General features: G+C 41.3%; 1 protein-coding gene across 2 annotated transcripts; it reads left to right on the forward strand.

The window, feature by feature from the left end:
• The first annotated feature begins 16823 nt into the window (after positions 1-16823).
• pknox1.2 (pbx/knotted 1 homeobox 1.2) lies at positions 16824-60119 on the forward strand. Of its 2 annotated transcripts, XM_060898833.1 has the most exons (11): positions 16824-16897; positions 18151-18256; positions 32209-32357; positions 32493-32664; positions 39884-40057; positions 40831-40945; positions 41104-41201; positions 46108-46236; positions 50764-50840; positions 55169-55332; positions 55850-60119. In XM_060898833.1, exons 2-11 carry the CDS (start codon positions 18203-18205, stop codon positions 56050-56052), a joined length of 1335 nt encoding a protein of 444 aa, XP_060754816.1. In that variant the 5' UTR covers positions 16824-16897; positions 18151-18202; the 3' UTR covers positions 56053-60119. The 2 variants fall into 2 exon arrangements, with proteins under 2 accessions (XP_060754816.1, XP_060754815.1); XM_060898832.1 differs by lacking the exons at positions 16824-16897; positions 18151-18256 and adding an exon at positions 24275-27040.
• Positions 60120-72089: the final 11970 nt, after the last annotated feature.

The raw sequence follows: 72089 nt of genomic DNA on the forward strand, positions 1-72089 counted from the left end.
ATTCCAGAAGGCTGTTTGGTTGGCAGTTAGAGCTGATACAGCTGTTTCTTCATCTGACAGAGGTGCAGAGATATGAAGAAAGAATCGTAAATAAATACTACAACTGAAACTTAAAGATGATTATTTTTGTGCACAAGAAGGGGGGGGGGGTGACACGGTGATGTAATGGTTAGTGCTGTTGCCTCACAGCAAGAAGGTCTGGGTTCAAGCCCCGTGGCCGGCGAGGGCCTTTCTGTGTGGAGTTTGCATGTTCTCCCCGTGTCCGCGTGGGTTTCCTCCGGGTGCTCCGGTTTCCCCCACAGTCCAAAGACATGCAGGTTAGGTTAACTGGTGACTCTAAATTGAGCGTAGGTGTGAATGTGAGTGTGAATGGTTGTCTGTGTCTATGTGTCAGCCCTGTGATGACCTGGCGACTTGTCCAGGGTGTACCCCGCCTTTCGCCCGTAGTCAGCTGGGATAGGCTCCAGCTTGTCTGTGACCCTGTAGAACAGGGTAAAGCAGCTACAGATAATGAGATGAGAATGGGGGGAAATCACATTTGGGGACTTTAGGGGCTCTGTAAAAACTCTCAGTACTTTTTAGAGGATTTGAAATACAGGGTGTTTCAAAATTTTTTTTATATAATTTCACAATCTAATAGCTTTGCCAATTCTTGTTCAGTTGACCTCAAATTTTAACAGCATGTGGGGGAAACAGTCAATTTTGTTTAATTAAAAAAAAAATCTTTTTAGGTATAGAAATGCCATTCACTGGAAAAGAAAAAGCGTTTTGTATGTTAGAGTACATTTAGGAGGGAATTCTCTAAAAATGCACCAACTGCAGTGTAAATTTGGACACGGCACAAAAAGTTCAAAGAGGAAGGCTGTCTGTGTGTCTCAGGCAACGCACATATTGAAAATTTGTGAAATCGTTCATGGAATCCATATACTGCCTTTGAATTTCTCATTCAAATTTTGAAGAATAAATCTTATATTGCTCAACATTTAAGCCTGTTCAGTTTCATTTGTGGCGGCACGGTGGTGTAGTGGTTAGCACTGTCACCTCACAAGAAGAAGGTTCTGGGTTTGAGCCCAGTGGTCAACGGAGACCTTTCTGTGTAGAGTTTGCATGTTCTCCCCATGTCTGTGTGGGTTTCCTCTGGTTTCCCCCACAGTCCAAAGACATGCAGGTTAGGCTAATTGGTGGCTCTAAATTGACCGTAGGTGTGAATGTGAGTGTGAATGGTTGTCTGTGTCTATGTGTCAGCCCTGCAATAACCTGGCGACTTGTCCAGGGTGTACCCCGCCTCTCACTCATAGTCAGCTGGGATAGGCTCCAGCTTGCCTGCGACCCTGTAGGACAGGATAAGCGGCTACAGATGATGGATGGATGGAGTTTCGTTTGCTGAGACTATGTAGTTTCTGGGATATTTACATCTCAAATAATATCAAATTTTTGAAACACCCTGTATGTTAACAGCCAAGAAGAACCATATGAACCTGCTAACATTTGCATTTTTTCACTATTAATACCTTTTTTTTTCCTTTTTATGACTTTTTTCTTAGAGAAAGAAGAAAAATCCAGCCACTGGGGGTACATAAGTGTACTCTTGGTGCCAGTCCCAAGCCCCCAATTTGTGATAGGAAAGTCCCAGCAAAAGTGAAATGTAAGATGCATAAGACAGTAGTGAGACCAGCTGTGATGTATGGATTGGAGACCGTACCCTTAACGAAGAGACAGGAGGCAAAGTCGGAGGTGGCGGAGTTGAGGATGTTAAGGTTTGCGATGGGCGTGACAAGGTTGTACAGGATAAGGAACGAGCACATCAGAGGGACAGCACATGTGGAGAGCTTGGGAATGAAGCTAAGAGAGATGAGACTGAGATGGTATGGGCACATCCTGAGAAGAGATGCAGAGCGTGTTGGAAGGAGAATGTTGAGGATGGAGCTGCCAGGCACACACAAATGAGGAAGGCCAAAGAGGAGTATGTGGTGAGAGAGGACATGAAAGTGCTAGAGAAGGATGCAGAAGACAGGGAGCAATGGAAACTAAAGATCCGCTGTGGCGACCCCTAATCGGGAGCAGCCAAAAGAAGTAGTTAAGATAAGATAGCCTTTTATTATTGCACAAGCAGGGGCGGTTCTAGGGGTGGGGCCACAGGGGCCGTGGCCCCGCCTCTAATTTGATTGGCCCCTAAAGTGCCCCTGTTCTGTCAATCAGCTGGCGAGAAGAACAACCGGAGAATTCAATAATCACTGGTGCAGTTCTACCCCCAAAGGCCCCTGAAGGTTACATATGGCCCCATAGTGGCCCCTGTTTCAGAAAAATCCTAGAACCGTCACTGCCCACAAGGAGAAATTTACATTGTTACAGCATCAAAATATATAAAGAGAAAAAGACCATCCATTCCCTCCGTTATCATGGGGAATGTGAACTCGCTGCCGAATAAAGTCGACGAGCTTTCCGCTCTGAACAACCAGCAGATATACCAGGAGAGCAGCTTATTTATCTTTACGGAGACATGGCTAACACACCGTGTACCAGATGCTAACGTGGACCTGCAGGGATTCACTGCTGTGAGAGTCGACAGAGACACTAACACATGCGGGAAAAGCAATCATTTATGTCAACAACCGCTGGTGTAACCCGGGACATATCTCTGTAAAGACAGTTTTATGTTGCCTGGACTTGGAGCTGCTAGCCGTTAGCCTGCGGCCATATTATCTGCCGAGGGAGTTCAGTCACGTGATCACCATCTGTGTTTACATCCCTCCGAAGGCAGATGCAGCCACTGCATGTGAGAGAATTCACTCTGTCACAGCAAGGCTGCAGACACAGCACCCTGAGGCATTTGTGATCATTTCTGTGGACTTTAATCATGCTACTTTGGCTGCTTTTTACCAGGCTGTGGATTGTCCAACAAAGAACAACAGGACAATTGACTTGCTGTATGCTAATGTGAGGGATGCATACAGAGTCACACCCCTCCCCCCACTAGGGAAGTCTGACCACAACCTGGTTCGTCTACAGCCGAAGTACGCCCCCCTGGTCCAAAGGCAGCCTGCAACAACTAGCTCCATCAGGAGGTGGTCCCCTGAAATGGAAGATGCCCTCAGAGACTATGACATCATGGACTGGGATATGCTGCTTAGCCCACACTGTGAGGACATAGAGGGGCTGACACACTGTCTGACAGATTACCTCAACTTCTGTGCAGACGTGGTCTCCCCCGCTAAGACTGTACGGTGTTACCCTAATAACAAGCAATGGGTAACACAGGAAGTCAAAGCTGTCCTCAACAGGAAGAAGGCTGCCTTCAGGAGCAGGGATAGGGAGGTGATGAAAGCAGCACAGCAGGAGGTGAAACACTGCATGAGGGAAGCTAAGGACACCTACAGGAGAAAGGTGGAGCAGAAGCTGAAGGAGAACAGCATAAGGGAGGTCTGGGAAGGTGTGAAAACACTCACAGGCCACAATACAAAGACCAGAGTCATTGAGGGGACAGTGGAGAGGGCGAATGAGTTGAATGACTTCTTCAATCGGTTCAACCAGCCCATGTCCCCCCCCCTTCCCTCACTGCAGCCATCTCTCCTTCTTCCCTCAACACACCTCCCCCCAGTCAGCACAGCAGCCCCCTCCTCCCCCACCTCAACGCAGACTCCTCTATGCATTACTGCAGATCAGGTCAGAGGTCAACTGAGGAAGCTTCACCCCAGGAAAGCAGCAGGCCTGGACAAGGTGTGTCCACGACCACTGAAGACCTGCGCTGCTGAACTGGATGAACCACTCCAACGCATCTTCAACCTCAGCTTGCAGCTGGGGAGAGTGCCAACCCTCTGGAAGACATCGTATCGTTCCAGTTCCCAAAAAGAATCGGCCCAGCGAGCTGAACGACTTCCGACCAGTGGCACTCACTTCACATCTGATGACGTTGGAGCAGCTCTTCCTCAGCCTCCTCAGACCCCAGGTACAACATGCCCAGGACTGTCTGCAGTTTGCATACCGGGCAGGTGTCCGTGTGGAAGACTCCATCCTCTACCTGCTAAACCAAGCCCACTCGCATCTGGATAAGGGAAATGGCACAGCGAGGATCCTCTTCTTGGACTTCTTGAGTGCCTTCAACACCATCCAACCCCTACTGCTTCAGGACAAACTGAACAGGATGCGAGTGGACCCCTGCCTTGTCACCTGGATCTCCAGCTACCTCACTGACAGGTCGCAGTACGTCAGGCTGAAGGACATCATGTCTGACACTGTAATTAGCAGCACCAGAGCACCCCAGGGCACGGTGCTGGCCCCTCTTCTCTTCACCCTGTACACCGCGGACTCCTGGTACAACTCGGAGCTGTCACATTCAGAAGTTTGCCGATGACACAGCCATCGTTGGATGCATCAGTGATGACAGAGAGGAGTATAGGAGCCTGGTGAGGGACTTTGCTGTGTGGTGCAACAGGAACCATCTGCAGCTCAACACCTCGAAGACCAAGGAGCTGGTCATTGACTTTGGGAGGTCCAGACCAAGGTCACGACCAGTTCTGATCGAGGGAGTCGAGGTGGAGGCTGTGGATTCCTACAAGTACCTCGGGCTGTGGCTGGACAGCAAGCTGGACTGGACTTGTAACACCCAATCACTTATACAGGAAGGGACAGAGCAGGCTATGCTTCCTTAGGAGGCTGCAGGAAACTCCTGTGGATGTTCCATCAGTCTGTGGTCACCAGTGTCCTGTTTTACACTGTGGTGTGCTGGGGGGGCAGCACATCCAAGAAGGACACATCCAGGCTGGACAAACTGATCAGGTGGGCCGGCTCTGTGGTCGGCATGAAGCTGGACTCGCTGGTGGCAGAGAAGAGGTCTATGGACAAACTATTGAACATCATGGACGATGCCAGTCACCCTCTGCACACCGTCATCAGCAACCAGAGGAGCCTGTTCAGTGACAGAATGCTCCTTCCCAAGTGCAGGATGAACAGACTTAAAAACTCCTTTGTCCTTCACGCCATCAGACTGTACAACTCCTCTCTGGGGGGGAGGAGGGGTAGCAGGAGGACAGAGGACGGGAAGGAGCAGTAGCCTAGCCTGACAATAAGCAATACCGGACAATGTGCAATATAAAGTGCAATATCTTTCCTGCTCTCTCTCTCACACACACACACACACACACACACACACACACACACACACACACTTATTCTAACCCCACTTCTCCCCCCTTCCTCTCTTCCCCATATCATCATTTATATATGTAAATACTTTATTTTAATTGATCTAGAAGTTTTCTCTTTCTTTTCTCTGTTTATCTGTAATGATGCTGCTGGAATCTTAATTTCCCTGAGGGAACCCTCCCAAAGGGATCAATAAAGTTTTATCTAATCTAATAAGGCAGTGAAGGAGCAGTGCAAAAGTACTAAGTATTACAAAAAAGGAAAAGAAATAACTACAAATTTAGAGATAAAAAAATGAACATTTGCATAAATTAATAGGTTTGCAGATATACAGTTAACATAAGTGTATTATGAAGGTGGAATTGCATGTGTAAGTATTGCACAGGTATGATTACCAGTATTACCCAAGTAGTATTGCACAAGTAAGTCGGTATATTGCACAAGAGCTGTTTTAACCATGTGTAGCTAGCAGTTTGCTGTAAAGTACTGATGTTGATAGTCAGTGCACACAGTATACGTTCAGAGGGGTTTCTATGGATGTAGAAGTGATCTGGACAGTATTGTTCATTATTGTGAGGCGTATCTGGTGCGGTCAAGTTTATTTGTATAGCGCTTTTAACAATCAACATTGTCACAAAGCAGCTTTATAGAATTTGAACGACTTAAGACATGAGCTAATTTTGTCCCTAATCTATCCCCAATGAGCAAGCCTGTGGCGACGGTGGCAAGGAAAAACTCCCTCAGACGACATGAGGAAGAAACCTCGAGAGGAACCAGACTCAAAAGGGAACCCATCCTCATTTGGGCAACAACAGACAACGTGACTATAACATTAACAGTTTTAACATGAAGTCAGTTTCGTTGATGTTATAAACTCTTCACTGATGGAAACTTGAGTGCAAAACTGTTCATGACAACTGCAGTCCTAAAGTTAGCAATTATTACTGTAAGAGTCCAGAGCGTCCTCCAGGTGCGACTTTCAACTGTCCACATGGGGCCGTCCTCCACAGGAGTGATGCGATGAGACTCCAACCGGACACAGGGCACCAGGATGGATCAGGCAGGTCCAAGGAGCGAAAGAGGTCAGCATCTCGATCCCAGGACCAACATGTAACTCAGATGGAACTCGAGCTGTGCGTGGTGAGGTGCCGGTTGTACAGTCTCTCAGCAGGAGCGAGGAAGGAGCTGCTATATCTCTCCTGAACACACTGCAGATGGAGGAGCCGGTCTCTGAAGGAGCTGCCCAGTGCTGCTACTGTCTCCTGCAGTGGATGGGAGGTGTTTGCCATTAAGGATGACAACTTGACAATAAGTTGGATAAAGAAGAAACCTGTGTGAAACAAATACAAAACATACTTTAGAAAATCTTTCAGTACTTTTTAGAGGATTTGAAATATGTTAAAGGCAAAGAAGAGCCATATGAACATGCTAACATTTCTATTTCTTCTCCATTAATACTTTTAATGACTTTTGTGACATAAAGAAGAAACCCGTATGCAACTGAACATACTCTTGCTGGTTAAAATCTCAATGCAATGTATTTGTATACCCTGAAACGGTGTACAAACTTTTTTGATCTCCGTACTCTCAGCAGAGGTGAACAAAGTACCCGACTTCATTACTTAAGTCAAAGTACAGATCAAATGTTACTCCGATACGAGTGAAAGTTGTCCAGTCAAATTTTTACTTAAGTTAAAGTACTGAAGCATTTGCTTTTAAAAATACTTAAGTATTAAAAGTACATTTTCTGTCAACGCATCGTTGTATTATTGCCACAACGCTTACAGAAACTAGTGCTGTTACCAAAGACAGAAATGTGAATTCACAAAATGAACACGTACTGTGCCATCATGGTGGTTTAACGTTAAGCTAGCTAGTCAGTGAAACGTCACCTAACATGCTAGCAAACTCTTTTCAAACTCAACATCGTATTGGGTAGCTAACGCTACTAGAAAAAAAAGAGATTTTTACATTTTTATTTGGCAAGATTACGCTAAAACGTATATTTCTGAAAAGACTTCAGGTAAGTTAACGTTATTCATGTTAACATAACTCTGTTAGTTAGCATGTAAAAACAGTGTCCAAATTAACTAGCTATGTGTTAACATTAGCCGTGGACAAGGCGATGGCAACTTGGCGGGCAAATCCATAGAAAGTCATTTGACTAACCAGACTGCATAACTACGTTTGCAACATTATCGCTAGCTCTAAAAGCACAGACAACTTTGTTGCAAGCTTTCTCTTGGAATAAAACGTTTATATCCCTCAAGATGCTTCCGCAGGTTGGACGGCGAGTTTTTGTAGGCCGTGATGTGGTTCGTTTTCGGCAAAGAAAGCAAATATTTAAAACAAAATGAATCTTTCATCCTTTCAGAAAACTGAAACATGGGTTCTAGGTAAAGCCATGAGTGCGTATGCATTTTCCAGAAGAACCGCCTTCTTCCATTCTGCCATCAACTGATTGTGTTCAAATAACGCTGCTGGGAAATCACTGAACTTGATTTTATACGGTCTATGGATGTGATGTGACCCTAGTGATTACTGATAGGCTGTCTCAGTGTCACCTGCGAAAAAACCAATCATGCTTTAGAAAAGGGAAAAAAAAATAACATCCACTTTCAAAGCTGCTTCATAGTAACGAGGACCTTGACAGAAATGTAGTGGAGTGAAAAGTATGATATTTGGCTTTCAAATAGTGAAGTTAAAGTCATAAGTTTCCAAAAAAAAAAGGGTGTTTTCACACCTGGTCCCCTTTAAAGGAACCAGACTCAGTCCTCTTTAAGTGGACCAAAAAGTGGACCAACAGAAAAAGAACTCAGTTCTTTGTGTTCACACTGTGAATTTATTACAAAGAGGACTGGGTTCTCTTTCTAGTCCAGTTAAGCTTTGATGGGGCCTCAGTCCTCTTTCTGTTCACACCAGGTCCTCTCGAGCCCTCAGACCCCCAGTGCACGGAATTCTGGGTAATTTTCTCTTGAATCAAAATGTCTGCTGCCATGCTTGCCCTGCTGTATTCTTTGATCAAAATAGTGCGGATTAAGGAAAATAAATTTATTCCGGCTATCTATGAGCACAAAACACGGCTGGTAAGTTCCAAAAGGAAGTTGAGTTTCCCTGCTACAGTCACGTGACCAACTACGGCAAACGAAGAAGGTTAAACTACAGTGAAAAAGGCGAAGTGAACCCGGTTCACTTTTTGTTCACGATGCGCAGATTAGGCGAACCGTACTGAGGCCACCTCCTGAGGTGGTTTCAGTTCGCTTTAAAGCGGTCTGGGTACGGTTGGAGTGTTCACATATGCGCAAAAAATGCTGAGTCATCGATCTGAGTTTGGTTAGATGGCTGAAAGGGACCAAGTGTGAAAACACCCTAATACTCAAAGTACAGATACTCAGTGTCTTATTTCTAAATTGGATATTGCTGCTATCTTGCCCTTGCGTAGAAGTGAATGAACAGAGAACTGAACGAACAACTGAAAATCAGATTGTTTCAAAAATAATCGGCCACAAGATCGGCCTTCAAGAAGCGAGAACACAGATGGGTAAGATCCGACTCTCATTTGGATAAGTTCAATTTATATAGCGCCTTTCACAAACCCAAAGATGCTTTACACAGGAGTTACACACACACACACAAAGGCCACACTAGGAAGAGTAGTATGAGCTAAAGAGGAAAGTTTTCAAGTTAGCTTTGAAGGAAGAGAGAGTGGAACAGTCACGAAGCGATTGTGTTAATGAGTTCCAAAGTTTAGGAGCAGCAACACTGAATGATCTGCCACCCATAGATGCCAGTTTAAAACGTGGGACAGTCAGAAGTCCACAGACAGAAGATCTGAGGGAGCGGGAGGGACAGTACAAATGAATTAGCTCACAGAGATAGGAAGGGGCGAGACCATGAAGAGCTTTATAGGTTAAAAGCAAGATTTTGTATTTAATCCGAGAGATAACTGGCAACCAATGCAGTTGCTATAAAAACAGGAGTGATGTGAGCAGTGCGCTTGGTGAGTGTGAGGACTCCAGCTGCTGAGTTTTGGATATGCTGCAGGCGATTGAGCAATGTGGCAGGGAGACCATAAAAGAGAGGATTGCAATAGTCAAGAAGAAGAAGAAACCTTTATTTGTCATATGCACACTTCAAGCACAGTGAAATTCATCCTCTGCATTTAATCCATCTGAAGCAGTGAACACACACTCAGAGCAGTGGGCAGCCACACCAGAGCACCCGGGGAGCAGTCAGGGGTCTGGTACAACCCCGATTCCAAAAAAGTTGGGACAAAGTACAAATTGTCAATAAAAACGGAATGCAATAATTGACAAATCTCAAAAACTGATATTGTATTCACAATAGAACATAGACAACATATCAAATGTCGAAAGTGAGACATTTTGAAGTTTGATGCCAAATATTGGCTCATTTGAAATTTCATGACAGCAACACATCTCAAAAAAGTTGGGACAGGGGCAATAAGAGGCTGGAAAAGTTAAAGGTACAAAAAAGGAACAGCTGGAGGACCAAATTGCAACTCATTAGGTCAATTGGCAGTAGGTCATTAACATGACTGGGTATAAAAAGAGTGTCTTGGAGTGGCAGCGGCTCTCAGAAGTAAAGATGGGAAGAGGATCACCAATCCCCCTAATTCTGCGCCGACAAATAGTGGAGCAATATCAGAAAGGAGTTCGACAGTGTAAAATTGCAAAGAGTTTGAACATATCATCATCTAGAGTGCATAATATCATCAAAAGATTCAGAGAATCTGGAAGAATCTCTGTGCGTAAGGGTCAAGGCCGGAAAACCATACCGGGTGCCCGTGACCTTCGGGCCCTTAGACGTCACTGCATCACATACAGGCATGCTTCTGTATTGGAAATCACAAAATGGGCTCAGGAATATTTCCAGAGAACATTATCTGTGAACACAATTCACCGTGCCATCCGTCGTTGCCAGCTAAAACTCTATAGTTCAAAGAAGCAGCCATATCTAAACATGATCCAGAAGCGCAGACGTCTTCTCTGGGCCAAGGCTCATTTAAAATGGACTGTGGCAAAGTGGAAAACTGTTCTGTGGTCAGACGAATCGAAATTTGAAGTTCTTTATGGAAATCAGGGACGCCGTGTCATTCGGACTAAAGAGGAGAAGGACGACCCAAGTTGTTATCAGCGCTCAGTTCAGAAGCCTGCATCTCTGATGGTATGGGGTTGCATTAGTGCGTGTGGCATGGGCAGCTTACACATCTGGAAAGACACCATCAATGCTGAAAGGTATATCCAGGTTCTAGAGCAACATATGCTCCCATCCAGACGACGTCTCTTTCAGGGAAGACCTTGCATTTTCCAACATGACAATGCTAAACCACATACTGCATCAATTACAGCATCATGGCTGCGTAGAAGAAGGGTCCGGGTACTGAACTGGCCAGCCTGCAGTCCAGATCTTTCACCCATAGAAAACATTTGGCGCATCATAAAATGGAAGATACGACAAAAAAGACCTGAGACAGTTGAGCAACTAGAATCCTACATTAGACAAGAATGGGTTAACATTCCTATCCCTAAACTTGAGCAACTTGTCTCCTCAGTCCCCAGACGTTTACAGACTGTTGTAAAGAGAAAAGGGGATGTCTCACAGTGGTAAACATGGCCTTGTCCCAACTTTTTTGAGATGTGTTGTCATGAAATTTAAAATCACCTAATTTTTCTCTTTAAATGATACATTTTCTCAGTTTAAACATTTGTCATCTATGTTCTATTCTGAATAAAATATGGAATTTTGAAACTTCCACATCATTGCATTCTGTTTTTATTTACAATTTGTACTTTGTCCCAACTTTTTGGAATCGGGGTGGTACCTTGCTCAAAGGCACCTCAGCCCAAGGCCGCCCCACGTCAACCTAACTGCATGTCTTTGGACTGTAGGGGAAACCGGAGCACCCGGAGGAAACCCACGCAGACACGGGGAGAACATGCAAACTCCACACAGAAAGGCCCTCGCTGGCCACTGGGTTCGAACCTGGACCTTCTTGCTGTGAGGCAACCGTGCTGCCCAAGAAGAGAAAAGATAAAAGTCTTTTATCTATAAAAGAAACGATAAACGCATTGACCAACATTTTGGCATCAGTTTCAAAGAGAAGAGGGCGGAGACGTGCAATAGTGCGGAGGTGAAAGAAAGCATCCTGAGTAATGAGTTTAAAATGGGGTTCAAACGTAAGGGTGGAGTCAAAGAGAACTCCAAGGGTTTTATAACTTGGGAAGGACACTTTGACACACCATCAACATCAATAGTGGAATTGGAGAAGTTCAGAACCTGTCTTTTGGTGCCTACTAATAGAACCTCTGTTTTGCGAGCATTAAGTTTAATGCAGTTTTTATGCAGCCATTGCTTAAGGTCAGTGATGCAAGTCCTTAGCAGCTGAACAGAGGCTATAGAAGGATGTTTGTTTGCATTTAGATTAATACATGTAACTTGTATTGTGTGTTTAAGTTACCGGTATAAGATTATTTAATTTGCTTCAGAATGCGATTGTCTCAGTTCATCTGATTATTTAATGAGCCTTTTACGTTTTATCAGTGAAAATTCATGCATGTACATGTGTGTTGCATAAGTTATAACACCTGTTATTGCCATTGGAGTGCCCTGTAATTCTCTTATTAATAAGTTAAAATAAGAGAATTACATTGATCTTGCTCCTAAATATCACCAAGATGTGCCCTTTAAAGTGTATATCACAGGTAAATTCAGGAGCAAGGTCAATGTAATTCTCCTCTTTTATATTAAACTTTGGTCAAATATCTGTCACATTTTGTGCAATTTTTTTACCTTGCGCAATACCAGAAAAATTCAGTTGAAATCAAGCCATTTGAGGCGAATTGGTCCGCCTTTGAATAAACTCGGCATTTGGATTTCCCGGCAAACACTGATTTTCGTGACGTCGCGTGCGGGACGCCTCCTTCTGAATCCTACATCAGCGCTGGTTTGTTTATGAGAAAACGACCCGGTGGTTTTCTGCAAAGTTCTTCAACGTTATCGCATAATTATTAAAATGGTTAACAGATGTATCGTAGGAGGGTGTAGCAACACCAATCTTGATAGGATTAGTTCTCATCATTTTCCAAAAGACCGGACAATGAGAGAAAAATGGGAGCGCTTGGTCTACACAGGCTGTGCACTGAAACCGTGCAAAGCTCGCGCAGCCTGCTGGCGCTTCTGCAGGTGACGTTCACGAATTTGGCTCCAGACTCTCTTGAGGTTTTTCCAGACGCGTTTTGTTATTTTTTTCTGCTGTAGACAGATGGCCTTGTGCAAAATTACCCTTCTGGATGAGTGTGTAAAGGGACATACTTTCATATAAAAAACCCCGATATGCACTTTAAAACCGGTTACCGCAGTGACGTAACGCAGTCAGGCATGGCTGGCTCAGTGGGGCAGCTCGAATCCCAACTTTGCGTTCGATTTAAACTCTGGGAAAAAAAAAAAAATATATATATATATATATATATGTGTGTGTGTGTGTTATTTACCAGCTGTGAGGTCCATATGGTGAAATACCGTGACCGAGGTCTTGAAAGTACTGATCGAGGCCCTCTGGGCCGAGGTCAGTATTCAAGGCCGAGGTCACGGTATTTCACCATACAGACCGACCTTAAGCTGGTAAATAATATATAGCGCCCTCCACAATTATTGGCACCCCTCGTTAAGATGTGTTAAAAGTAGTGCTGTCAAGCGATTAAAATATTTAATCGCGATTAATGTCGCGACTGTCATAGTTAACTCACGATTAATCGCAATTTAATCGCACATTTTTGTCACATGAAAAACCATTGTAATTCTCTTATCAGCATAAAAAAGTGAATGGGCTTGCTCACCGTTCGAACTACGGGGGTACACGGGGGATCCGAGATCCCCTGAAACAGACATGAGATCCCTTGAAAACATGATTTGGGAAATGTTGGGGGGTCTCTAAAATATTGCCAAAATGATGTTTATTGACATAGCAATCGTGTGTAATGGGAAGCATTTGCATATCCGAAGTGAGCGCGCGATGGAGATCCGCGCTCTGAGACAAGCGCAAGCACCCCCCCCCCCCCCCCCCCCCCCGAAAATATCGGCATAGTTCGAACACTGGTTGTACCAATGTTTTTTTTTTTTATTACAGAGCATAACACGTCTTGTCACAGCCACTGCAAAGTCGGGCTGGAGCCGCCGATGGGAAAACGAAACCAGCCGAGCACCGTGGCTCTTCGGGGGAGGGCAGAGGACTCTGGCTGTGCGGGGCATGGCATCATGTCACAGAGCGTTAATCTCGCAATAAAAAAATTATCGCCGTTAAAATTGAGTCAAGTTAACGCATTAATAACGCGACATTTTTGACAGCACTAGTTAAAAGCCTTAAAATAAATTCTGTTTTTATTGCAGAAGCATAATCTCACACTGAAAATTGTAGAAAAATGTAACCCTTAACTCAAGTGAATTAAAAAAAATCCCTAAGAAATAATTATTTTTCATAAAATAACCTGTTCCACAATTATTGGCACCCATAGCAATTTGTAGAAAATAAATGTAATTGAAGAATTTGTCATTTCTACTGTAGTTTATAAAGTTGATCAGAGTATCTAGGAACCTTTAATTAGTAATTCATCACATCCTGTTTCCCTGGGGTATAAATATGATGTGGCACAGAGGCCTATTTCTCTTATCCACTCTTCAACATGGGAAAGACAAGAGAACACACCATTCAAGTAAGGCAGATGTGGTTCGACCTTCATAAGTCAGGCAATGGCTACAAGAAAATAGCCGCTCGCCTACACCTGCCCATATCTACAGTCAGAGGAATCATCAAGAAGTTTAAAACAACTGGAACAGTGGCAAACAAGCCTGGACGAGGATGCAAGTTTATCTTGCCACCACGCACTGTGAGGAGGATGGTAAGAGAAGTCAAAATGTCTCCAAAGCTCACTGTTAGAGAATTGCATCAAAGAGTAACATCTTGGGGTCACAAAGTCTCCATAACAACCATCAGGCGCTATCTACATGCCAACAAGCTGTTTGGGAGGCATGCATGGAAAAAGCCTTTTCTCACTTACAAGCATAAACGTAAATGTCTGGAGTTTGCTAAGCGGTACTGGGACTTCAACTGGGACCGTGTGCTTTGGTCAGATGAGACCAAGATAGAGCTTTTTGGCAACAAACACTAAGTGGTTCTGGCGTAACACACAAGATGAGTATGTGGAAAAGCACCTCCTGCCCACTGTGAAGTATGGGGGAGGATCTGTGATGCTGTGCGCCTGTTTCTCTTCCAGAGGCCCCGGGAACCTTATTAGGGTGCATGGAATCATGAACTCTTTGAAATACCAGGACATTTTAAATCAAAATCTGGTGGCCTCTGCCCGAAAGCTGAAGATGGGTCGTCACTGGGTCTTTCAGCAAGATAATGACCCTAAACATGTGGCCAAATCTACACAAAAATGGTTCACCAGACACAAAATCAAGCTCCTCCCATGGCCATCTCAGTCCCCAGACCTCAACCCAATTGAAAACCTGTGGGGTGAGCTGAAGAGAAGAGTGCATAGGAGAGGACCCAGGACTCTGGATGATTTAGAGAGATTGTGCAAAGAGGAATGGTCGAAGATCCCTCTCTCTGTGTTCTCCCAGCTTGTGAAATGTTATAGAAGATTAAGTGCGGTCTTGTTGGCAAAAGGGAGTTGTACAAAGTATTAACGTCAGGGGTGCCAATAATTGTGGCACACATGATTTCATGTAAAATAATTATTTCTTAATGTGGGATTTTTTTTCCCCACTGAATAAATGCACTTGAATTAAAGGTTGGATTTTTCTCTTTTTTTTCATTGTTGTCCTAGATTATTTTTTAAAAATGAATTTCTTAGAAGCCTAAGAACATATCTTAACGAGGGGTGCCAATAATTGTGGAGGGCGCTGTATTTATTTTTTTCTTTCCCAAATTCTAACAGAAAACGAGAGCGCCCGAAAGGGAAAACTGAGCCGAGCCGCCATTTTGAATCCTCATTCACGGCTGTAATGCAAATTGCTTCCTCCTCAGTATACAAGTGCACTTCCATGGCAGGAAAAAACTACATTTTGCCACCTATGTAGTCCCCTATTTATAATTTTGTCTTCCTCAGGGTAGTAAAACTCGCTTTTGCTGTGAACACTGTCGTTATCACTATCCATGCTGTAAAATTAATGCTATTCTCCTGAGAAATAATATTTTTTTCTTTACCAAATTCTAACAGAAAACGAGAGCGCCCGAAAGGGAAAACCGAGCCGAGCCACCATTTTGAATCCTCATTCAAAAATAAATATGTTATTTACCAGCTGGGAGGTCCATATCGTGAAATACGGTATTTCACCATACGGACCGACTTTAAGCTGGTAAATAATATATATATATTTTTTTTCTTTACCAAATTCTGTTATCACTATCCATGCTGTAAAATTAACGCTATTCTCCTGAGAAATGCTGGCAAAAATTTATAAGATTTTTGATAATCTTATAAATAAATCTTATAAAAAATGTCAAAGATAAATCTTGACATAAAATGCTACTATGTTTGTTGTTGTTGTGAACGAGCGAGTTGCCAGAGGTCCGTAACTGGGGTCCGTACCGTAGGATACGGACCTGCTCGCCAGCCAATCAGAGAGCAGGATTTGGACCGCAAAAAAAATAAATGTTATTTACCAGCTGCGAGGTCCATATCGTGAAATACGGTATTTCACCATACGGACCGACTTTAAGCTGGTAAATAATATATTTTTTTTTTTCTTTACCAAATTCTAACAGAAAACAAGAGCACCCGAAAGGGAAAACCGAGCCGAGCTGCCATTTTGAATCCTCATTCACGGCTGTAATGTGAACGGCTTCCTCCTCGGTATACAAGTGCACTTCCATGGCAGGAAAAAAAACTACATTTTGCCACCTATGTAGTCCCCTATTTATACAAAATTGAGTCATTCAGGATTCAGCCATGTTTTTGCTTGGTTAATAAGTTACAGGTTTTTAGCTTTCTCCTGAAATGTTTATTTTGTCTTCCTCAGGGTAGTAAAACTCGCTTTCACTGTGAAGACTGTCATCACTATCTATGCTGTAAAATTAATGCTATTTTCCTGAGAAATGCTGGCAAAAACGTATAAGATTTTTGATAGTCTTATAAATAAATCTTAATTAAAAAAAAAAGATAAATGTTGACAAAAAATGCTACTAGGCGCCGTAGTGGTTAGCGCTGTCACCTCGCAGCGAGAAGGTCCGGGTTCGAGCCCTGTAGCCGGCGAAGGCCTTTCTGTGTGGAGTTTGCATGTTCTTCCCGTGTCCGCCTGGGTTTCCCCTACAGTCCAAAGTGATGACCTGGCGACTTGTCCAGGGTGTACACCGCCTTTCACCCGTTGTCAGCTGGGATAGGCTCCAGCTTGCTTGCGACCCTGTAGAACAGGATGAGACAAGAGTCAAGGATGGTCATACTATCCGCTCAGAAATGTATTTAAAAATAAAGGTTCTGCTTTAAAACCATAAATGAGCAGAAAGTGTCCTGAAGTAGATCTGTCTGGCCCTTTCCACTCCCTGTAGGAAGGATACTGCACGAGTTCTCTGGGGGGCGAGAACCTTTTTCGGCGAGCTGCATTGTCTCCTCCCATCTCATGAATATTTATGAGATGAGCGGCCTGCGTGCCTTGCGTGGTGACGCAATGCAACAACTGCGGGTCCCGATTGCTGCAGCCGCTTGTCATTGTGACGAAGATTGGCACTAAGGTAAGCTGTCACTCAAAATCTTCTTTTTTTGCTCCCTATCAATCAGGCAATCTGGGCTCCAGGCGCCTGCATAGTAAAGGCGCCTCACCCGAGGGGGAGAAGCGGAAGGCGGCTCGGGTTTATTCCCCCGGTTTGGGGCAGAAATACCATGGCGGTTTTTCAGCAGCGATGTTTCTGTACTGACGGAGGACGAGAGCAGAGCGAGCAAGGCCCAGCTTTCTCTCTCTCTCTTTTTTTTTCCTCCTTCTTTCTTTTTTTATAACGCTCTTTAGTGGAAGTGCGAATGGCGTGAGCCTGTAGGGAGGGATACAGGGAGACTCCACACCAGTCCCTGGGTTTGATTGATAGGCAATGGGCAGGCTTTTATTCTACAATTAAAGGCACAGACCGAAATAACTCCTAGTATGTTTACAAAATGTTTTCAAATTGCACAACGGATCACTTTTTTTTTTTTACTTAAAAAAAAAAATTTTCTTTTCTTCTTCGAGTCTGTAGATTTATATTTTATCAGTCCAAACGAAACATATTAGTGAAGATTTCGTGTTTAAAAAAAAAAAAAGCTGTTATTGAATAATCTGTGTTTTTCTTCTTCTTTCCTTTCCTTTCCTTGTAATAACCAAATCCGCATACTGTAGGAAATAGTACGTACTAAACAGTACGTTAGAATAGTACGCTGCTGAGTCGGGGAGTGTATTCTGACGTACTGTTTAGTACGGAAGTATGCACTGACTGGCCGTAAACATGTTCAGAAGAAACATGGCGGCTCTGGTGTTTCAGAAGAAAACGAAATCATATATCTCATCTCATATAGCATTTTGTTGACTTGACTATCATGGCATGCTAACATTTATGATCATTTATGAAGTATTTCTGATTTTAGACTCTGTGCTAAATGCTAACCGCGCTAATGCAGTAGTACAGAGGAGAAAAAACAAGGCAGTTTCCTAATGTTTCTGCTTCCTAATACCTTTTTTCCCCGTAATTTCTGGAATAATTTCTACACAATGTCTTTCTAAAGACAACCCCAGCCCTTCCTTCTTCTCCCCTCTGAGTTCAGTGACCCTTCAACACCCATCTTATGTTTCAGCAGTGTGCTACATTTAGCCTAGAAGTACATTCCCCATCTCCTGTCACAGGCTCATGAAGCTAACTGTGTTGAAAGTAACCTCCTCTCCTGATTTTATTCATGTTTTGCTTGAAATGAATGGATGAGACTATATTAAAAATAAAGCGAGGTTGATGTGTGTCTCCAGTTGTGAGGTCTGGTGCTAGAATGCTCCAGCGTTGCCAGCAGCAACAGTAACTATGATGACGTCGCCATCGTCGGTGTCCATGGAGGAGTTTCAGGAGACTCAACAGGTGAGGAGTGACATGCCTCCATCACTGATGATGATGATGATGATGATTAAAAACAACCAATACCATGACCGCCAACAACAGTAGCTTTTCATTTCAAGTCCAAAATCTTATTCTCTATATCATTTATCCATTGCGCGTCACGGGGAAGCCGGACACAATCCCAGCCAACGTTGGACTGAGAGGTGGGGTGCATCCTGGATGGGCCGCCAATCCATCATAGGACCAACACAGAGACGGTCTCACTCACTCATTCACCTATGGACAATTTAGAATAGTCAATTGAACTAATCCAGATGTCTTTGGACTGTCGGAGGAAACCCATGCAGGCACGAGCAGAACACGCAAACCCCATACAGAAAGGCCACAGGGGTTGAACCCAAAACGTTCTTGCTGTGAGGCAACAGTGCTAATCAGTAGGGAAGCCATGGCCTAATGGTTAGAGAAGCAGCTTTGGGACCAATTGGTCACTGGTTCAATTCCCTAGATAAGCAGGAATTGCCCTTGAGCAAGGCACCTAACCCCCAATTGCTACCCAGTACAAGAGTGTCTGCTAAATGCCTATAATATTAATATATATATATATATATATATATATATATATATATATATGGGGCGGCACGGTGGTGTAGTGGTTAGCGCTGTCGCCTCACAGCAAGAAGGTCCGGGTTCGAGCCCCGTGGCCGGCGAGGGCCTTTCTGTGTGGAGTTTGCATGTTCTCCCCGTGTCCGCGTGGGTTTCCTCCGGGTGCTCCGGTTTCCCCCACAGTCCAAAGACATGCAGGTTAGGTTAACTGGTGACTCTAAATTGACCGTAGGTGTGAATGTGAGTGTGAATGGTTGTCTGTGTCTATGTGTCAGCCCTGTGATGACCTGGCGACTTGTCCAGGGTGTACCCCGCCTTTCGCCCGTAGTCAGCTGGGATAGGCTCCAGCTTGCCTGCGACCCTGTAGAAGGATAAAGTGGCTAGAGATAATGAGATGATATATATATACATACAGGGTTAGCCAAAATTATATTAACACGAATGGATTATTTTTCTCCTGAATGTGTGGTGCACCGTGACCGTGAAATACGTGTCTGGGCTTTAAATGGTACTGTTGTTCGAACAGGTTGAGACCGTCCTGCAAATCATCTTGCACATATGATGTATGTTTTGTGAATAAATGGTTTCTACCATTTAATTGTTAACATAATTTTGACTAACCCTGTGTGTGTGTGTGTGTGTGTGTGTGTGTGTGTGTGCGCGCGTGCCTCCCAAATCTCAAAATGCTTTACATGAAAGATTAATGAATAAAACAAGTCAAGTAGGCTTTGTTTTCATTACAGACAGATGAAATTTTAGGAACGGAATATAGTTCCCTCAGATACGGTGCTACAGTTTAACAATACAGTGTCGGACAAAGCAAATATCAACAAATGCATTCAGTACTGACATTAAACTGTACAATAAGCTGAACAATAAACACCAGAAAAACCAAACCGCTATTACACACTCGTATTCGTGTTCATGTGAATTAAATTCTGCTTATAGTCCTGAGCAGCCATAAGAACATGTAACAGCAGTCATAAAAAATAAAATTATTTCAAAACAAAATAAGGAATCCCAGTGCAGACTGATTAACTGAGCAATATCGCACACGAGGGAGTGCTGCCGCACTGAACATCAGTGTGGCTGTGATTAGATACGGCCTTGTGCCTACATCTGAATCGCAGCTGTGCTGATATTCAATACATCAGCGCAACCTCAAGTGTGATATTGGTTTATATAATATAGACACGAGTGTTTTACTGGGAAATACACCACTTGTATTATTCATACGAACTACATTCGGGACATGGAAAACCAAAACTGTGACATAAATCTCTAGATGTCACTTGTGAGGAAATTGATGAATTTTTGACATTTCAGTGTCGTGATGTGAAAATATCAGCACTCTTGAAACAACGCTCGACCGATCACATTAGTGGACCAGAACGAACCGTGGTATAAAAGATAAAAGTTCGTGCATTAATCTATTCATCTTCAGTAAACTTTGTCCTGGTCAGGGTTGTGGTGGATCTGGAGGACACCATGAATGAGACACCAGTCCATCACAGGGCACCATAGAGACACACACACATTCACACCTAGAAGCAATTTATCATCGCCAGTCTACTTACCAGTATGTTTTTAGGAGGATAACAAGGAGGACATGCAAATAAACTCCACCCAGAATGTAACCCATGCTCATCAAATCAGGAGCCATGGGGCGGCGACACTACCCGCTGCACCACCATGCTGCCTGAACTTACTACAGCAGTTAATAAATAGCAACATCAATACAACAACCCACAATTTGTAAAACAACCAACAAATCTTAACTAAAATACTCAAATTCACGTGCTGTTTGATGACAACACTGCAAAAATGACATCAGCAAGCGAAAATATAAAAAAATCTAGTCACATTTATTTACTATTTCACAATTATTTGACAAAGGCGAAGTGAATCTCGGTGAATAATAACTGAGATGAAGTTGAGGTTATTATTTAAATAAAATTGGCTGGTGTTGAGTGGTTTATCACAGGGGTTTTCAAAGTGTGGGAGAGTCAGCCCCTCCTCAGAGAGCAAATAAACAACAGCGCCCCCCTTACAATTTTTGTTGTTGCTATACTTAATATTCCATTCGTATTTAAAAAAAAAAATGGTTGTTGTACACATTATTTTTTCCCTTTTACACATTTTAAACGTCTGTGCTTTTTGAAAACATCTTTTTTTACACATTTAAAACATCTGTGCTTTTTTAAAACATCTTGTTTTACACATTTTAAACATCTGAGCTTTTTTTAAAACTTCTGCTTTTTTAAAGCATCTTGTTTTACACATTTTAAACATCTGTGCTTTTTTAAAACATCTTGTTTTACACATTTTAAACATCTGTGCTTTTTTAAAACCTTTTTTTTTACACATTTAAAACATCTGTGCTTTTTTAAAACATCTTGTTTTACACATTTTAAACATCTGTGCTTTTTTAAAACATCTTGTTTTACACATTTTAAACATCTGTGCTTTTTTAAAACCTCTTTTTTTTTTTTACACATTTTAAACATCTGAGCTTTTTTTAAAACTTCTGCTTTTTTAAAGCATCTTGTTTTACACATTTTAAACATCTGTGCTTTTTTAAAACCTTTTTTTTTACACATTTAAAACATCTGTGCTTTTTTAAAACCTTTTTTTTTTTTTACACATTTTAAACATCTGTGCTTTTTTAAAACATCTTGTTTTACACATTTTAAACATCTGTGCTTTTTTAAAACCTCTTTTTTTTTTTACACATTTTAAACATCTGAGCTTTTTTAAAACATCTTGTTTTACACATTTTAAACATCTGAGCTTTTTTTAAAACTTCTGCTTTTTTAAAGCATCTTGTTTTACACATTTTAAACATCTGTGCTTTTTTAAAACCTTTTTTTTTACACATTTACAACATCTGTGCTTTTTTAAAACCTTTTTTTTTACACATTTTAAACATCTGTGCTTGTTTTACACATTTTAAACATCTCATAGCATCGTTAGCTAGCACCTCTTGGCAGACAACACACTGTGGCAGTGGAGCATCTTCAGATCCAGTCCATGAAAATCCAAACTTTAAATAATCGTGGTCATACTTCCTTCTGTTTTTGCTTGGCCCAGACTCCGTCTCCTCACTCACTGTAGCTTTAGGTCCTAAAAATCGATCCACTTTGTCTCTGGTAAAGGCTAGCTGAAGTTCGCTAAATGTCCGCAATAATAACTTATTCTGGTTTATTTTTCCTCACGTTGCGCCCCCCCCGAAGAACTCTGGTGCCCCCTAGGGGAGGCGCGCCCCACACTTTGAAAAGCCCTGGTCTATCAGATATATTTCATTCAGCTCGCATGATATTGAACGAGTCGAAGACAAGTTGTGTCATGCTAACTGAATGGAATATGTCTCATAGACCATGAAAAAAAGCCAGCCAATATTATTATTATTATACATACACGCTATCTTCATATCAGCATTCTCGAAGGCCAACACGAGCTTACCCGCAACTCGGTGCTGTTATCGTGGCAGTCCAGTTACCTTCTAGCCGGTGTAGTATTCAGCAGTAGCGTTAGTGAAGGCCAATGTGAGTTTACCTGCCACTTGGTGCTGTTCACGCGGTAGTCCAGTTACCTTCTAGTCGGTGAAGTGTTAGCGAAGGCCAATGCTAGCACAGTCAAGCCAAATATTTATTTATTTATTTATTTATTCATTCATTCATTCATTCCCTGTGTAATTTACTTAGTTACTTTTAAAATCAACATCGACAGCTACATACAACTGAGTGGCCTGGCAGCCAAAATTCTCTCAAAATCTCCTGCTTTTAACAAAGCAAACCTCACGGCCATGTTTCTTTACAAACTGTCACAGTCACTCACTAGCATGGAAGTTTTACATCTCTGATGTGTCTCTTTTCCAGTTTTTCGATGTCCGTTGGTATGTTTTTCTCTTGTAAATATGAGTGAAGAATATCTAAGTTTTGGTTGCCTTTCGGGTGTTCACCACATGTTTAGTTTCAGATTTCAGTTTATTTATTTAGTGCTTAATTATAGCATAGCTAATCCTAGCAGTAGCACTGGATTAGCCTCGTCTTCTCTCTTTCCCGGCTGACCAAGAAATGATTTGTGCGCATGAGCAGCAGAAAAGTTTTGTCATTGGATCTTCGCATCAGCTCTGACGCGTGACGTTGTGTTGTCTTGACAATGTGCATATTGTAATATTGCATGCTCATTCTCCATTGGGGAGAGTGGCGTAATACACGGAGGATAAGCATTATGCTAACAATATTGCATGCCATCAATAAACCTGCTAGAAGGGAATAGAATACATGTTTTTATTCCATGGAAAAAGTGGCCCGTATGTATAATAATCACCGATATTTACTGAGCCTGAGCTGGATAATTGTTTTAATATAAATACACAGGTGATTATTTTTTTTTCTTTAAATCATATTACAAAAAAAAAAAAGGCGAAGCTCTCGATTTACCGGTCAATCTACGTTCCGACTCTCACCTATGGTCATGAGCTTTGGGTAATGGCCGAAAGAACAAGATCGCAGATACAAGCAGCAGAAATGAGTTTCCTTCGCAGGGTGGCTGGGCGCTCCCTTAGGGTGAGAAGCACAGTCACTCGGGAGGAGCTCGGAGTAGAGCTGCTGCTCCTCCACATCAAGAGGAATCAGCTGAGGTGGCTCGGGCATCTCTTTCGGATGCCTCCTGGACGCCTCCCTGGGGAGGTGTTCCAGGCATGTCCCCCTGGGAGGAGGCCCTGGGGAATACCCAGGACGCGCTGGAGGGACTATGTCTCTCGGCTGGCCTGGGAACGCCTCGGTGTTCTTCCCGAGGAGCTGGCTGAGGTGTCTGGGGAGAGGGAAGTTTGGGCTTCCATGCTCAGACTACTGCCTCCGCGACCCAGCTCCGGATAAGCGGAAGATGAGATGAAATGAAAAAATCATTTACTTCAAACTTCAAAAGCAGCATGCAAATGTAATAAAGGTGTGGTGCAGACTTGTCACTTATCTATGCCGACTCACATAAAATGCTTTGTTTTAAAATAGATAAAATAAATCATAATTCCACATTACCTTAGAATAGTTTTAGGCCGAACTTCGTAGCATCTTTAGTGCTTTTAGGAACAGCGTTTTCTTTTATAATTTGCAATTCTTCCTCACTTACAGTGACCAAGCAATTGGCCGCCATTTTGCTGAGTTGCTCGAGGTGATTATCGAGAAATAGTTTGAATTTCTCAACCAATCAGTGCACACGATTTTCTGTAATCACCTGCGTATTTATATTCATACTGATAAGATTACAACAAACCAAATATAAGATTGTTAAGCCTATTTCTCGATATATTTTCCTATTTTTAAGCTTTAAATTTTCTTTTTATTAGCAGATAATTGTGCTTCTTTCTAGAAATGAGTGATTTAAAATAAGCAAAATTCTAATGAAGAATAATAAATGACAGTATAATAATAAAAAATAATGAATAATAATAATAAATGACCACATATATCAATCAAACAAATCTGTATTTACCTTGCCCGGGACGGAGTCCACCAGGGGGTGAGGTATTGTTTTCGGTGAGGTTTCTTTGTTAGCAATGTTGCGGGAAAATGGCTGGACCCAATCTTCAGGATAGATGGGCATTGGTCTCAAATAGAACCTCCAACATTTTGAGGGTCATCTGGTCAAGGTCACCAAAAATGTCAAAATAATTTGTTTCGTGATATCTTCCTTCATATTCGTCATATTTACTTCAAACCAATTCCAAACTGTTCATCTTTCAATTCTGCTTCCATTGCTATGTTACATGATGGGGTATCTCTCGTAGTTTTCTGAGCGGTTGGGGGTCAAATGTCAGGGGGTTCAAGGTCATTGCTAAAATTTGCATATTTTCCATTAGAACTCGAAAACGGTTAGAGATAGAGAGATGTTTATCATTAATCAACATATAGGAAGTCATATATGCGCTATCATTTGGCACCATGACCTTTGTTTGTTTGTGTCTGTCTGTCTGTCTGTTAACAATCTAGCGTCTAGACAGTTGCACCGATTAACTTTAAATTTTCAGGGTAGGTGGGCAATGGTCCGTTGATTACCCGATTAAATTTTGGGGGTGATCGGGTCAAGGTGAAGGTCAAGGTCACTGGAAAGGTCAACCTTTTGGTCAAAATAACATTTTCCATTATAACTCAAAAACGGTTGCCGATAGACAGATGTTTACTATTATGAGCATATAGGAACTCCCATATGGCCTTTCATTTTCCACCATGATCTTTGACCTAGAGTGACCTTGAAAGGTCAAACTTAAGGTCACGGATTTTCAGAGGGCTGTAACTTGAAAACAGTTGATGGTAGACAGATATTTACCATTATCAACTTGTAGGAAGTGCCATATGGGCTTTCATTTGGCACCGTGATCTTTGACTTGTGACTTTGTGACTTTGAAATGTCAAGGTCATGGATTTTCATAGGACTATAACCTGACAGCTGATTATTGAGAAATATTATCATTATCAACATATAGGCATAAAATAAGTGCTGCCAGGCGAGGTTTGTTTTGCCTGGCAACACTCGTTACATATTATGATATTAACATTTACTTTTTACATGATACAAAAATGGCTTTCAGTGTCCTTGTTCACTTGAATGAATTCACCCCTGACATTTTTGTTGATATTCAGAGATCTTTGGGAATACAGTACTATCATGAGAATGATGGGTGGGATGGTGGAACTCCAAACACCGTGGTCAGTAATGAGCGAAAATAAGGACATGCAAGGCTGACCCCGAGCTTTTCCACCACTCGCAGAACAGTATTTATAACTCTTCTTTCAATCAAAGCCATTGTTACTCCCTGTCACATGCCTTCAGTCACATGGGCCTGAGATTATAGAGTATGAGAGATGGAGACAGATACAGAGAGTGCATGATTTCACCATGTTTTACTGAAGATGATGATTAATCAATCATGTCCTGCCGTTCAATTACATGCTACAATAGAGTGAGCACATTTTAGGAATACATTGTTTTTTGGGCTGTTCAGGTTAGTTGAATCTAATTTGTTTGAGGAAAAAATAACTTCACAGGCACTTGGAGAGAGCGAGCGAAAGAGAGAGGAATGGTAGACCTACAGAAATACATCCTTACTACAAATGTCAGATACCTTTTAAAATGAACATTTAACTACTCTATTTTACCATTGAGTACTGAAATGTATAAAGGAGCCGAGTATTTTATGCTATCAGAGCTAACATTAGTAGTAGCGCAAGATTATATGTCTGTGTTTGTATCACATGATGGACCGGCCACTTTAAAGCTGTACTGACTTTCAGATTTTTCAAGTGTAGGTCATAAAAAGAATTCTCCCCAACACCCAATTATTTTTGTTTAGTGGACCGAAAGCTACTGAATTCGAATCACAGACTTCCAATTTTATTAGTTTTTTTTAAATCGAATGATTAATGAATTTAGGACACATGGCCCTAAATTCTCCGCTATTTTTTTCCTGCTTCACCATGACACAATTCAAGATACTATGTCATGAATCACCGACTAGTGGCCTAGTGGTAGCGTGTCCGCCTCTCGATCGGGAGATCGTGAGTTCTATTCACGGTCGGGTCATACCAAAGACCATTATAAAAATGGTACCTACTACCATCTGGCAAGGCACGCTGCAATACAGATGTGCATGGGGAGTTAAACTCTCGTGGTTACCAGAGGACTAGCCCCCCACTGTAACCCTAGCTATGTAATAGACGAGAGGCCGAGGGCTACGGAAACGGAGATCAGCGCCGCCCGATGCGCCACCATCAGAGTTGGGCCTGGTTAGTACTTGAGTGGGAGACTGCCTAGGAATACCAGGTACTGTAGGCGCGGGAAGGACTTTGACTTTTTTTTGATGTCATGAATCATGTGGTGGGCTTTCCCCGTTCGTGCAGGGCATTGTGGGATACAAATTTGAAACAGGAGAGTGTACAAATGAAATGTGAAAGACTGAATACAGTAACGGAAAGTGAGAAGAAAACACGTTATGTTGTGAAGGAAAGGAAACGCAGGACCAAACTAATAAATATCGGCAGTCAGCGAGCACCTCGGTGTGATCAGCTGTTCGTTTTTAGTGACAGAATGATGGAACTGTCAGTGCATGGTCAAGGTAAACCTGTAGATGGCAGTAATGCAACACTGTGGATGCCAGCTGCTGTAAAACCGAAAAGAAGAAGACGACGCCAACACCGAAAGGTAAACCTGCGCATGCACACACTGGACTTCCTCTGTCTGCTTGACTGCCGAAGCGAGTGATTTCATGCATATTATTTGCTCGGGAATCCCCTCAAATTAAATAACTTCCCAGCCACAGAATGGCCTTTTTTTTTTGAGATATTACAGAAATAAATATATCACAATGACCAAATTTCAGAAGGAACTAAATTTCATTGGTTTTATGAAATCGAAAGGCCGTCTACTTTTAATAGAAACTTGTTCTTGATTCTAAGATTCCTGTTCTTCGCTGCAGGAGTGGAACCCAGTGTGGTCTTCTGCTGTTGCATGTTGAGATGCGTTTCTGCTCACCACGATTGTAAAGAGTGAATATATGAGTTGCTATATCCTTCCTGGCAGCTCGAACCAATCTGACCATTTTCCTCTGAGTTCTCTTCTCAACAAGACATTTCCACCCACAGAACTGTCTCTCACTCAATGTTTTTTTTGTTTTTCGCACCATTCTGTGTAAACTCTAGAGACCGTTGTGTGTGAAAACCCCAGATCAGCAGTTTCTGAAATACTCAAACCAGTCCATCTGGCTCAAACCAACACCCATGCCACAGTGAAAGAAAGTCACACTTTGAGATCACCATTTTTCCCATTCTGATGTTTGAAATGAACATTAACTGAAGCTCTTGATTTGTATCTGCATGATTTGATGCATTGTGCTGCTGTCAAGGGATCGGCTGATTAGAGAACGGCATAAAACAGCAGGTGGATGAGTGTTCCTAATAAAGTGGCCAGTGAGTGTATAGTATATATTATGGCATTGTAGAACTTTGTATTGCGATGTATTATTACTCGTACAGTAACTTTCTTTACAGTTTCTATGCAAAACCACTTTTTTGTTAGTTTCTTTTTAACATTTACAACCCCGATTCCAAAAAAGTTGGGACAAAGTACAAATTGTAAATGAAAACGGAATGCAATGATTTACAAATCTCAAAAACTGATATTGTATTCACAATAGAACATAGACAACATATCAAATGTCGAAATTGAGACATTTTGAAGTTTCATGCCAAATATTGGCTCATTTGAAATTTCATGACAGCAACACATCTCAAAGTTGGGACAGGGGCAATAAGAGGCTGGAAAAGTTCAAGGTACAAAAAAGGAACAGCTGGAGGACCAAATTGCAACTCATTAGGTCAATTGGCAATAGATCATTAACATGACTGGGTATAAAAAGAGCATCTTGGAGTGGCAGCGGCTCTCAGAAGTAAAGATGGGAAGAGGATCACCAATCCCCCTAATTCTGCGCCGACAAATAGTGGAGCAATATCAGAAAGGAGTTCGACAGTGTAAAATTGCAAAGAGTTTGAACATATCATCATCTACAGTGCATAATATCATCAAAAGATTCAGAGAATCTGGAAGAATCTCTGTGCGTAAGGGTCAAGGCCGGAAAACCATGCTGGGTGCCCGTGACCTTCGGGCCTTTAGACAGCACTGCATCACATACAGGCATGCTTCTGTATTGGAAATCACAAAATGGGCTCAGGAATATTTCCAGAGAACATTATCTGTGAACACAATTCACCGTGCCATCCGCCGTTGCCAGCTAAAACTCTATAGTTCAAAGAAGAAGCCGTATCTAAACATGATCGAGAAGCGCAGACGTCTTCTCTGGGCCAAGGCTCATTTAAAATGGACTGTGCCAAAGTGGAAAACTGTTCTGTGGTCAGACGAATCAAAATTTGAAGTTCTTTATGGAAATCAGGGACGCCGTGTCATTTGGACTAAAGAGGAGAAGGACGACCCAAGTTGTTATCAGCGCTCAGTTCAGAAGCCTGCATCTCTGATGGTATGGGGTTGCATTAGTGTGTGTGGCATGGGCAGCTTACACATCTGGAAAGACACCATCAATGCTGAAAGGTATATCCAGGTTCTAGAGCAACATATGCTCCCATCCAGACAACGTCTCTTTCAGGGAAGACCTTGCATTTTCCAACATGACAATGCCAAACCACACACTGCATCAATAACAGCATCATGGCTGCGTAGAAGAAGGGTCCGGGTACTGAACTGGCCAGCCTGCAGTCCAGATCTTTCACCCATAGAAAACATTTGGCGCATCATAAAACGGAAGATACGACAAAAAAGATCTAAGACGAACAACTAGAATCCTACATTAGACAAGAATGGGTTAACATTCCTATCCCTAAACTTGAGCAACTTGTCTCCTCAGTCCCCAGACGTTTACAGACTGTTGTAAAGAGAAAAGGGGATGTCTCACAGTGGTAAACATGGCCTTGTCCCAACTTTTTTGAGATGTGTTGCTGTCATGAAATTTAAAATCACCTAATTTTTCTCTTTAAATGATACATTTTCTCAGTTTAAACATTTGATATGTCATCTATGTTCTATTCTGAATAAAATATGGAATTTTGAAACTTCCACATCATTGCATTCCGTTTTTATTTACAATTTGTACTTTGTCCCAACTTTTTTGGAATCCGGGTTGTCATAAAAAATATATAATTTGAACGTCAGAATATAGTGTGCTGTAATTAAATTGAAATGAAATTAAATCCCTCTTTCAATATACATATATCAGCTGACTGAAAATAAAACATCCCTAACAGCACATCATAAATAGAGGATATTACATGGTTGTGTGAAGATATGAAGTTTATCTTCGAGTGATGAACGTGTTCACGAGTGAGTGAAGCAAACGACTGAAAATATTTTCAACACAAGAAGATAAACTTCATATCTTCCCGCCACCATGTAATGTTCTTTATATTATATGGACACATCCACAAAAAATATTAATCAAAATAATTTTAGTTTTGAACCTATTTGACAAAGTGCATCCAGTCAGTGGGAAAACACTGGGAGTGACGTCATCGGAGTGAAATATCGGGAAATTATTCGATTCACATTGACTGGATATGAGCAATCGCGCGCTCTGATTGGCTACTCTGCTACTAGGATATCAGCTCATATGCCATGAGTAGAGAAAAACAGAACGGCAGAGCGTGTTGCTGAATCAATCGAGGATGAAATAAAAACTACTTGAAAACAAAACCCCAAAAAATACAAAAACAAGGAACAAAATATGGAATAAAAGTATTTGATGGTAAGAATTTTTTTTTTCAAGAATTATTATTATAGCATTTTTCACAGATTGCTCCTGTCATTTCGCCGGTTTGTTTACATTCTAAGCGGAGATTATTTTGTCAGATCTTTTGTATAAAGTTTTTATTTATCGAATTTGCAAAAAATAAAAGTGCTCAGTTTCTCAAAATCCAGCGAGTGTGGATAGAATAAAAGAGTTGTTCCACTCAATCTCGTCATATACATGGCTTATAGCTGACTCGGTGCTACGCGCCTCATCAGCTATCAGCTCATGTACGACTCGATTTTGTGGAATAACTGTTAAATGCGTCACTCAGATCCGTGACGCATTTCAAATGAAAAATGCGAGTTTTTCATCACGAGAAGATAAACTTCATATCATCAAGCCAACGTGTGATGTTCTTTTTATTATATAGGACACATTCACAAAAAAAAGGAGCCAAATTTATCAAAACAATTCATCACAAGTGACCTATAGAGATTAATGTCACGGTTTTTGGATCTCCATGTCCCGGATGTAGCTCGTATGAAAAATACGAGTGGTGTATTTCCCAGTAAAACACTCGTGCCCATCTAATATATACCGTTTATAACACCCTGGGCCTTGAATTATTGAATTACTAACAGGAAATTTGTTTTGATTGCAGTGTACAGTTAAGTCTACGCAATTTGACATCGAACAGTATTTTAGGTTTGATAATCAGTCATCCAATCAGGACAGAATATTAAAAAAAATAAACCTGTATCCTGAGGTAATGCTTTGCTGCTTCTGTAAGTTTTCAGATCTTAAGTGGAACCACACTGTAAAATATCCTTAACTGCCATCTTCCAGATTACAATCAAGGACATTTTAAAAGGCTTGCTCTAAAAAAGGCCATTCTCTGCTCTCATCCCGTATAACGACACAACACAAAGCAGCTTTTCGTTCATGACCCTCTGATAGACACGTTTATTTATTATTTATTTCAATGATATTAATTTATGATGGTTGTGTTTTAGTGTGAAGCATCTACTGTTATATATTTATTTTCAGATTTTATCATCCAGATTTTCATGCGTTGCTTGCAGACATCATATGAGTGTCCTGAATCAAAGAGATCCTCAGAGTCATGGTGCCCTCCAGAATTATTGGCACTCTTCTTAAAAATGAGCAGGCTTTCCCTCCAACAGTAGGAGTATCTATCTATCTATCTGTCTGTCTGTCTGTCTGTAAGTTATTGTTATATCATTCTCAATAGAAGCGCTTTTTAAAATGAGTAGTGGGTTTTTTTTCCTAATGATTAAGGCACCTTTTAAATAAAATGCAAACAAAATGCATTCTTTAAAAAAGAAAAAAAGAAAAACCTTTTCATTTGCTCTCGCTCTGGAGAACTTGTTGCCTTTAAACATGTTCGATTCCCTGGAGTGTAAATACTGTACATGGTTGGACACGTGAAAATTTTCAACACAAACGAGACGGGCGGTTGTCGATTTGCACAAATCATATATTACAATATAACAGAACAGTCCAAAAGCAGGTAAAAATTGCATTAAACACAAGTAGGATTATCACAAGAAGTTTCAACCAGTTAGAAATGAGCGAGGGACTGGACCCGTGAGCACACAAGGCTCGGTGGTTAATGTTCTGTGCAAGTGATGGCAAAGTTGTGGGTTCAAATTCAAAAAGTGAATAGTGAACTGGACCCTTCGAATCCCTTCAAATCAAGACCCTTAACCTTTAACTGCTCAACTATATATTTGGATAAATGGATGCAATTGTAAATCACTTTTTTTTAAAAAAGAAGAAAAAAAAAGCATCTGCAAAATAATAAATATCAATGCCTAACAAAAAGATTGTGTGTGTGTGTGTAAACCTCATTCCGCCCCAGGGTCTCATTCTTGAATATAAGCACCCCCTTTTGTTCTGCCTTTTGCTCCTTCCAGGTTCGTGAGATAAAAGATGTGCTGTGTTTTCTTTTCCAAGGACTAGCAACTGGAGGACCTGCTAGCATCATCACACGTCATCCAACACAGGACTATCTTTGAATTTGTCCCATCTCTCTCTCTCTCTCTCTCCTGCCTAGATGCAGGAGGAGGAGGAGCACTCAGTAGGAGAGACAGATGAAAGGTTGGAGGAGGAAGAGGAGAGAGAGGAGGAAGAGGAGGAGGAGAGCAGCCCAGTGTCAGCTGACCCCCAGACACCCATGGAGGCCCAAAAAGCCGCCATCTACAGGTAAAGCTCTTGTCTCTTGTTTAACTTTTTGTCTTTCTGTCACTCTATGTAATGATTTTCAGTTCACTCGTGAGACAGACACGTGTGTGTGTGTGTGTGTGTGTGTGTGTGTGTGTGTGTGTGTGTGTGAGACAGGCACCCACTGTTCCCCCTGCTGGCACTTTTATTTGAGAAGTGTGAGCAGTCCACGCAGCGCTCCGAGTGTGTGACGTCAGCCAGCTTCGACATGGACATCCAGAACTTTGTGCGGAGTCAGGATAAGGAGAGCAAGTCCTTCTTCAGCGAGGACCCTGAGCTCGACAACCTGGTGAGGAGTCTTCATTACCCTCCCTCTGTCCCACTAATTTCTTTTTCATAAGAACTGAAAGCAACACAACATTAAATTTGTTAATTATAATTGCAGTTTTGGACTTGTAACGAATTGTGATTGCACTGTATTATTTAAACCAATCTTTGTAATTATGATAGTTATTACTATTATACATACAGGACAATTTTACGATGGAATAAAAACATGTATTCTATTCCCTCCTCGCAGGCTTCATTCATTTGGTTTGATAGCATGCAATATTATTAGCATATCGCTTATCCTACGTGTATTATGTCACTCTACCCAGTGGAGCATGAGCGTTGAATATGGTTTACGATATTGCATGACGTCACACGTCAGAGCTGATGCAAATATCCAGTGAGAGAGTTTTCTGCTGCGCATGTGCAGAAGCATTTCTTTGTTTGCCAGGAAAGAGAAAGACACGTTGAACACCTGAAAAGCTACCAAAACTTCATTAGATATTCTTCACACATATTTGCAAGCAGTGGTGAGCCATTACTATTAGAGCTGGGACTTGAGCTCAGTCAAAACTTAGCCAGACACACCAAAAAACCAACAGGGCAAAAGATTTTGCAAGGGATTAGCAGCCGGCTGCCAAGTCGCTCCGTTGTGTGTAGTTGTCGGTGTTGATTTTAAAAGTAACTCAGTAAATTACATAAGAAAATGAATACTTAAGTCTGAGTGAAAAATACTGTAGCGAGCATGCGTGGAAGAAGAGTCTGGAGACAGAAATCTTAGTTTCTTGGTCGTTAGCCTGTGCTACTTGCTCTCGATAACACTGACTTGACCGTTTTATCAGCATTTGCTAACGCTACTGATGAATGCTACACCGGCTGGAAGGTTATTTCACTGCTGTGCTGACAGCGGCGACTCGCGGTTAAGTTAAGCTCGCGTTGGCCTTTGAGTAGGCCTAGGGCGATAAATTTTTGGTCCCTTCCACTATAAATCAAAATCTGATTGGTTAATTCATCTGTCACCTCCTACATAAACATACACTGCCATGGTCTTCTGTCCCAGCAATGAAGTCCAAACCAATGAGTGAGCAGCTCTAAACTCTTCTCTGCCTAGAGACAACAAACAAAAAAATCTCAGTGGATAACTCTATTTTAAAGTTTTCAGGACAGTAACCCTTTTATTTCTGAAGTAAATTTGATTTTTTTTTTAAAGATTTTTTTTGGGCTTTTTTTCACCTTTATTGGATAGGACAGTGTAGAGACAGGAAATGAGCGGGAGAGAGAGACGGGGAGGGATCGGGAAATGACCTCGGGTCAGAATCGAACCTGGGTCCCCGGATTTATGGTATGGCGCCTTATCCACCTGAGCCACGACGCCCCCAGTAAATTTGATTTTTAAAAAATGAGGCCGAATTAGAATCAGAAGAGAATAAATATAATGAAAGAAATTAAATGCAACATTTGAAATGCTGATATGTTTGGGCCTTCTCTGAAGGCCTAGAAGGCCCTGACGGTTCCCCTCTGCTGTATGTATAATAATAATAATAAAAATAATAATATTGGCTGGCTTTTTTTCGTGGTCTATCAGATATATTTCATTCAACTAGCATGGTATTGAACTCGTCTTCGACTCATTCAATATCATGCTAACTGAATGGAATATATCTGATAGACCACGAAAAAAAGCCAGCCAATATTATTTAAATATTTAATAATATACCATTTTTGTCCATATCATGCAGTAATAATGAGAATCTACAGAACTTCTAGAGTCAAAATAAATAAGACGAGTCACGTCGAATTATGCCAGGCTGCTATCAACTTGACATCATGCCTCATGCATAAATTAATGATACAGGGTCTCTGATGGGGTGTTAAAGGCCTGTTAGCTACAGCACTTGTGTAAGTGTATTTCAGAGGTCAGGAGGCAGTCAGGCATCTACAGCTAATATCTATCCTTATTCTGCAGTGAGGTTGTTTGTTAAAAATAAAATCAAATTAAACTGGACAGTATCAGGCAAATACACTGAAATGAAAATGATCTAATCAATACCTGACCTTTGTACCAGGATATTCTGTTTAATTATTCATTCAAAGAGTGAAATTTGTGTGAGTGAAAAGGATGAAGGGACAAAACATTGCTCGAGTAATATCCATATTATAAAATAGGCCTCATCAGCTAGCAAAGGCTTTAGTCAAATATGAACCCACAGATGAATAATAAAATGTAGTGTGTAACGTTGTATAACCTGCTGCTATTTTATTAGATGTAGTAATAGACTACATATTAGGTTTGCAATGATGAAGCATCATATCCAGTCTTTTTTTTTTTAGTCAAGTCAACTTTATTGTCAAATATGCTATACATGCTCGACATACAGCACAGATGAAATATCAGTCCTCTCTGACCCACGGTGCAAACAGGCAATGCAATAAATAAAAATAGAATAATTGAAAAAAACAAACAACAATATAAACCCTATAAACACTCTAGATAGGAACTACAACCCCGAGTCCAAAAAAGTTGGGACAAAGTACAAATTGTAAATAAAAACGGAATGCAATGATATGGAAGTTTCAAAATTCCATATTTTATTCAGAATAGAACATAGATGACATATCAAATGTTTAAACTGAGAAAATGTATCATTTAAAGAGAAAAATTAGGTGATTTTAAATTTCATGACAGCAACACATCTCAAAGTTGGGACAAGGCCATGTTTATCACTGTGAGACATCCCCTTTTCTCTTTACAACAGTCTGTAAACGTCTGGGGACTGAGGAGACAAGTTGCTCAAGTTTAGGGATAGGAATGTTAACCCATTCTTGTCTAATGTAGGATTCTAGTTGCTCAACTGTCTTAGGTCTTTTTTGTCGAATCTTCCGTTTTATGATGCGCCAAATGTTTTCTATGGGTGAAAGATCTGGACTGCAGGCTGGCCAGTTCAGTACCCGGACCCTTCTTCTACGCAGCCATGATGCTGTAATTGATGCAGTATGTGGTTTGGCATTGTCATGTTGGAAAATGCAAGGTCTTCCCTGAAAGAGACGTCGTCTGGATGGGAGCATATGTTGCTCTAGAACCTGGATATACCTTTCAGCATTGATGGTGTCTTTCCAGATGTGTAAGCTGCCCATGCCACATGCACTAATGCAACCCCATACCATCAGAGATGCAGGCTTCTGAACTGAGCGCTAATAACAACTTGGGTCGTCCTTCTCCTCTTTAGTCCGAATGACACGGCGTCCCTGATTTCCATAAAGAACTTCAAATTTTGATTCGTCTGACCACAGAACAGTTTTCCACTTTGCCACAGTCCATTTTAAATGAGCCTTGGCCCAGAGAAGACGTCTGCGCTTCTGGATCATGTTTAGATACGGCTTCTTCTTTGAACTATAGAGTTTTAGCTGGCAACGGCGGATGGCACGGTGAATTGTGTTCACATATAATGTTCTCTGGAAATATTCCTGAGCCCATTTTGTGATTTCCAATACAGAAGCATGCCTGTATATGATGCATTGCCGTCTAAGGGCCCGAAGATCACGGGCACCCAGTATGGTTTTCCGGCCTTGACCCTTACGCACAGAGATTCTTCCAGATTCTCTGAATCTTTTGATGATATTATGCACTGTAGATGATGATATGTTCAAACTCTTTGCAATTTTACACTGTCGAACTCCTTTCTGATATTGCTCCAGTATTTGTCAGCGCAGAATTAGGGGGATTGGTGATCCTCTTCCCATCTTTACTTCTGAGAGCCGCTGCCACTCCAAGATGCTCTTTTTATACCCAGTCATGTTAATGACCTATTGCCAGTTGACCTAATGAGTTGCAATTTGGTCCTCCAGCTGTTCCTTTTTTGTACCTTTAACTTTTCCAGCCTCTTATTGCCCCTGTCCCAACTTTTTTGAGATGTGTTGCTGTCATGAAATTTCAAATGAGCCAATATTTGGCATGAAATTTCAAAATGTCTCACTTTCGACATTTGATATGTTGTCTATGTTCTATTGTGAATACAATATCAGTTTTTGAGATTTGTAAATTATTGCATTCTGTTTTTATTTACAATTTGTACTTTGTCCCAACTTTTTTGGAATCGGGGTTGTAGACATAGACTAAACACTCAGACAAACAATATAAACAGTATAAATAAACAGTATAAACACTAGATAAAACAAGACATAGACTAAACACTCAGACAATATAAACAGGGTAAACACTAGATAAGAACTACACATAGACTAAACACTCAAACAGACAATATAAACACTCTAAATATGAACTAGATGTAGACTAAACACTCATATATACGCGCGCGCGCGCGCACACACACACACACACACACACACACACACACACAAATTGGTTCAAATAACCAAACAGTCAAGGGCACTTGAGGTATAGCAGGTAAACATGAAATATGAAATAAGCAGTATAAACAAACTAGCAGCTGTTAAGATGAGGTAGTGCGGAATAGTGCAAATGAGCGAGGTAAAGTGAGATGGATTTTTAAACTTTTATCAAAATCTAAAAATGCTTCTAGACGTACTACAAAAACAATGTGACAATTTTAAAATCATAATGAAAAAGTTGCCTGGTTTTTCAGTGCATACTGTGTTGTTGTTTTTTTTTTTTTGGGGGGGGGGGTTAAAATAATGAATTAAATGCACATACACTTAGGTTGTAAATTGTACAATTGTTGCTTTACTGCTATTATTGGAATTATTGCTAATAATGAATTAGTTTAATGAATAATTTTAACCACAAAACACTTTTGTTTATTTGTATTTACTTTTGCTGTGGCAAGTTAGTATGAAAGGGTAAGGATATTGTCTGTGCATTCGCTAATTGTGCACTGCCCAATCATTATTAGCTCATCCGGCTGACAGGCGATGAGCTTATGGCATCATGTCTTGTTTGTCGTCCATGTTTCACGAAAATCGCTTCTTCTCTCAATTCTTCACTGATTTTTGTTCTTTTTTGGCAGGAAGGTAGGTCTGCCTGGGGTATGTTTAGCTTCTACCCAAATTTGCATAATTGCAATTAATAAAGAAGATATGATATAATTAAGCCCCAACGAGCAGTTTCCACACACATCGCTGCTTCTCCCTCAATTCTTCACCGATTCTGATTCTTTCTGGCATGAAGGTAGGGGTACCTAGGGTGCATATACAGTGTCTTGCAAAAGTATTCATCCCCCTTGGTGTTTGTCCTGTTTTGTTGCATTGCAAGCTGGAAATAAAAATTCATTTTGGGGGATTAGCACCATTTGATTTACACAACATGCCTACCACTTTAAAGGTTTAATTTTTTTTTTTTAAATTGTGACACAAACAATAATTAAGATGAAAAACAGAAATCTGGATTGTGCATAGGTATTCACACCCTTTTGTATGAAACCCCTAAATAAGAGCTGGTGCAGCCAATTCACTTCATAAGTCACATAATTAGTTGATTAAAATCCACGTGTGTGCAATCAAAGTTGTCACATGATGTCTGTAAAAATCAACCTGTTCTGGAAGGACCCTGACTGCAACACTACTAAGCAAGCAACATGAAAACCAAGGAGCCTCCAAACAGGTCAGAGACAAAGTTGTGAAGAAGTATAGATCAGGGTTGGGTTATAAAAAATATCACAAACTTTGAATATCTCACAGAGCACCATTAAATCCATTATAGCAAAATGGAAAGAACATGGCACCACTACAAACCTGACAAGAGAAGGCCACCCACCAAAACTCACAGACCGGGCAAGGAGGGCATTAATCAGAGACGCAACAAAGACACCAAAGATAACACTGAAGGAGCTGCAAAGATCCACAGCAGAGATGGGAGTATCAGTCCATAGGACCACTTTAAGCCATACACTCCACAGAGCGGGGCTTTATGGAAGAGTGGCCAGAAAAAAGCCATTGCTGAAGAAAACACATTTGGAGTTTGCCCAACAGCATGTGGCAGACTCCGCAAACACATGGAAGAAGACTCTCTGGTCAAATGAGACTAAAATTGAACTTTTTGGCCATCATGGGAAACGCCATGTGTGGCGAAAACCCAACACCCTGAGAACACCATTCCTACAGTGAAGCATGGTGGTGGCAGCATCATTCTGTGGGGATGTTTCTCATCTGCAGGGACAGGAAAGCTGGTCAGGACTGAAGGAAAGATGGATGGCACTAAATATAGGACAGTTCTGGAGGAAAACCTGTTTGAGTCGGCCAGAGGTTTGAGACTAGGGTGAAGGTTCACATTCCAGCAGGACAATGATCCTAAACATACGGCTAAAGCTACACTGAAATGGTTTAAAGGGAAACATTTAAATGTCTTGGAATGGCCTAATCAAAGCCCAGACCTCAATCCAATTGAGAATCTGTGGCATAACTTGAAGATTGCTGTACACCAACGCAACCCATCTAACTTGAAGGAGTTGGAGCAGTTTTGCCTTGAGGAATGGACAAAAATCCCAGTGGCTAGATGTGCTAAGCTAATAGAGACATACCCCAAGAGGCTTGCAGCTGTAATTACAGCAAAAGGTGGCTCTACAAAGTATTGACTTTGAGGGGGGTGAATACCCATGTGCATTCTAGATTTCTGTTGTTGTTTTTTTTTAGCCTTAATTATTGTTTGTGTCACAATACAAAAATAATTTGCACCTTTAAAGTGATGAGCATATTATGTAAATCAAATGATGCTAACCCTCCAAAAATTCATTTTAATTCCAGCTTTTAATGCGACAAAACAGGACAAACACCAACGGGGATGAATACTTTTGCAAGACACTGTAACTTCTACCCAGATTTATCGCTTCTTTTCAGTCAATTTCTCACTGTTTTGGATTCTTTCTGGTAAATAGGTCGGTATTCCTAGGGTGTATAGACCTTCTATATAGTGTATATACAGTAGCTTGCAACACTTATTGCGCAAGGTGGCCCACTTTAGATCGTTCCTTCTGGACTAGACGGGACTGGAGTGAGCTACGCTGTCATTGACGGTCTTGTTTTCTCTTGTACTACTGAATAGAAATTCTTCTCATTGTATATCCTGATATCTTTTCTCATCCAAGACCGAAAGCAGTCAGAGTGTAGAGTCAGCCAATTAGGAATGATAGGCCTTTCTCCGAGGTTGTAGGAGAGGACGTTATCACTGAAACAGCTGCCAGAGGCTGAAATATGAACTTGCGCTGCTACACTATGTCACTGTTGATACTTATGGAGCCTCTGTACTTTACAACGATTTGAAACAGATGGTGAAGGCGATTCAGGTGCTGCGTATCCACCTGCTGGAGCTGGAGAAAGTGAGCGACCTGTGTAAAGACTTCTGCAGCCGCTATATCGCCTGCCTGAAGACGAAAATGAACAGCGAGACACTATTGAGCAGCACTGATCCGGCCAGTCCGTACTCACCGACACAGGCTCAGGTACACACACACACACACACAGTCTACTGGCATAGAACTTACACATAATGTACAGTCAACATATGTTACATGTTTGGGCGGCACGGTGGTGTAGTGGTTAGCACTGTCGCCTCACAGCAAGAAGGTTCCGGGTTCGAACCTCACGGCCGACAGGGGCCTTTCTGTGTGGAGTTTGCATGTTCTCCCCGTGTCCGCGTGGGTTTCCTCCGGGTGCTCCGGTTTCCCCCACAGTTTAAAGACATGCAGATTTGGTACAATGGGGCCACTGTAATTGGCGCAAGCTGCTGTGGTTTCCCATGCCATGATGTATGTACATATATAGAGCTTCCTATGGCAAAAGCTAAATAAATAAATAAATAAATACATCTACACAAATTCCATATTTTTATGAGTTATAAATATAGTTTGGTGTGAAAACAAAACAATATAGATAAGACAGTGCTAAATTTGTTGTGTTACTAGACGTAGAATAATCATGTAATTTCATGATCTGTCTAGATTTTTGCATTTCATTCACTTTTTTTTTTTTCTGGACCAGAAATGAACTCCACCCCGAACTGCTGAGTTTTGCCTCTTTTTGTTTAAAAGGCAGCTCATGAAGCGTACTCATGAGGAGAATGTTCTTTGCTGCAATTGCAGTTCACCTCACAACCAGCAGAAGGGTCAAAAAAAAAAAAAAGACAAACAACTGCTTTAATGTTTAAGTGTATAATTAAACCTCTGAGACGTTTAAAAGGTTTTCTTTGTGTGTGCACATGGGTGTGTTCTCTTAGACTCCAAGCTCTTTCTCTGGGACTGTGAGTCCACAGGGGATCGTAGTACCAACATCCGCCTTACAACAGGGCAGCCTTACTGTGACGGCGGTAAACCCCACACAGGTGGTGTCAGGTATGTTTTTGAGCAGAAACACTCCTTCAAAACATATTCGGTCCTTCGTGCACCACTAAATCACACTGTCTACCATAATGTGCACTGACTTTTTATGATGTCTGAAGCGCGTGTGTGTGTGTGTGTGTGTGTGTGTGTGTGTGTGTGTGTGTACTCAGGTGGCACAGTTTATCAGCCAGTAACTGTTGTGACTCCACAAGGCCAGGTGGTTACCCAGGCCCTCTCACCTGGCACAATACGCATCCAGAATTCACAGGTGAGACACACACACACACATGCGCGCACACACACCATTTCTATAAACTGATAGGACTAAGCACGATGAAGGCACATTTTATCAGTATTTCATGCGACTATGGTTTCCACCCTCACAGTCCAAGTGCAGGTACTTAATCAGGGAACCGGCAAGCAAACTATACAATGTCTTGCAAAAGTATTCATCCCCCTTGGTGTTTGTACTGTTTTGTCACATTACAAGCTGGAATTAAAATAGATTTTTAGGGGGTTAGCACCATTTGATTTACACAACATGCCTACCACTTTAAAAGTGCAAATTGCTGTTTTATTGTGACACAAACAATATTTCAGATGAAAAAACAAGATAAATTTCTGTTTATATTGTCATTCGTCACATTTAAATTTAAACCGTTAATTCTGTTCACACTGCCACATTTGCACTTTCTGGATTGCCACCGTCTTTTCTTAGATAGCTTTAGCGTGTGTGTGTAAATTACACCCCCCGGGTTTTTTTTTTAATCTTGTACCTATATTTTATATTTCATGTTTATTACTGTTTGCACCACGGATAAGAGGGAAACGCAATTTCAATTCTCTGTATGTCCCGCACATATGGCATTATTGACAATAAAGTTGACTTGAACTTGAAAACAGAAATCTGGAGTGTGCATAGGTATTCACCCCCTTTTGTATGAAACCCCTAAATAAGAGCTGGTCCAACCAATTCACTTCATAATTCACATAATTAGTTGATTAAGAGCCACCTGTGTGCAAAGTGTCACATGATGTCTGTATAAATCAACCTGTTCTGGAAGGACCCTGACTCTGCAACACTATTAAGCAAGCAACATGAAAACCAAGGAGCCTCCAAACAGGTCAGAGACAAAGTTGTGAAGAAGTATAGATCAGGGTTGGGTTATAAAAAATATCACAAACTTTGAATATCCCAGGGAGCACCATTAAATCCATTATAGTAAAATGGAAAGAATATGGCACCACTACAAACCTAACAAGAGAAGGCCGCCCACCAAAACTCACAGACCGAGCAAGGAGGGCATTAATCAGAGACGCAACAAAGACACCAATGATAACACTGAGGGAGCTGCAAAGATCCACAGCGGAGATGGGAGTCCATAGGACCACTTTAGGCCGTACACTCCACAGAGCGGGGCTTTATGGAAGAGTGGCCAGAAAAAAGCCATTCCTGAAGAAAACACATTTGGAGTTTGCAAACAGCATATGGCAGACTCTCCAAATACATGGAATTAGATTCTCTGGTCAGATGAGACTAAAATTGATCTTTTTGGCCATCATGGGAAACGCCATGTGTGGCGCAAACCCAACATCATTCCTACAGTGTAGCATGGTGGTGGTAGCATCATGGTGTGGGGATGTTTTTCATCTGCAGGGACAGGAAACCTGGTCAGGACTGAAGGAAAGATGGATGGCACTAAATACTGGGCAATTCTGGAGGAAAACCTGTTTGAGTCAGCCAGAGGTTTGAGACTGGGACGAAGGTTCATGTTCTGGCAGGAGAATGACCCTAAACATACTGCTAAAGCTACACTGGAGTGGTTTAAAGGACTTTGTTTAAAGGACAAGGTTTAAATGTCTTGGAATGCCCTCATCAAAGCCCAGACCTCAATCCAATTGAGAATCTGTGGCATAACTTGAAGATTGCTGTACACCAACACAACCCATCTAACTTGAAGGAGTTGGAGCAGTTTTGCCTTGAGGAATGGGCAAAAATCCCAGTGGCTAGATGTGCTAAGCTAATAGAGACATACCCCAAGAGACTTGCAGCTGTAATTGCAGCAAAAGGTGGTTTTACGAAGTATTGAATTTGGGGGGTGAATACCTATGCACACTCCAGATTTGTTTTTTCATCTAATTACTGTTTGTGTCATAATAAAACAACAATTTTCACCTTTAAAGCTGTCAGCATGTTGTGTAAATCAAATGGTGCTAACCCCCCAAAAATCAATTTTAATTTTACCGTTAGATTTTTTTTTTTTTATCTGTATATTGTATAGTTGGCTTGTTCTTGGGATTTTTTTTCCTTTTAATTCTCCTTTATGTTGTACAGTGTGTCCTTTTTTTTTTTTTTTTTTTGTCTGTCTGATAACTTGCTGCTGTAACAACATAATTTCCCAGTTTGGGGTCGATTGATTAATTCTTTCTTTCTACAAAAAAATGCTGGTTTAAGTTCTGAATCATCTCATCTCATTATCTCTAGCCGTTTTATCCTGTTCTACAGGGTCGCAGGCAAGCTGGAGCCTATCCCAGCTGACTACGGGCGAAAGGCGGGGTACACCCTGGACAAGTCGCCAGGTCATCACAGGGCTGACACATAGACACAGACAACCATTCACATTCACACCTACGGTCAATTTAGAGTCACCAGTTAACCTAACCTGCATGTCTTTGGACTGTGGGGGAAACCGGAGCACCCGGAGGAAACCCACGCGGACACGGGGAGAACATGCAAACTCCACACAGAAAGGCCCTCGCCGGCCACGGGGCTCGAACCCGGACCTTCTTGCTGTGAGGCGACAGCGCTAACCACTACACCACCGTGCCGCCCGCTCTGAATCATTATATAATCAAATAATCCACAGCATAAAATAATAACGACCGAGGTTACAATTTGTCCTTTGGGCTTTGAGCATAAATATATGTGCACAGGAAGAGAGATGCGTCTGTGCTTTTCACTGGTTATTAAGAGTGTGTAGCTGCTCTAAAGAGGTTTTGGTGGCATTAACATTCGCCATGTCTATTTAGTTTAGTGTAATTATCAGTAAAACGCTTGTTTTCTCCATGGCCTGATTGCAGTACTGAATTTCACTCATGATTACAAAACTTCCTGGACTTCATGTCCTTGAAAACAAGCACACTCTTGTTATCTGTCAGACCACTTTTTTGACGCGTTTCTTCTCCTGCAGTTTCTGAGATATTGATCTCAGGCCAGCTTCAGCTCAGCCATCCTGTGCCTGAATAGTGTGCTTGTATTCAGATTTTGGAAAAATGCACTTGCTCTCCCTTTTTTTTTTTTTAATGTGTGGTGTTTTTTTGTTTGGTTGGTTTTTGGTATTTTATTTTAATTAATTTATTTATTTTTTACCCCATAGGAATACATAGAGTTTTAGAATCAAAGTCTTCCTGCTTGGAAACACTTCATTAGAGAGCCACCAAATTTAATATGATACCTCAGCTCAGGCCAACTCACCCAACATGTGCATGAAATCAGCTATGACCCATACTCGTCTTTTCCTTGTTTTTCATCCATCCTTTTTTTTCTCCCATTGGCAGGCATGCATTTTTGGCCAATCGGAAGCCAAGATCTCCCACTCAGCCATAATTCATCCAACAGCCATCAAACTTCATTTCATATCTCAGACCAAGTCACCTGACACACACATCCATCCATTATGAGTTGCACTCGTCCTTTTATGTGCTGCAGCTGTGCAATCACACTTCTGTTTTCTTGCGGAAGTGCATCTCTAGTTTTAAGTGAAATCATAAATATTTTAAGCTGCTCAGGTTGTCATAGCAAGGAAATGACACCACTTCCCCAAGTTGCAAGGCATTTTTTGTCGTGTTGATCTAAACATGGAAGTGGGAACTTTTTTCAGATGGCGCGTTCAAGCTACAAAAGTGGAGAAACATGGATGCCTCCATTAAAGTATGGCTTGATCTAAAGTAAATACTACTTTAAACTCTAGTAGTGAAGTGATTTCCTGTTGATGGTGTGAGCGGCCATATTGGCATGAACTCAGGGTTCCTGATTAGCTCATATGGCCATAAGGCCGATGAACTGTTGCTGTGGCATGGCATCCGTCATCCACAATTTAGTTAAATCGTATCTCCTCCGTCAATTCTGCACGGATTTCCGTTCCGATTGTTTTGTTTGAAAGAACTCATCATTCCGCTCAAAAGACGGTCGTTGTTTTGTCAAAATTTTTGCTAATGAGTTAGTAATTAGGCCAAATTAATGAATTTTCTTCTTACTGGAATTGTATCTCCTCTCATTTATCATGTAAATTCACTTCTGATTGATGTTTTGGGTAGATCTTCGTTTGGGGAACAAAATTTATTCCTTTCTTGATTTTCCTGTTGTAAACAATTTGCCGTGGAGGTTGGTCCTCTCTCACATTGTCAGGTTTGATGTTTTGGTAGTCATGGTTCTTTTGATGGGGCGGCACAGTGGTGTAGTGGTTAGCACTGTCACCTCACAGCAAGAAGGTCCGGGTTCGAGCCCCGTGGCCGGCGAGGGCCTTTCTGTGCAGAGTTTGCATGTTCTCCCCGTGTCTGCGTGGGTTTCCTCCGGGTGCTCCAGTTTCCCCCACAGTCCAAAGACTCTAAATTGACTTTAGGTGTGAATGGTCGTCTGTGTCAGCCCTGTGATGACCTGGTGACTTGTCCAGGGTGTACCCCGCCTCTCGCCCATAGTCAGCTGGGATAGGCTCCAGCTTGCCTGCAACCCTGTAGGACAGGATAAAGCGGCTAGAGATAATGGATGGATGGATGGGTGGATGGATGGGTTCTTTTGATGGCAGGCCAGATGAGCTACTACGTTCTTGACGTTCTGGTTTGATTTCCTGAGTTGAGAAGCGCTTTCTTAGTTTTTTTTTTTTTTTTATTCTGAGTTATGAGCTTCAGTCGAATGTAGCATAAGTTCCACACCAGCGGTGTTTTTTGTGCCTGAATTGAACTATTTTTGCAGATTGAGAACCAACATGTTTGAAATGGTATCAGATTTGGTCCTGGCACAATCACAGTGCTATATATGACGTCCCTCACATACTGTCTTAGACCCTCATTCTTAATATATACACATTCACTTTATACACACACACTTGTACAAACATACTGTATAAATACTCCGTTTAAACCACTGTGTGTTTTCATATGTGTGTTTTTCTCAGCTCCAGTTGCAGCTCAACCAGGACCTCAGCTTCCTGAGTCAAGATGAAAACTCGTCTAAGGCCAAGCGGGGCATTCTGCCCAAACACGCCACCAGCGTCATGCGTTCTTGGCTCTTCCAGCACATTGGGGTGAGGAAATGCATTCATTCATCCGTTCATTTATTTACTTGGGAATGTGATATTTAATCGAATAGTAAAACAAAATGTCAAGGAGGGTCGAGGGAAGGAGGTGTAGAAATTGTTTATTTGTATGAACTAACTAATTAGTTCATACAAATAAACTTGTATGAACTAATTAGTTGGATCAAATTAACCTGTAAACATAAATGATCCACTGCCTCATTAACTTGGGATGCCTTTTAATCCTGGTTATCAGATATGTTTTTGACATTTTTTAAACAGTGCTTTATTGAAGCATTTTATTCTTCATGTTGGTGATCATTTTGCTTATTTCAAGTGTTTTTTTGAGAACGAAGAATTGTTTGCTAATAGGTTAAGGCAGGGGTTTTCAAAGTGTGGGAGAGTCAGCCCCTCCTCAGAGAGCAAATAAACAACAGCGACCCCCCCCTTACAATTTTTGTTGTTGCTATACGTAATGTTCCATTCGTATTTAAAAAAATTGGTTGTTGTACACTTTTTTCTTTTACACATTTTAAACATCTGTGCTTTTTAAAACATCTTTTTTTTTTACACATTTTAAACATCTGTGCTTTTTTAAAACATCTTTTTTTACACATTTTAAACATCTGTGCTTTTTAAAACATCTTTTTTTTACACATTTTAAACATCTGTGCTTTTTAAAACATTTTTTACACATTTTAAACATCTGTGCTTTTTTAAAACTTTTTTTTACAAATTTTAAACATCTGTGCTTTTTTAAAACATCTTTTTTTTACACATTTTAAACATCTGTGCTTTTTAAAACATCATTTTTTTTTACACATTTTAAACATCTGTGCTTTTTTAAAACATCTTTTTTTTACACATTTTAAACATCTGTGCTTTTTAAAACATCTTTTTTTTACACATTTTAAACATCTGTGCTTTTTAAAACATTTTTTACACATTTTAAACATCTGTGCTTTTTTAAAACATTTTTTTTTTACAAATTTTAAACATCTATGCTTTTTAAAATTTTTTTTACACATTTTAAACATCTGTGCTTTTTAAAACATCTTTTTTTTTACACATTTTAAACATCTGTGCTTTTTAAAACATCTTTTTTTTTCCACATTTAAAACATGAGCTTTTTTAAAACCTCTTTTTTACACATTTAAAACACGAGCTTTTTTAAAACCTCTTTTTTTACACATTTTAAACATCTGTGCTTTTTTTTTTAAAAACATCTTGTTTTACACATTTTAAACATCTCATAGCATCGTTAGCTAGCACCTCTTGGCAGACAACACACTGTGGCAGTGGAGCATCTTCAGATCCAGTCCATGCAAATCCAAACTTTAAATAATCGTGGTCATACTTCCTTCTTTTTTTGCTTGGCCCAGACTCTGTCTCCTCACTCACTGTAGCTTTAGGTACTAAAAATCGATCCATTTTGTCTCTGGTAAAGGCTAGCTGAAGTTCGCTAAATATCCGCAGTAGTAACTTATTCTGGTTTATTTTTCCTCACGTTGCACCCCCCCTGAAGAACTCTGGCGCCCCCTAGGGGAGGCGCACCCCACACTTTGAAAAGCCCTGGGTTAAGATAACTTGAGCTTGAAAGTAAACTGTATTCAGCTTAATAATCTTATATTAGTTATACAATGATCTCATAAGATGTATTAAATCTGCAGATATTCAAAATATTTTCGCTTGCAGTAAGAACTTGCACTAAAGAAATTGGGGTGGGTGGTGGTTTTTTTTGGTTGCACATATGCACATGACAGTGTGATAAATTTATTTTTTTGTCACATCCAGACTCTGAGCTCAAAAGAGTAGTTCATGACTGGGATAAGAAAGAGAGTTAAGAAAGGTTTGAGAAGGGGATGACGGACACATGATGGCTGGAAGCAGGCATTCACACACAGCCCCCCACCACACACACACACGCACGCACTCGCTCGCTCTCTCACATGTCAGCTCCCTCATCTGACTAGACAGTTGGAGGAGCTAATGAAAGGTCATCAGTGATGAGGAGATCAGGCATATGATGGAGTTTCATCTCACAGTAAAGCATTGTTCCAGTGAGACTGCGGCTGACACATGCTGCTCTGATTTTTAATACGTAATAATTTCAGGTGCACACCTGATTAGAAATATTCAGTCGACACCATTCGCAATGGTCAGTTCAGTTGGTGGAATTTCCTTCACTAACTTGATAACCAACTTCACCGTTGTGATATTTTTTTACGTACGTTCTGAAAATTCATACTGACTCATTTAATGATGTTGGCTGCAAAGTTGAATTCTGGCCAAAATGTTCTGTTTCTGTTGTTCTTTTGAGATGTTTCGCTGCTGCACACACCGTGTATCCTAGAAGAAGAAGAAACCTTTATTTGTCACATGTACACTTCAAGCACAGTGAGATTCATCCTCTGCATTTAACCCATCTGAAGCAGTGAACACATGCGCGCGCGCGCATACAACCAGAGCAATGGGCAGCCATACTACAGCGCCCGGGAAGCAGTCAGGAGTTAGATACCTTGCTCAAGGGCACTTCAGCCCAAGGCCGCCCCATGTTAACCTAACTGCATGTCTTTGGACTGTGGGGGAAACCGGAGCACCCGGAGGAAACCCACGCAGACACAGGGAGAACATGCAAACTCCACACAGAAAGGCTCCTATCAGCCGCTGGGCTCGAACCCAGAACCTTCTTACTGTGAGGCGACAGTGCTAACCACTACACCACTGTGCCACCCCATCCTGTGTGTAAATGTTTTGCCGAGATAAAACGTGTCCCACATTTTACGATTCCGGAGACTGCCGAAGCAAGTGAGTAACAATATCACGTGACCACCGTGGGGCGTTTGACCTACTTTTAACCAAAACAAGTCTGCATGGGCAAACATGGCGGACTCTGCTCTCCCATGAGCTAAAAGCCAGCGGTTTTCTGTTTCTGGTTGAGAGTACGCTGTGTGCATTTTGGCTGCCGCTTCTCAACAGAGCTTTTTGTTTTGTTTTTTTGTTTGTATAGTTTGATGTTTGTTTTTTGTTTGATGTTTTGTCCATCAGTTGTGGTGTAGCTCCGGACCCAGTTTTGGGCGTCAGTTTCCTTTGAGCCTTGGTCCACCGTGGGTGATGCCTATGCTGCTCACTATGGACTGCAGTGAGCTTGTTGCTCTTTTTAACATCAGGGTTGTCCAGCGCTCTGTGCGGCGGTGCTTCTGTGCTTGGCACGGTGTTCCGAGCGATGTTGCCCGGTGGCATTGCGGTGGCTGTGCAGGTGGTGTGGGACATACTTTTGTGCGCCTTTTGGTGGGACTGTGGGTAGCAATGCCACTGGAATTACATCCTGACTCTCTTTTGGTGGAGTTTTGTAATTGTAAAGTGACCTTGGTTGTATAAGTTGAACTTATTATGGGGCGACATGGTGGTGTAGTGGTTAGCGCTGTCGCCTCACAGCAAGAAGGTCCGGGTTCGAGCCCTGTGGCCGGCGAGGGCCTTTCTGTGTGGAGTTTGCATGTTCTCCCCGTGTCCGCGTGGGTTTCCTCCGGGTGCTCCGGTTTCCCCCACAGTCCAAAGACATGCAGGTTAGGTTAACTGGTGACTCTAAATTGACCGTAGGTGTGAATGTGAGTGTGAATGGTTGTCTGTGTCTGTGTCAGCCCTGTGATGACCTGGTGACTTGTCCAGGGTGTACCCCGCCTTTCGTCCATAGTTAGCTGGGATAGGCTCCAGCTTGCCTGCGACCCTGTAGAACAGGATAAAGCAGCTAGAGATAATGAGATGATGATTATTATTATTATTATTATTGTTTAAAAGAAAAGGAAAGTCTGGCTCTTGAGTGCAATTGCAAGATAGAGCAAGGTTAGATGACGTGTCATTTTTTTCTGGACGGATAACTAAATCATTCTAGCTAGTGCTTAGCTATCTTAGCCTTAGAATGACTGAGCTCGACTCCACGGTAGCAAGTATGGAGTTACACCAAGTTTTGATCTTACAGAGAAAGAAACAAGAACACAAAAGCAATAACAGAGAAAAGACATATTCCTCTTTTGGTTCACGAATCTATTCGCGAATTTCAACCACAAATTGCATCCCTGCGACTCAAAACTCTCCGAGCTCGATGCAGAGTCACGATGTTTTCCGCACGTCGTCATCTTGGTGTGACGCAGTTCTATAGTTATGCTAATTAGTTGAAGCACCTTGCGTTCGGCTGTTTCAATAGGGCCGTACTGTTTACCTCAAGAGGGAGGATATTCAGTCCCAAAACGGAGAAAAGTGACCCTCAGGACATCATAATGATCACATCTCGTCTGCATGATCTTGTTCTTGTGAGAGATAGGAAAATGCCATGCACAAAAAAAAAGTGAACATTTCAGATAACTTTGCAGACAGCACCTTTAATGATGCAAATTGAATAATGACATAAAAGCTATGGGTTAAGAGACGGCAGGACAGAAAACTGTGAGTGTATGAGATCACCTCAACACAAATTGAGTGAGGAGGACATACGGACTCGACTGCATTATTCTAAATGTATAAATGATTATTTTTCAGCATCCATATCCTACGGAAGAAGAAAAGAAACAGATCGCACTGCAGACTAACCTCACCCTGCTGCAAGTTAACAACTGGTGAGTCAACGTCAATAAATACACAAACCAAACAGCTCTTTAGTAGCAGTGCATTGGAAGCAAATGGAATAAAATAAATCAACAGACGTCTATTTGGATTTTCACTGCTAATTATTTGATTTAACTTTTCTGGAAAAAAAAAAATCACAGAGATGACTATACCAGAGTTGTAGTCGAGTCATTAAACCTTGAGTCCGAGTCCAGTCTCGAGTCCCCAGTGTTCAAGTCCAAGTCGAGTCCACTACTGATCCGAGTCGAGTCCGAGAACAAGCCTCCATCCGCACGATTTGACGGTGGCTGTTGTTGCCTTTATGTGAAAGCGTCTCTGCTACTGTGTTGGATTAACGTTCCTGCTCGACTGCCCCATTTTAGTTAATAGGCTACAGATAAAAAGCTTGTTCTTCGCTCAGCAAGCCCCGCCCACTATCAACAGGGCAAACAGGGAGAGAGGGTTCACACTAGCTAGTTCATCGCTCAGCAAGCAAGCCCCGCTATCAGCGAACATAGCGTGTCACTTCCTTCTCTGGGTGGAGTCTTACCAAATGACGATTGAAGTTCGAGGTTGTCCCCGTCGTCTCCTCGATAGTTCTTCTACATATGGAACACACAGCAGTGCGTTTTTTTTTCCCCACTGCATGAGAAGTCTGTATAAGCAAAGCGGACAATCCTAAGGGCTTCTCTCCAGGTGTTTTAGTGCCATTAACGTTAGCTTGTTCCTGCACATGACGTATGAACAGGTGAATGTGCATTCTCTTGCACAAAATTAGGCCACCCATTTTTTTTATCTTTAGGTTCACGGATTTTTTCAACATATTTTTGATGATATCTCATTATCTCTAGCTGCTTTATCCTGTTCTACAGGGTCGCAGGCAAGCTGGAGCCTATCCCAGCTGACTACGGGCGAAAGGCGGGGTACACCCTGGACAAATCGCCAGGTCATCACAGGGCTGACACATAGACACAGACAACCATTCACACTCACATTCACACCTACGGTCAATTTAGAGTCACCAGTTAACCTAACCTGCATGTCTTTGGACTGTGGGGGAAACCGGAGCACCCGGAGGAAACCCACGCGGACACGGGGAGAACATGCAAACTCCGCACAGAAAGGCCCTCGCCGGCCACGGGGCTCGAACCCGGACCTTCTTGCTGTGAGGCGACAGCGCTAACCACTACACCACTGTGCCGCCCATTTTTGATGTCGGTCGAAATAAAAATAAAAGTGTCCTTGTCCAATTTTTTTTTTTTTGCATGGCAAAATTTAAATGTCGGATTAAGATGATAAAATAATTTAAATTCAAGAGACACACTTTATACACACACACACACACACATTTTATATATATATATATATATATATATATATATATATATATATATATATATATATGCACATTGAAGGCTGATACGTTCGTGCTACTTGATTCGATAGGACTCTCTGCGGCACCATCCTCTTCTAATTCCAGTCAGATACTTGTAGCCAAAATCAAAATCGCGAACTAACGTTATGGCAGGCATATTCGGCATCGCGCTCGTTACATCACCACCTTCTTTCTAAGAACCAAAGATCGTTTTGATCTTTTCATTGTTTACTTTCAAAGCTTGAGAGACGAAATCACCCATGTTTTGGTTAGTGAGACAGTGAAAAGACTTTTCTTTACCACACTTTATGCTTACGTACAGTTGAGGCGATAGCTCGGAATCCATGCTGTCAGCGTCAGCCATGGTCAGTACGAGGTTGACACTGTCGTAAAGCGGTCGTAAATACCATAAAAACATTCAAGTGAATACTCAATGTCGTAAATAGTTTCGTTTTCGGACTCGGCTGAAGTGGATGTATACAACACACATTGTCGTTTGTATTTGCGATTCTAATACTTTTTACTTAAAGAAATATGACCTAGTACCAGGGATACAGTGCTGTTACAAGAAAAATATGTGACTTTTTTTTTTTACATTTCTTTTTGTACGTTTCGGCGGTTAAAATAAAAATACACACAGACTTCTTATTTTTCTAGCGGTAGTATTTAACTGCCGTCGGGTCCGAGTCCAAGTTCGAGTCATCAGTGCTCAAGTCCAAGTCAAGTCACGAGTCCTTAAAATTAGGCACGAGTCAGACTCGAGTACTACAAGCCTGCAGTATCCTTATCCACTATCACTGTCCTTCACATAGACTTTGAGTCTTCCATTGTGTGGTGGCTGATTTTTCACTACTCCTCATAGCTAAACTGTAATCCACATCGTATTTCTGTCCCATTTGTTCTTGTGCATTTAAATCATCTCTTGCTGATGCACTGTGAAGTGAGTATGAGTTTGTGGCAATCGTGCAAGCACATCATCGATAACATTGCTGTATTACAAATAGAGTTTTGCATACAATCATATTCTCACCCGTGAGAAAGGCTTACAGGTCCTTCCATTTATTACAAACATGGTTTTGGGAAATTATACGATGAATGTCACCCACCTTCAGTACAAATATACTGCTTCATTTAAATACAAAAGGAAAACAGACTGCATTCTTTTTCCTGTAATAACATAAAAACAAACCCACACCTGACTCCAGTGTCATATTTATATATAAAATTATTCTAGCCTTATACAACCCCGATTCCAAAAAAGTTGGGACAAAGTACAAATTGTAAATAAAAACGGAATGCAATAATTTACAAATCTCAGAAACTGATATTGTATTCACAATAGAACATAGACAACATATCAAACGTCGAAAGTGAGACATTTTGAAATTTCATGCCAGATATTGGCTCATTTGAAATTTCATGACAGCAACACATCTCAAAGTTGGGACAGGGGCAATAAGAGGCTGGAAAAGTTAAAGGTACAAAAAAGGAACAGCTGGAGGACCAAATTGCAACTCATTAGGTCAATTGGCAATAGGTCATTAACATGACTGGCTATAAAAAGAGCATCTTGGCGTGGCAGCAGCTCTCAGAAGTAAAGATGGGAAGAGGATCACCAATCCCCCTAATTCTGCGCTGACAAATAGTGGAGCAATATCAGAAAGGAGTTCGACAGTGTAAAATTGCAAAGAGTTTGAACATATCATCATCTACAGTGCATAATATCATCAAAAGATTCAGAGAATCTGGAAGAATCTCTGTGCGTAAGGGTCAAGGCCGGAAAACCATACTGGGTGCCTGTGATCTTCGGGTCCTTAGACGGCACTGCATCACATACAGGCATGCTTCTGTATTGGAAATCACAAAATGGGCTCAGGAATATTTCCAGAGAACATTATCTGTGAACACAATTCACCGTGCCATCCACCGTTGCCAGCTAAAACTCTATAGTTCAAAGAAGAAGCCGTATCTAAACATGATCCAGAAGCGCAGACGTCTTCTCTGGGCCAAGGCTCATTTAAAATGGACTGTGGCAAAGTGGAAAACTGTTCTGTGGTCAGACGAATCAAAATTTGAAGTTCTTTATGGAAATCAGGGACGCCGTGTCATTCGGACTAAAGAGGAGAAGGACGACCCAAGTTGTTATCAGCGCTCAGTTCAGAAGCCTGCATCTCTGATGGTATGGGGTCACATTAGTGTGTGTGGCATGGGCAGCTTACACATCTGGAAAGACATCATCAATGCTGAAAGGTATATCCAGGTTCTAGAGCAACATATGCTCCCATCCAGACGATGTCTCTTTCAGGGAAGACCTTGCATTTTCCAACATGACAATGCCAAACCACATACTGCATCAATTACAGCATCATGGCTGCGTAGAAGAAGGGTCCGGGTACTGAACTGGCCAGCCTGCAGTCCAGATCTTTCACCCATAGAAAACATTTGGCGCATCATAAAACGGAAGATACGACAAAAAAGACCTAAGACAGTTGAGCAACTAGAATCCTACATTAGACAAGAATGGGTTAACATTCCTATCCCTAAACTTGAGCAACTTGTCTCCTCAGTCCCCAGACGTTTACAGACTGTTGTAAAGAGAAAAGGGGATGTCTCACAGTGGTAAACATGGCCTTGTCCCAACTTTTTTGAGATGTGGTGTTGTCATGAAATTTAAAATCACCTAATTTTTCTCTTTAAATGATACATTTTCTCAGTTTAAACATTTGATATGTCATCTATGTTCTATTCTGAATAAAATATGGAATTTTGAAACTTCCACGTCATTGCATTCTGTTTTTATTTACAATTTGTCCCAACTTTTTTGGAATCGGGGTTGTATTAAACTCATAGGACTTTTCAGCTTAGTTTATAATCGCAACAACAGAACACATTGTGATTTGTTTATTCCTGTTTTTCCTCACTGATCATTTCTGATTGGTTAAACCTTCATCCCTGATTTCTCAGGTTCATAAATGCGCGAAGGCGGATTCTGCAGCCGATGCTAGACGCCAGCTCATCAGATGTGCCCAAGAACAAAAAGAAAACGCCACAGACTCGTCCACTTCAGCGCTTCTGGCCAGACTCTCTTGCATCCTCAGTCTCCCAGCAACAGGTTACCATGGAAGATGGTATGTTCAATCAGATAGTTAGTTATAAATACACACTGTGGTATTTAAAGCTGGGGGGTTAACAAAGAGTTGTTGTGGTCTTGAAGAAATTAATTGCTGCTTTAAATTGTAAAATAATGGAATATTGAGCATTTAAAGGTGCGGTCTGTAATTTTTTAAGTGTTTCTAAACTTTAGATAAGCTGAGATTCACAATATTACCATGCAACAGGTCTGGCTAGTTTTTTCATTTCAGGCTACATTTTTTTTTAGATTTTTCTGGCCCTGAAATTGGCCTCCCTTACAAGTTAGCCCAAGAGGAATGAGCTGTTTTAAAATAAGAGGGGGTCAGTTGGAGCAAAGGACGAAGGCTTATTAGTGGTGTCCGTGCACTTGTAGTTCAACTCACAGGAAGCAATGGACGCTAAAATTACAAATCGCTCCTTTAATTTGTCTTACTGATGATGATGATGATGATGATGTTCAAACAATTTGGATTAATGTCGATTAGAACACCATTTTATTGTTGCTGCACTCAGGTACCATGGTATCAGTTAGCATGGTAGGAGGAGAGGACGGGCTGCAGACGCTGTCGTCAGACGGAGCAACGCTGGCCATGCAGCAAGTGATGATGGGAGGCCACAGCGAGGATGATGAAGACGATGATGAAGATGACGAAGAGGACAATCTATCCCACTCCGACATGACCAGGCTAGGTCTGGAAACCAGTGACTCACTGTAGGAATGAGAAATTAGATTCTCTCATACACACACACACACACACGCACGCACACTCTGCCAGGGATGTCGAGAGACACATTAAAGGATGTTGTTAAAGAGATATTGTTTAAGAAAGTGAAGAAAAAAAAAACACACGAAGGATTAAGAGAGGAAACGAAAGAAGGAGAGACATTTTCTCACTGTGCGGTCAAGTGCATGGTCACATACTGTATCTCATGTTATGGACAATCAGGTTGTCAAACATCCTGATGATTAATCGATCAGAAGGCTCAAAGCCATACACGATTAAAAAATGGAGTTTATGTACACACACACACACACGCATATGATAAGCACAATCGTACAATATGTCTGGGGTTTCTTGCACAGTGAGGATATGCATCAGTTTCATTTCAAAACTTGTCTTTTTGTTTCTTTGTTTGTCTGTTCAGCAGCACAAAGGAAACCTCATGCACTTTTTAGTATGTTACTGTAAAACAGCCAAAAGAAAAGAGAACGCGTAGGTCAATGCTGGATGATTTGGCTTTCCTTGTCCTCGTCTCCTTGGATGAGATTGTGTCTCTTGCATGCCTGTGTTTGCGTTGTTTTCAGGCACCAGAGAAGAAGAAACTATTTTTATATTTACACTGCTGATGAATCGGTGCCCCTTTGCTTTGGCTCAGTTTTGCTGTGTTTTTGGTAAAGGACAGTTTATGTTGGCGATGATTGATAAGTCACTTTTTTTGATATGATGGCCCAGTTTAGGGGGAATTTTGATAAAGCTTAATACCTGAAAATACAAAGAAAGAGCTTTTGCTATAGTTATAAGTAGGAACAAAAAGTACAAGGCCTTACATGTTTCATTTTATGACTCGAAACTGGCCTCACGTTTGTCTGATTAAACTAACCAGCACTTCTGCTACAGCTTTAGTCTCCAGGAAAACCAAGACGCATGAAAAGTAACAGTTAATCAATTCCTAATATCTTCCTGTTCTGAATTACAACACTGTTTTTACACACCATTGTCGATTATTTTTTTCTTTCCTTTCAGAACCACATGCTTATGAAGTTTATAAATGTAAAGTTATGATGTCAGCTATTACATATTTGCTATTAAATTGGGATTTATCCACGACTCCATGACGGCTATCTGCATCCATCCATTATCTAGACCACTCATCTATTGGGGTCACGGGGAAGCTGGAGCCAATCTCAGTTGACTTCAGGCGAGAGGTGGGGTTCACCCTGGGCAAGTCACCAATCTATCGCAGATCTATCAATCTATCACAGAGACAAGCAACAAAAATTCACACTCGCATTCACACCACCGTGCCACCCCAGCTACCTACATATCTGTTCTAAAATGTCGAATGGACGAATGAATCCGAGCTTGTTAGCAAGTTGATGGAGGTCCAAAGAAGATGAACTGTGAAGATCTCTAATAAACTCTCTTCAACTGCATTGTACTTCTGGCCAAGTGGTCTTGAATGAACAGTTAGATTCAACCCAGTATTCTGATCGATGCTTCCTCGATTCTTTATCCTTTAGCCCATGACTCAAAACTTTCTCAGAGCTCTCTGCCATCTTTAAAGAGGTCAGCTCACCCTTCCTCTGTGCCAAGTAGCGACCATTTTCACATCCACTGCTTGAAACAAAACAATCTGGTAACACCCTGTGCCTCCTTTTTCTTCTGCTCCCGTTAGGGGTTGCCACAGCTGATCTTTTCCATTTGGCATAGGTTTTACTACACCAGATGCCCTTCCTGACGCAACCCTCTTGGGACTGGCACTAAGTTTACACTGGCTTCTGCAAACCCAGTGGCTGGGTATTTTACCTAACTGCACGTCTTTGGACTTGTGGGGGAAACCAGAGCACCCGGAGGAAACCCACACAGACACGAGGAGAACATACAAACTCCACACAGAAAGGCCCTCGTCGGCCACTGGGCTCGAACCCAGAACCTTCTTGCTGTGATGTAACATTGCTAACCACAACACCACTGTGCCGCCCTGGTGACATCCAACACTACAGGTCATAAATTGTAACATGAAACTGAAGATAAAAGTGGTTCTAATTTATTCATATTCTTTTGACTGATCCGTTCCATTTTTGTCTGGTTATTCCAGTGTAATGCACCTGAATCCGCCTCGGCTGTCTCACGGGCAGCCATGAAAGAAAGAAAATATCAGGCAGATTCTATGCATGTGACACGAAAAGAAGAAAAAGTACGGGAACGATTTCGAAGGGATCATTAGCAGTCAATTTGCAGAGGTTTTGTTGCACAAAGAGCTAGCAGAACAGCAGTCATGTGCTTTCAAAACAAAAACGACAAACTGGAAGGGTGAGTCAGCCCCTTTAAGGCATAATTATATTTTTTTAAAGGAGCTGTTTGTAATTCTTGAGCCCAGCGCTTCCTATGAGGTGAACTGCCCTGCCATTGCAATGAAAACATGGGCTCTTGTGAGTTGCCTTTGAAGAAAAAATGTAAAGAGAGGGGACAGAGCTTATTTCTGGGCCAGAAAAATGTAAATGGAAACCTGAAACAAAGAACATGCTGAGATCCTGTACATCACAGTATTTCTAATCACAGTATTTCCAAGGACTTATCATTAAAATTATACAATTTTATATGTCCAGCAGCACTTTTAAAAATTACAAACTGCTCCTTTAAATGCGTTCAGAGGAATCGTGTAGAGAGAAAAGAGAAGGTTTTCGGGATGAATGTACGAGCTTTTGTTTGTTTTAATTCCTTTTTTTAGGTTTTAATTCTAGTGCTTGATATATACCATAAGCTTATGATGTCAATCCTCCGCTTTCTCAAAAAAAATGATAACAGCAAGTCTACAATCCATGATCTATAAATACAAAACAAAATCTGCCAAATAAGACACAAATAATTTCAGTTCCTCGATTCTTCTTGAATCCCTTCCTTGCATTTCAGTACAGGAAGTGCTGCAAGAAAAGGAAGCACCCATCAGCCCCAGGTTGTGCCTTCCTGCCCCTATACTGCAAAAGGCCATTTGTATGATGGATGTAGGGAAAGTCGACAAAGGTGTGATAAAAACATCATTAAAACCTTTTTTTTTTAATCAGATATTCTTCAAGAAGGGGAAGCAGGTACATTTTTCAGGATGCATATCATAAACAGTCCATAAGAATGGATCTAATCATGGCCTTTGATTAAGAACACAATCACCGTTTCTTTATTTTTCTCCATTATTGCAGTGGAACACTTCCAAGCCGTCATTTTGGCCTCCTTGAATGGTTTTCCATCATAACCAAGCTGAGACAGTTAGTGTTTTGAATATGTAAAGATTTATTGCATGGGTTTGTACTTTATTGCTGTAAAGAAATAAAAACACTATTATTTCCAAGCATTGTTGTACTTTACAGTAGAAAATATGTAGGCATACATACAACGTGTGAAGTTGCACAATGTAAACTATTAAGGAAAAAAGTGTACAGTCGGCCAGTTTTCATTTCTTAAACCCTTCACTCCTGGGAAGCTCCACATCATGTTCATTAAAACTGTAGCCGATATTTTTTTGTTGTTGCTGTAGTTGTGGTTTTTTGACTGCATTTTGCCAAATCTTAACATTTTAATTTCTGAAATGTATCCATTTTAAAATAAGAGCTTTTGTGTCATTTTGGATTTCAATTTGGGTTTTGTTTTTTTTGGTCATTTTTTTTTTCTTTCCGCTTTCTCTTCAGCTTTCTTATCACAGTGCAGTTTTATTTTACAGCCGTCGCTGTGTGTTGGTGAAAAGATCAGCGCTGATCTGACTTCATTTAGTTTTGCATGGTGGGTTTCCACATGCTGCATGTTTCCCTTCGAGCTTTATAAACCGAACACCTCACCTGAATATGCTAATGTGATGCTAACAGGACTTGGCTAACGACGAATGAGTTTGATTACATGGGCATAATGCTAATGTGCCCCCCAATAGCCTTCATTTATTGTTAGAAACATTTTTCAGGTGAAATATTCAATTAAAAATTGAACTGTTTTTAAGCTACTCGAGCTGCTTTTCACACTCGCGCTCATGTTTGCCTTTCTCTGTTTTGTAATAAACTCAACAATTGAGTAAAGCCTCTGTTGCTTGTTGTTTATTTTGATGTTTTAAATTAATAGCTGCGAAAAATTGTTTGTTACATCTGCTTGTCAGCTCTACTAGAAATGCTATTTAAAATTCTTACGATGCTGATTATAAAGCATGGCAATTAATTTAGAAAAGTTCAGAAAACATGACAAAAAGTATGGAATGTCATCTTGTTTCAGAAAATACTATCTCTCATATATATGGACACGAGTGTTTGTTTTACCTTGAAATACACCACTTGTATTTTTCATATGAGCTACATCCGGGACATGGAGAACCAAAATTATGACACAAATCTTTATATGTCACTCATGAGGAAATCGATGAATTGTTTTGATAAATTTGGGTACGTTTTGTTTGTGAATGTGTCTGTATAATAAAAAGAAAATCACATGTTGGCTTGAGGATATGAAGTTTATCTTCTCGTTTTGAAAAACTTAAATTTTTCATATAAAATGCATCGTGGATCTGAGTGACCTATTTAAATAATATTGGCTGGGTTTTTTTCGTGGTATATCTGATATATTCCATTCAGCTAGCATGATACTGAATGAGTCAAAGACAAGTTCAATATCATGCTAGTTGAATGAAATATATCTGATATACCACGAAAAAAACCCAGCCAATATTCATCCATCCATTATCTGTAGCCGCTTATCCTGTCCTACAGGGTCGCAGGCAAGCTGGAGCCTATCCCAGCTGACTATGGGTGAGAGGCGGGGTACACCCTGGACAAGTCGCTAGATCATCGCAGGGCTGACACATAGACACCGACAACCATTCACACTCACATTCACACCTACGGTCAATTTAGAGTCACCAGTTAACCTAACCTGCATGCCTTTGGGGTAAACCGGAGCACCCTGAGGAAACCCATGTGGACACGGGGAGAACATGCAAACTCCACACAGAAAGGCCCTCGCTGGCTGCTGGGCTCGAACTCGGGACCTTCTTGCTGTGAGGCGACAGTGCTAACCACTACACCACCGTGCCGCCCCCAGCCAATATTATTTTTATTATTATTATTATAATACTACACACACACTTTTCATATCAGCATTTTTGAAGGCCAACGCTAGCTTACCTGCAACTCGGTACTGTTAGCTCGGCAGTCCAGTTAGCTTCCAGCCGGTGTAGTGTTCAGTAGTAGTGTTAGCGAAGGCCAACGCTAGCACAGGCAAGCCAGTGCTACCAAGAGCTAATAGCATAGGCTAACAACCGAGAAACTAGGATTTCTGTCTCCGGAATCTTCTTCCAGGCACGCTCGCCAGAGTATTTTTCACTCGGACTTAAGTATTCGTCTCCCTATTTAATTTACGTAGTTACTTTTAAAATCGACATCAACAGCTACACACAATGGAGCGACCTGGCAGCCAAAATTCTCTCAAAATCTTCCGTATTAAATAAAGCAAACCCAGCAGCCATGTTTGCTTCCAAATTGTCACAGTTGCTCGCTAGCGCGGAAGTTTTACGTCTCTGACGTGTGATGTCATGTCTTGACAGCGTGCAATATCGTAAACCATATTCAACACTCATTCTCCATTGGGTAGAATGACATAATACACCTAGGATAAGCAATACGCTAACAATATTGCATGCTGTCAAACCAAATTAATGAAACGTGCTAAAATGGAGTAGAATACATGTTTTTATTCCATCGAAAAAGTGTCCTGTTTGTATAATAATTCCTGATATTTCACTCTGATGACATCACTCCTAGTGTTTTCCTGCTTAGATGCGTGCGGTCAAAATAGTGAACCGGTTCAAAATTAAAATTTTTTAATGAACTTCATGTTGAAAAATATATCACTCGTTCACTTTGCTCACTCGTGAAATATACATTCACCACTCAAACTTCATATCTTTGTGCCACCATGTAATACCATATGTAGCCAGTGTAATGACGCCATATTACCAATTTCATAACAGTAGCTATTTTCACACTCGTGCTCTCTGGTTACTGAAATGCTAGTTATCTTTAGCATAGAGGTTAGCTAGCTAACCGTGCAGGGTTTAGTATGGTTTTATTATGATTAGATTTCATATTTACAATGCTTGCCCAGTTTTGTTTTGGTTACCCGGAAAGCTAATTAACTAGGCTACAAATTAATGACTAGCGCAATTCAAACCTAAAGTATGATGAACTTGTTAGCTCACAGTCACACAATGTGATGATTCAATATTTAAAGGAGAATTGAAGGCAAATTTATCAAAATTCTATTTCTCATTTTATTAAATATCGGAATGCGTTTTTGATCGCTATTTTGTCGCTGCTATAGCAATTTATGAGTGTTTGAAATACGCTCTGTAGTATATCAGTCCATATGTCAAAGCAATGGCCGTAAACGAGATTCGTTGAGACCCATGTAGGACGGAAGTAAAACGTACAGCAGAAATCAAAGTGACCAACATCTGCCAACGTTGTCAAAAGATGCGCGTGCCCTCTTTCGAATGCTGATGTAATCAAGCCAGAAGTTTTGTTTGTTTTGATAGCAATCAGGAAAGTTTGAGGAAAGTAGGCAGTAATCGTCATTTAAACTCGTTTTTGCGCAATATTTCGTTTGGAAAACAGTTTTCAAAATGGCGGCACTGACACCTGGCTGACGCTTCATGTTTCGAAGTCTCGCACAAGCCTCGTGAAGATCGCGCGGATAAGCGACGCCTGCCGTGGACCAAACGAACTAAATTCAACATGGCTAAAAACCGAATAGGCCGATAAGTATAATATTTAATTGCAATTAGTTGCCAACACGAGTCACAATAAGAAATAAAGCAAGTTTAAAAATGACTTCAGTTCTCCTTTAAGCATCTGTAATGCAGCTGGAGTGGATTGAAACACTTCTCATAATGGAAGGATAGGTGCTGCACGTGTCGCATCTCAAAAAATAGCTTCTGAACCAAGTACAATGTGAATTAGCCAAACATTAATTTACGACTACTACAGTATCTCGTCCAAACTGTTAATTAGCTAGATTATTATTACATAGTTAATAATATAATTTATGACGATCTCTTTTCTAGCAACTGTGATGCAATATCTATATACAGTGTCTTGCAAAAGTATTCATCCCCCTGGGTTTTTGTCCTGTTCTGTCGCATTACAAGCTGGAATTAAAATGGATTTTTGGAGGGTTAGCACCATTTGATTTACACAACATGCCTACCACTTTAAAGGTGTGATTGTTTTTTTTTTTTTTTATTGTGACACAAACAATAATTAAGATGAAAAAACAGAAATCTGGAGTGTGCATAAGTATTCACTCCCTTTCGTATGAAACCCCTAAATAAGAGCTGGTCCAACCAATTCACTTCATAATTCACATAATTAGTTGATTAAGATCCACCCGTGTGCAATACACCGCATTCCTTCCAGAATAGTTTGATTTATACAGACATCATATGACACTGATTGCACAAAGGTGGATCTTAATCAACTAATTATGTGACTTATGAAGTTAAAGCCCAACTGCTTTTCAGATTTTTCAAGTGCAAGTCATAAAAATAATTTTCCCCGACACCCAATTATTTTTGTTTAGTGGACTGATAGCTACTGAATTCGAATCACAGACTTCCAATTTTATTAGTTTTTTTTTTTTAATAGAACAACTAATGGATTTAGGGCCACGTGGCCCTAAATTCTCCGCTATTTTTTCCTGCTTCACCATGACGCAATACAAGATACTACGTCATGTATCACGTATCATGTATCCAGATGCCTAAGCCCAACAAGAGTTGATGACCTCAACCTGTTGTGCGGTATTGCACCCCCACACATCAGAAGAGCAGTTTCAGCCCAGATGAAGAAACTCAAACAAGAGAATGATCTTCACCCACTCTTTCAGCATGAACCAGCACATAAGAGACTCAAATCAAGACACAGTTTTTTACATTCCACTACAGCACTTAATGGCAGCGCTCACAATCAAAGGTTGACTATGTGGACAGACCACCTCCAGACAGCTCCTCACAAACTGAACTTGAGCCCCAGCGAATGCCTCCCACCAGGATCTAACAAGGCATGGCCGATATGGTCATGCCTAAACCGTCTTAGAACTGAAACTGGACGATGTTGAGTCCTGATGAAGAAATGGGGATACAACAGAGATGAATAAACATGTGACTGTGGAGTGGAGCAGACTATGAAACACCTACTTGTCTGCCTGCAACTACCAGAGCGATGCACACAGGAGGACCTTGAGAAGTCGTCGTCCCCCCCCGGCAGGAGCCTGTGCACAACACTGGGCCAGAGTAATACAGCTAGCGTGGTGACCCGAGATGAATGATGATGTATCAAGTGGTGGGCTTTCCCCATTTGCGCAAGGCATTGTGGGATACAAATTTGAAACATGAGAGAAAAATGGAGGATGCAAATGAAACGTGAAAGACTGACTACAGTAACAGAAAGCGAAAAGAAAAGACGTTATGTTGCGAAGGAAAGGAAACGCAGGACCAAACTAATAAATATCGGCGGTCAACGAGCACCTCGGTGTGATCAGCTGTTTGTTTAGCGACAGAATGATGTGTAACTGTCAGTGCACGGTCAAGGTAAACCTGTAGATGGCAGTAACGCAACACTGTGGATGCCAGCTGCTGTAAAACCCAAAAGAAGAAGAAGAAGAAGCCTTTATTTGTTACATGTACACTCAAGCACAGTGAAATTCATCCTCTGCATTTAACCCATCTGAAGCAGTGAACACACGCATGCACACACAAGTGAGCAATGAGCACACACACATACTCAGAGCAGTGGACAGCTATGCTACAGCGCCCAGGGAGCAGTTGGGGGTTAGGTGCCTTGCTCAAGGGCACTTCAGCCCAAGGCTGCTTCATATTAACCTAACCTGCATGTCTTTGGACTGTGGGGGAAACTGGAGCACCCGGAGGAAACCCACACAGACACGGGGAGAACATGCAAACTCCACACAGAAAGGCCCCTGTTGGCTGCTGGGTTCAAACCCAGAACCTTCTTGCTGTGAGGCGACAGTGCTAAACACTACACCACCGTGCCGAAGAAGAAGGAGGTAAATCTGCGCATGCACACAAGGACTTCCTCTGTCTGCTTGACTGCGCAAAGCGAGCAATTTCATGTACATTATTTGCTGGAGAATCCCCTCAAATTAAATAACTTCCCAGCCACAGAATGGCCTGACTTTTTGATATATTACAGCAATAAACATATATCATAATGACCGAGTTTCAGATGGAACTAAATTTCACTGATTTTATGAAATTGAAAGGCCGTCTAGCTTCAATTGGTTGGACCAGCTCTTATTTAGGGGTTTCATACGAAAGGGGGTGAATACTTATGCACACTCCAGATTTCTGTTTTTTCATCTTAATTATTGTTTGTGTCACAATAAAACAACAATTTGCGCCTTTAAAGTGGTAGGCGGGCGGCACGATGGTGTAGTGGTTAGCACTGTCGCCTCACAGCAAGAAGGTCCGGGTTCGAGCCCCATGGCCGGCGAGGGCCTTTCTGTGCGGAGTTTGCATGTTCTCCCCGTGTCCGCGTGGGTTTCCTCCGGGTGCTCCGGTTTCCCCCACAGTCCAAAGACATGCAGGTTAGGTTAACTGGTGACTCTAAATTGAGCGTAGGTGTGAATGTGAGTGTGAATGGTTGTCTGTGTCTATGTGTCAGCCCTGTGATGACCTGGCGACTTGTCCAGGGTGTACCCCGCCTTTCGCCCGTAGTCAGCTGGGATAGGTTCCAGCTTGCCTGCGACCCTGTAGAAGGATAAAGCGGCTAGAGATAATGAGAATGAATGAGAGAAGTAGTAGGCATGTTGTGTAAATCAAATGGTGCTCACCCTCCAAAATCCATTTTAATTCCATCTTGTAATGCGACAGAACAGGACAAACACCAAGGGCGATGAATACTTTTGCAAGACACTGTACACGATCCTGAATATCATGGTCATTTAGTTTTGTCATTTGTTTCTACTACAAACACTGATCAGCATTTAAGATCCTGTCTTTAACTATATGTGCAAAAAGAGCTGTTTAAAAATAAATAGAAACAAATCTATAGATGCATAAATAACTCTATAAATATGACGTATTATTCCCTCAAACAATTTCACGAGCTTAAACATGCTAATGCTTACCCTTGTGTGACAGCGACAGCTCATAAACCATGTAAAGTGTGATTGTGCCTCAGTGTAGCTTGTGATAGAGTTCTGTAAAACAGTTGTCTGTCCATGTTAGTGCACTAGTACACTTGGAGTAGATGATGAGATGGACTCAGTGATCCGTGCAGAAATGAAGCTCAAACCGTTTGTTCCTCTTCTTTCTAAGGGAAGAAAATAAAAAAATAGTTTAATCTTTTTTTTTTTTTGACTTTGGTCTCAGAGGTGCTGAATGTTTCAGTGCCGATCACAGCCCTCTTATACAGGACCAGTCAAAAGTTTGTACACCCCTACTCCATTCATATGTTTTTCTGTATTGTGACTATTTTCTACATTGTAGAACAATACTGAAGACATCAAAACTATGAAATAACATCTGGAGCATATATGGAATTATGTGGTAAAGAAAAAAGTGTTAAAAGAATAAACAAAATATGTTTCATATTGGGCGGCACGGTGGTGTAGTGGTTAGCGCTGTCGCCTCACAGCAAGAAGGTCCGGGTTCGAGCCCCGTGGCCAGCGAGGGCCTTTCTGTGCGGAGTTTGCATGTTCTCCCCGTGTCTGTGTGGGTTTCCTCCGGGTGCTCCGGTTTCCCCCACAGTCCAAAGACATGCAGATTAGGTTAAGTGGTGACTCTAAATTGACCGTAGGTGTGAATGTGAGTGTGAATGGTTGTCTGTGTCTATGTGTCAGCCCTGTGATGACCTGGCGACTTGTCCAGGGTGTACCCCACCTTTCGCCCGTAGTCAGCTGGGATAGGCTCCAGCTTGCCTGCGACCCTGTAGGACAGGATAAAGCGGCTACAGATAATGAGATGAGATGTTTCATATTTTAGATTCTTCAAGGAGTAGACGTAAAGAAAGTTGGTGAATTCAAGTACCTGGGGTCAACTGTGCAGGAAAATGGGGGCTGCGATAGTGAGGTGAGAAAGAGAGTGCAGGCAGGATGGAGCAGTTGGAGAAGGATTTGTGATAGGAAAGTCCCGGCAAAAGTGAAAGGTAAGATGTATAAGACAGTAGTGAGACCAGCTGTGATGTATGGATTGGAGACCGTGCCCTTAACGAAGAGACAGGAGGCAAAGTTAGAAGTGGCGGAGTTGAGGATGTTAAGGTTTGTGATGGGAGGTTGGACAGGATAAGGAACGAGCACATCAGAGGGACAGCACATGTGGAGAGCTTGGGAATGAAGCTAAGAGAGATGAGACTGAGATGGTATGGGCACATCCTGAGAAGAGATGCAGAGCGTGTTGGAAGGAGAATGTTGAGGATGGAGCTGCCAGGCACACAAAAACGAGGAAGGCCAAAGAGGAGTATGTGGTGAGAGAGGACATGAAAGTGCTAGAGAAGGATGCGGAAGACAGGGAGCAATGGAGACAAAAGATCCACTGTGGCAACCCCTTACCAGGAGCAGCCAGAAGAAGAAGAAAGTAGCCAGTGTTTACCTTGATGCTTTGCACACAATTTTTTAAAATTGATGCATATCACAACACAACATAACACCACAAGGACGACACAGCAACAGCACAATAATACATCATTACAATTTATAGACAGTAGGGGGGAAAGAGGAAATACAATTATCTTTTTAGGTACAGTAGCCTGTCTTTTTTTTTTTTTTTTTTTTATTTCTTACAACATGGATGGAGTTGAGGAGCGAGTCTAACTCCAAAATAAACTCACTGAAGGAAGGCTGTGTTTTTTGCCATTTATTTATGAAGGAAAAATTTTGCCTGCAAAATAAAGAAGTTCACAACATATTCCAGTGATTTGTTTGGAGGATTTTCATAATAAAAAATAAAATCTTTATCACTAAGGGAGTACAGTGTCTCGAGATGGCTAAAGAGGTGATTGTTTAGATCACTGATAAATGTTTTGGTGCTTTGCACACTATTGCCACTATCTTAACCAGCTTCATGAGGGCATCATCTGGGCTGTGTCCAAAATCACTCACTCGTTCACTACTCCCTACTCACTATCTAGGGAATTCTATATAGAGGACTATATAGTGAGCTCATTGGTAAAATGAAAAGAAAAAAAAACACTTTGGGACACTACTCCACCATGCTGTTATTTACATCATTACTGTCGCACAATTAAAACGTGCCAGATCAGTCGGCTGGTGGGTTTTCAAAATAATAAATCCATATTATCCTGAGCATATTTCCCACATTAATAAATACAAAGTACTTTGTGTCTGCTGCATCTTTCAGTTCTTTTAAATCAAGGCTGAATACTTTCTTCTTTGCCGCTGCCTTCTTTTATTAAATCAAATTTGAGGCTTTTGATTAATTCCTTGCTCTGCACTGTAACTTTTATTCTTGTATTTTTTAATGTCTTATTCTATTTTAGCTTTTTTTCTATTCTCTTATTATTTTTAATTGTACTTGAATGTCCATTTATAATGTGTATTTTCCTTCGTCCATTCACCCGAACATGCTTTTTTCTTTCAGTGTAACCGCAATGCATGATGGTATATATTGCTTGGTTAGAGACCATCGGTTGTACACTACTTTTCACAGTGCATTGTGGGATACTTTTAGTGCACTATATAGGGTGTAATAATTCTCACTATACATTCGGACAGCACTACAAAATGGCGAACTCACTATCTCATCTCATCTCATCTCATTATCTCTAGCCGCTTTATCCTTCTATAGGGTCGCAGGCAAGCTGGAGCCTATCCCAGCTGACTACGGGCGAAAGGCGGGGTACACCCTGGACAAGTCGCCAGGTCATCACAGGGCTGACACATAGACACAGACAACCATTCACACTCACATTCACACCTACGGTCAATTTAGAGTCACCAGTTAACCTAACCTGCATGTCTTTGGACTGTGGGGGAAACCGGAGCACCCGGAGGAAACCCACGCGGACACGGGGAGAACATGCAAACTCCACACAGAAAGGCCCTCGCCGGCCCCGGGGCTCGAACCCAGGACCTTCTTGCTGTGAGGCGACAGTGCTAACCACTACACCACCGTGCCGCCCCGCGAACTCACTATATAGTCCATTATATAGTGAGTAGGGAGTGGTTTCGGATACAGAGCTGGAACGCTTTTCAATTAACAGGTGCCTCGTCAAAAGTTAATTAGTGCAATTTCCTGCCTTCTTAATGTGTTTGAGATCAAATATACTCAGCAAAAATAAAAACTTGACACTCATTATTTTTCAAATAGTGTTTAGAAACTTTTCTTGAAAGAGTTCTTGTTGTGATTATGGTTAAATGCATTGTCAAGGGCATTACGTCACACATTCATTCTACTGGTCGGGCCGACGTAGCACGTGCGAGAGCACTGCACGCTAAAATCACGTTTCCACGTGACACAAGTGACGTGACCTATTGATACACGTGCAATTGATCTCACGGTAGCAGAGTAGAGTGTCATCTCAGAAAAACAAGGTTTTATGGTTAATTATTCGTTAATTTGCAATGCCACGACTGTCAAACATTCAGCATGTAGGTATCATGCCGCCATCTTGTGTCAGAACTACAATTCCCAGTCCACTTCCGTGTGACCTACGTCACGCGTGGGCGGGATCATCTACGTCATCATTCTAGGAAACATAAAACAATGGGACAACGCTTCCATCTTTGTCTCTCACGTCTGGCTTCCGATGAATCTGGATGTATAAAGAGGCGCGCTCTCCACCCAAAAAGACGTCTTCTTTCTTGCAAGATCCATCACTCAGCGCGATTTTGCTTCTTACCCTTGGCAAAGGTAAACTCTAGAGTCGCGCGATCTTTAAACTCAACCTGAGTTACAACCGGTTTACTTGCATTAGAAGTGACATCACGACTGCAGCCCAGGCAGTTAAAAGTTAAGAAGCGATTGAATCCTTTTTAACTCAAAAGCGCTGTGCATCTGATTCTGATCAGAGACTTTTCCTCACGAACGCTGAGGTTCGGACCAAGAATCCTCTGCTTTCCACGGGAACCACCCAAGTGCTCCGCTGGACCCGAAAGTTTTCTCCGCCTCCATCACGAGCGGCTCAAGTGCTCCCACGGCGAGGCCTGAAACTACACTGGTGAATAGTTCTTCATATCTTGCTAAAGGCAGGATTAAGTAAGATTTTGGCATTTGGGCATAATTAGGATAGTCTTAGGAATTTGCTTTTATTGAAATAGTGTGAATTTAAACCCAGGTTTATCTGTTACACTGTTAGACACGCAGCGTGTTGATTTATTTTGGTTCTGTGTTCTCTCAATTGTTTAATAGATAGGCTGCGCATGCTTCTCTTTTTTATTCTTACTAACATTATAATTTCATTATTATACATCTTGATGTCATTAAGATTTCAGTGGATTCAGTATGGTTATGAGCTAGTGGGTTAGCTACAGCTTCCCTTTTGTCTGCTTAGCAACACAAAGCTAATCAAGGCCTACCATGTGCTCAGCAGGCCATCAGGCCTGATAAACCACACCTCAGCTAGAAATCCACAAGTTAGCTTTTAGTTAGCTACGGCTAATACCCTTGTCTTTAGCAACACGTGCTCAGTAGGCCTCACCAGGCCTAACAAACACACTTTAGCTAGGCCATAGGGCCTTTAGCAAACTCACACTAGCAACACAAGGCTAAACACAGAGCTAATCCTTTGTTCTGTTTAGATAACATTCTTTTGTTTAGCTACCAACAAGCTAGGCCTCCACCACGTGTAGTTAGCTACACGAGGCTAAACACATGGTGAAGTCCTACACACACACACACCTCACTGCTTGTATATATATTGATTTATTTTATCTTTTTATCTTTGTATAATAAATTCATTTATTAAACAAGCTGTGTTTATTTGTGTGAACAATATGAAGTCCCCAGTCTCCCTCGAATTCAAAAGGGTGCATATACAAGTTATGTAATATGGTAAGTGATCGTAATAATTTGGAAATGTACCATAATTTAGCTGTTTGGTAATTTATTATTAAACACCAGGATTAATGGTATGATTCGCTAAATGATTCCCTAAACGATTCATTGAATGATTCACCAAATGATTCACTAAACGATTCATTGAACGATTCACTGAATGAGACTGATTCTATGGTATGATTCAATTCAAACGAGTCAAATTAAACGATTCAATGGGATTGATTCATTTTAATTATTGACCTTCAAAATTTAATGAGACTGATTTAACGAGATTGATCACTTAATTTCAATAACTAACTGATTGCACCCACAAGCATGAACGTGCCATTGGCATGCTGAATACGGGAACATCCGTCACTGACGTTGCGAGGGTTATGGGATGCACTCAACAGACCATCCATAATCTCCAGACACGTCTCCATCAAACTGGCACCACAGGAACCACTGGAACCCTCCACAGAACTTGCAGGAGCTTGGTGCCATGTTGGTACAAATATGGCGGCGCATTCCCCAAGCTGTGTTCAGACGCATCATCCAATCCATGAGGAGACGTTGTATCGCAGTTGTGAACGCCCATGGAGGACACACCCGATATTGACATGATTTCATTAAGTTGTGACTCACAGTTTTTGATCATGGACATTGTCGTCGCATTTCCGGTGGAACCGATTCCATGACAAACATGATCTGTATGCTATAGCATCTTTAATGACAAGATAATTGAATACAATCGTTATTTCAAACCTATTTTCCAAAATGTTCAAATTATTGACTTTGAAATGAGTGTAAAGATTTTATTTTTGTTGAGTTTAGTAAATAATAAAAATACAGTAAATAGCCCTATTCTACATCACAACTGTAGAATATTATGTATTACGTCAAGAACTGCTCAACTAAGTAAAGAGAAACGACATCCATCATTACTTTACTTTAAGACATGAAGTGATTTTTAATCAAAGAACATAAT

The sequence above is a fragment of the Neoarius graeffei genome, chromosome 18 (assembly GCF_027579695.1).
Source record: "Neoarius graeffei isolate fNeoGra1 chromosome 18, fNeoGra1.pri, whole genome shotgun sequence".
NCBI lineage: Eukaryota > Metazoa > Chordata > Actinopteri > Siluriformes > Ariidae > Neoarius > Neoarius graeffei.

Coding starts and splice junctions, on each gene's coding strand:
- pknox1.2 (XM_060898832.1), top strand. CDS start 26,705: ATGAATCATGTGGTGGGCTTTCCCCGTTCGTGCAGGGCATTGTGGGAT. Junction 41,202..46,107: donor TACGCATCCAGAATTCACAG/GTGAGACACACA, acceptor TGTTTTTCTCAG/CTCCAGTTGCAGCTCAACCA. Junction 55,333..55,849: donor ACAGGTTACCATGGAAGATG/GTATGTTCAATC, acceptor TGCTGCACTCAG/GTACCATGGTATCAGTTAGC.